This window comes from Sorex fumeus, unplaced genomic scaffold (genome assembly GCF_029834395.1).
Source record: "Sorex fumeus unplaced genomic scaffold, SorFum_2.1 ptg000063l, whole genome shotgun sequence".
In the NCBI taxonomy this organism is placed as follows: domain Eukaryota; kingdom Metazoa; phylum Chordata; class Mammalia; order Eulipotyphla; family Soricidae; genus Sorex; species Sorex fumeus.
In genome coordinates, this window is record NW_026606120.1 from 71,238,813 (window position 1) to 71,300,464 (window position 61,652).

General features: G+C 49.1%; 1 protein-coding gene across 1 annotated transcript; it reads right to left on the reverse strand.

Moving 5' to 3' along the window:
* Positions 1-13,686: 13,686 nt before the first annotated feature.
* CALCOCO2 (calcium binding and coiled-coil domain 2) lies at positions 13,687-49,725 on the reverse strand. Its single transcript, XM_056127144.1, has 13 exons — positions 49,624-49,725; positions 39,544-39,745; positions 33,622-33,724; positions 33,151-33,284; positions 31,440-31,565; positions 26,876-26,964; positions 26,062-26,131; positions 24,324-24,446; positions 23,853-23,939; positions 20,317-20,412; positions 18,005-18,140; positions 15,445-15,473; positions 13,687-14,754 (listed from the first exon to the last, which is right to left on the reverse strand). Exons 2-13 carry the CDS (start codon positions 39,721-39,723, stop codon positions 14,590-14,592), a joined length of 1,338 nt encoding a protein of 445 aa, XP_055983119.1. The 5' UTR covers positions 39,724-39,745; positions 49,624-49,725; the 3' UTR covers positions 13,687-14,589.
* Between the last annotated feature and the right edge of the window lie 11,927 nt (positions 49,726-61,652).

Here is a 61,652-nt window from a genome sequence, read left to right on the forward strand (position 1 = left end):
GCATACCCTGCAATGCTCGGAGGTTACTTCTGACTCTGCGATGCTCAAGGGTCCATATGGGATTCTGGGGACCAAACCTGGGTCATTTGTATTCAATGCTAGCACCCTGTCTGCTGTACTATCGCTCCAACTCCCCAAGCAAGTTATTTTACAGAGTCCAGACAACCTCAAGAACATGAGCACATTGGGAGGACATTCCCAGGTTACCTGCGAGACTATGACCATCCCAAGGACATCCCAAACGCATTCCATGGCTATATCACGTCACCCAGACTCAGTTGCCCCTTGGAAGCTCCTTCTCTCCAGTATAACCTGCTTGAAGTCAGACTGTTGGAAATGTGGGTAGGGTTCTATTTCCTCACCAACTTCCCCATGGCATTCAGCACCTTCTAACATACACGTGTCTATTCTTGCCTTAAGAAGCAAATGACTGTAGCTGGAATGATAGTACAGTGGGGAGGGTGCTTACCTTGCATGCAGTTGACCTGGATTCAATCCCTGGCACCCCATATGGTCCCCAAAGCTCCGCCAGGAGTGATCCCTGAGCACCACTGGGTGTGCTCCCCCCCGCCCCCCCCCCCCCACACACACAAAGAAAAAGCTAACAGAGCGTGGAGGGAACGGGCTCAGTCTGTCAGGCCACATTCTAACCCTCCAGCGTCAAGAAAATGACACCCTCTGGCAACCATCCACCTTCTTCCAAGTATAGTGATATGGGGGAATGATTCCAGGAAACATGGGCAGGGAGGGAAGCAGCACGGAAAGAAGCGAACACAGGGCGTGCTAGTGAATGCAGAGTGATCCCTGAATGTAGAGCCAGGGACTAGCTCTAAAACCATCAGGTGTGGCCCCCAAGTAAAATCAAAACAAAGCAAAAAGAACCCAACCTGAAAAACTGGAGAGAGAGAGAGAGAGTACAGGGGTTAAGGCACTTGCCACGTAGTTGATTCCAGTTTGATTCCCAGCACCAAATGTTGTTCCTACTTACCCACTCTAGGAGAGATCCCTAAGCACAGAGCAAGGTATTAGCTCTTAGTGTGGTTATACAACCACACACACACACACACACACACACACACCAGAGTTAATGAGCTCCTTCGCTGACTGTAATGAACACAACAGATCCCTAGCCTCAAAGAGCTCCAATTGGAAGACAGAGAAAGATGACAAATAGTAAACTTGCCAGTCATTTGCTTGGGGGTAGGCTATGTGCAAGGGAAATCATCTACCCACTGTACTATCGCTCCAGCCTCTCTTCTATCTTTTTCTATGGGCATCTCCTATTTTTTAAATTTGTTCTTGGGGACACACCAGTGATGCTCAGGGGTTACTTCTGGCTCTGCATTCAGGAATCACTCCTGGAGGTGCTCAGGGACCACTTTGGATGCTGAGGATCAAGCCTGGATCGGCCATGAGCAAGGTAAATGCCCTATCTGTCGTACTATTGCGCCGGCTCCATCTCCTACCTTTAAAATTTTCATGTATCTTTTTAAAAAATCAAACTTTTTTTTAACATCTGAGTAATATGCATACATAATTAAAAAGCAAAGCGTGCTAAAGGCTTATAAAGGAAAACACAGATTTCCAGTCCCACACCTCCCACTTTGCAGAAGCAACCATTCTTCATAGCTGTTTCCTCTGGTATTGCCATCATATTTCTAAATAATATGCTCAGCAGCTATTAAATCCTAATTTCTCAACATGAGCCATTTTCATTTTACTTATTATGATGGTAAAGAGATGAGCATTGAGTTCCTTCCATTCCATCCAATTTCTCCCTTCATAGACACATCACAGTCTGAAGATCACATTTGCGGTTAATTCAGTGTTTAATGTTTGCACTTTATGACTAAATAACTCTGACTCCCAGCTGAGCTGTATAGTAGACTACGATTACACTTCCTTTCTTGGGCAATTTTTTTTTTGGCCTGGAATTAATTGCCTCACTTTTTCATTTTCTTTGTCGCATCTCCTAAGTCTTCTCTCTTCAAAAGTCTTTCCCTCTGTTTCTCAGCAAGGTCAGGCTGCCTTTCTAGAACCCTTCCTCTCCCCACACTTGATATTGCCGTGGGAAGTTCCTTTATGTCCCACAAATGAGAGAGACCATTCCGTCCGTGCCTGTCCCTCTGTCCCTCTCCCTGCTGTGGCAGTGATTCTTGTAGGGCTCCTGGTTCTTGTAGGGAAACTGGTTCTGCCTCAGTCTCTGGCTGGAGAACCCAGTGAGGTGTGGGCAGAGCCCGCTTCCAGACCATGCAGGCAGTGTTGAGGTCAGAGAAGGGGGGGGTGGAGAAACTCAGAGGACAGAATGTTCTGGACGTCCCTCTGAGACCTTTGCGGGCTGTCTTTCTCCCGGCCTCCTGGGAGACTGCGGTTGGGTGCAGCAGCCTCTGCCGGCTTGTTTCCTGCCACACGGGGGCGCTCCGAGCGAGGGGTAGCCCCACGCTTCAGCGCAAAGCATCCCACCCCGGGTTTGCCTGGGACGTTCCTGCCCAGTTGGGCTTGGCTCTGGGCATGAATCGCTCCTGCCCTCGGCCCCCAGCATGCCTGAGCTGGCACGTTGCCCTTTTCTTCCCCCAGGAAACCCTTCCTCATCCTTCAAGACCCAAGTTGTTGTTGTTGTTGGACCCAAGTTGTTGTTGTTGTTGTTGTTGTTGTTGTTGTTGTTGTTGTTGTTGTTCTTCTTCTTCTTCTTCTTCTTCTTCTTCTTCTTCTTCTTCTTCTTCTTCTTCTTCTTCTTTTTCTTCTTCCTTCTCCTCTCCCTCTCCTACCCCTCCCCCTCCTCCTCCCCTCCTTCTCTTCCTCCTCCTCCTCCTCTTCCTCCTCCTCCTCTTCCTCCTCACCTCCTCCTCTTTTTCTTTTTTTTTTTCTTTTTTTTTGTTTGTTTGGGACACAGCCTTCGGTGCTCCTTCCTCCTGGCTCTGCACTCAGGGATCTCTCCTGGCGGGGCTCGGAGGGGAGCTTTTTTTGGGGGCGGGTTGTTTTTGGACCACACCTGGCTAAGCTCAGGGGGACCCTAGTGGGTGCCAGGGTTGGAACCCACCCAGAGTTTGGCCACGTGCAAGGCAGACAGACGCCCTCCCCGCTGTACTATGGCTCTAGTCCGCGTCGCCTTTTGTACCGGGGGACACTGACTTGGCACCGGGAAACGTGGGCGCTGTGTCCTGTGAGTGGGTGGTGGGGCTGTGAGTCTGGCAGAAGAGGGGGCTCCTCACTTGCCTCTCCCCAGAGCAACCTCTAGAGGGCAGTCTCGTACCACCAGCGGCTCCGCGAGCCTCTGCCTAGGAGCCTTGACTTCCCCTAGGCTGCTGGGATAGGGTTGGGGGCCAGGGAAAAGACGTGACACGGATGGATGGACAGCTGGGAGGGTGGATAGACGGGGTGGACTTGGTGGACAGATGGGCTCTGGAATGAGTGAACTCCGGGGCTCCTGATTCCACTCAAGCTGGTTTAAGAGCCAGGGACGTGGCTGGCCTATTACTCAAACTCAGGCTTAGGTCTAGGAAACTGTGGTTGAATAATAAAAAGCTCTCAATTTCAGAATGAAAACGATGCAAATGGCTACGAACCAAAATGCGAACCAGCTGCAAGTCTGCTTGCAGGCTGGAAGTTACCTCTCTGGTGTCCTGTGAATGCATCTTGTGATTCTGACACCACGTGGACACTCCTAACACACTATGCCTCTGAAATGGCCCCAGGAGAGAGTGAGTGGAATGGGGTGGAAGGCGGAACCCCAGACGCCCGGCCAGAGGGCCTGGCACACTGGGCCCGAGTTCAGCATCTCTGCAGAGGCTGCAGGTCTACACCTTTCCTCTGAGGGTGCCATGCTGAGCTGTAGCTCCCTGCAGTGATCTGGGAACCAGGGCATGCTAGGGACTGAACCACAGCTGAACTCCTGCAGAGCACAGCCCACTGAACGCTCTTGACTTGGAACCATCCCCTAGCAAAAGTCTTATTGTTTTTTATTGAAATACTTTATTTGAAGCACAGTGATTTACAAAACTCTTAATGACAGGATTTTGTGCCTACAGTGTTCCAACACCACACAGACCTCCAGTGTCTGCTCCCCTCCACCAAGTCTTTTAAAAATTTTTTGTTTTGTGGCCAGAGCGATAGTACAGGAGGTAGGACATTGGCTTTGCACATGGCCAACCCGGGTTCAAGCCTCAGCATTCCCCTATGGTTCCCAAGCACGGCCAGGAATAATTCCTGAGTGCAGAGTCAGGAGTAACCCCTGAGCATCACAGGGTGTGACCCAAAAAGAAAAAAAAATTGTTTTGGGTCACACCTGGTGGTACTCAGGGCTTACTCCTGACTTTGCGCTCAGGGATCACTCCTGCCAGTGTTTAGGGGACCACATAGACTGTATGCAAGTGAACATATGTTGGCCAAGTGCAAGACAAGCATCCTGCCGTATTATCTCTCCAGTCCCCCTCCTTTATTTTTCTTTTTGGGTCACACCCGGCGATGCAAGGGGTTACTCCTGGCTTTGCACCCAGGAATTACTCCTGGTTGTGTTCAGGGGACCATATGGGATGCTGGAAATCGAACCTGGATCAGCCACGTGCAAGGGAAATGCCATATCCGTTGTACTATTGCTCCAGCCCCTCTTCAGCCTCTTTGAAACGTTCCTCCTGGTAGAAGCTGGAGAGATCGTACAGTGAGTTGGGCACTTGCCTCACACACAGCCAATCTGGGCCCAATCTCCATCAACCCATATTGCCCCTGAGTCCCACCAGGAGTGCAGAGCCAGGAGTAAGCCTTGAACACCACTGGATGTGGCCAAAAACACAAAAATAAATAAACATTTTTTAAAAATTAAAAAAAAGGTGCATATGCTGCCCGAGTCCATGTGCTTCTTGTGCCCACATGCCCGAGCACATGTGGCACCCGCATCTTCCCTCTTGAGATGTGTACTTTCATGCTTCCGTATCTAATAATGGTGTGTGTATAGGGGCTCTCTTGGCCCTCGGATAAGCCTGCGTTCTCGAGCGTGTTACTCTCTCTCACTTCCTTTCCCTTCTTCCCCTTCCTAAAACCTTCAAATAAAATCTGAAAAAGAAAAAAAAGAAGTACCTCTTGGTGGTGGTGTTGTGTGTGGAGGATACAGGGAGAAAAGTCTGAGAGCACAGACCTCACGTAACAGACGCTGGGTTCCAACCACAGCACCCGAGAAAAGGAAGAAAGGGAGGGATGGAGGAAGTAAGTTCATTTTTTTTTCTTTTTTTTGGGTCACACCCAGCGATACTCAGGGATTACTCCTGGCTCTGCACTCAGGAATTACTCCTGACAGTACTTGGGGGACCATAAGGGAGGCTGGGGATTGAACTCGGGTCTCCACGTGCAAGGCAAACGCCCTGCCTGCTGCACTATCACTCCGGCCCCAGTTAGTTCATTCTTGACCCTCCCTAAATCTCTCCACTGTTCCCAGGTCGTGGACCCTGGAACCCTCACGGCATCATATTCTCAGGCCCTCACATTGACCAGGTTATCACCTGGAGTGGCCTCAGGAGCCCCCTGAGCATTGCTTGGGGGCCCCCAGGGGGATCTATGTTGGGTGTGGTAGATAGACAATGCTATGTATGGATTGATAAAGCCAGAGTTCAATCTGTGGTGTGAGTTGGGGTGGCAGAACCCCAGAGGGCCCAGGGCAGGGCTCCTGACTCGGCTGTGAGGCAGCAATGCGGGTGGGGACTCTGCTCGGCCCTTGTTGTATTGTGCTGAGTAGACAGACCAAATAGGCACAATTTGGTCTGCTGGGATTGAACCCAGGTCGGCCTCATGCAAGGCAAGTGCCTTCCTCACTGCTCTGTCTCTCCAGAAATACATTTGGAAAATGCCTTTTCCAGACGATGTAGAGTGCGAAAGCCCGGCTCTGGCTGGTAATTCCTTGTTACTCTGCAGTAACAGATCAGAGATTTGTGCTGTTTTTTTCTTACCCAGTCTTTTCGTCCTCCCTTTTTTTCAGTTTTGGGCCACACCTGGCAGTGTTCAGGGATCACTCCTGGTCATGCTCAGGGGAGCATAAAAGGTGCTGGGGATCATAGGTGGGCTTGTTGTACACGAGGCCCTTCCCATCTCTGCCTACTCTGAGTCGCTGTTCAAAGGTGGTACGTCCCTGGATTGCTACAGATGGTGGGAGTCCCGGTGTGAACCTTCCAGCAGAAGAAAGAGCATCTGGATACCAGGCAGAAGGGACTGTTCACTACACAACACAGAGGGGTGTTGGGGTCAGTGTCATGGAAAGATGAAGCAGGGAATTCAGCACATGGCAACAGCTCATCTTTTATTTTTTTTCAAATCCAGGACCTCTGAGTCACACCCCAGGCCCCCCAGACTCTCCCCTGGCCCCTGTGACCCATGACTAGAAAGGCCTCCAAGAGCGGAGGATTATGGGCTTAGGCAAGGGCAGAGGGTTTCAGAGGAAATGGGTGGAGAAGTGCTTGTACCCTGGGAGCCTGAGGCAGGGAGGGGGGCCTCTGGGTAGGCAGCAAAGACCAGGGGGGATGTGAGGTGTTAGGGTAGAGTTCAATATTGGGGAGCAGGTGTGGGAGATCACAGAGGTGAAGTGGGGGGTTGCCCTTGGAGAATTCCTGGTGTTGGGTCTTGGTGGCTGGGGGAGAAGGCGCAGGAGCCCGGGCTCATAGCTTCTGGTCTTGCTGCCCCTCCACCCTGCTCAAGTATTCCTGGACTCTCCTTGAAAGCTCATTTCTTTTTGGGGGTTGGGGGGCAGGCCACAGTCAGCAGTGCTCAGGGCTTACTCCTGGCAGGGCCGACCATATGGGCTGCTGGGATTGAACCCAGGTCGGCCACATGCAAGGCAAGTGCCTTCCCCACTGCACTGTCTCTCCAGTCCCTTGAAAACTTCTCAAATGGCTTCCAGGCTGTCACCCCTTCCCTGGCTTCTCTTTTCTTGGATGGCCTCTGGCCCCCTCAGTCAAAGTTGATGATAGCTCGAAATTGCGGGGTCTGTCTTCTGTTCCCCTTTCTCTCTTCTCTCCAGCTCTACTCCTTCCCCACCCTGCGTCTGTTCTCCCTCCGCCCCCTTTTGTCAGTCATGATGTACAGCCCTGGCCCAGTTCTTTGCAGGAACAACTACCCACGTCCTTGTTATTTCCACAGGTTCCTCTAATTGGCATGCTTAACCCCAAAACTCCCTGCTCAGGTGTCACATTATCAGCGGATGACCTACAGTACTGAAAATCAATGGTAAGGCAATTTTAAAAAATAACCCAAATTAGTGTCCTTGCCTTCCTCTCCAGACCCGGTGAGTGTCACCCTCAAACCCGAAGAGCAGTCCCTTATCCAATACCTCCCAGCACTGAGAATGTTGAGAGGAACCCAACTGTGGGTGACACAGGTGACGAGTGTCCTCCTAAAACACATAGGAGCATGCAATCTGAGAAGAGGTGGCATCGTGCCCGCGGAGGCAGCGATTGGAGTGGTGCCATGAGACAAGGAATGCCAAGAGCCACCAAAAGAACAGACTGTCCCGGCATGGCCGGGAGGAGCCAGGAGGAGCTGAGCCCTGCCCCGCTGGTGTCTGCCTTCTCAGAGCCTGTGGGCAGAACGGGACTCGCCAGCTTTCTACTGCCCAGAGGTGCCTGCTCAGGGCCAAGGTGATGGTATAGCAGGTAGGGAGCTTGCACCCACTGTACAGGCTCCTCAGCCTCATGAGAGACCCCAATTAACAGCCCCCTAGCTTCCTAGTCCTGCAGGGAGGTAACTTACTTACCTGGAGTCCTTACACAGGCGTTTGTGGAGGAGCTGGTCTCTTTTCCGTATGAGATCAGGAGGCTCCTGAACCCTGAGGTGCTCTTCCCTGATCACCGTGAGAGTTCCCCGGGTGGGTGGCAATGAGACTGTGTCCATCTTTGTAGATCACTTGATGAATTTTTTTTTTGCTTTTTTGGGTCACACCCAGCGATGCACAGGGGTTACTCCTGGCTCATGCACTCAGGAGTTACTCCTGGCAGTGCTTGGGGGACCATATGGGATGCTGGGAATCGAACCCAGGTCGGCTGTGTGCAAGGCAAACATCCTACCCGCTGTGCTATCGCTCCAGCCCCAAGAATGAAATTTATTTTTCAAGAATCCTCGCCATCTCTCCTAGTTCCATACAGCTCTATAAATGCTGACTGAGTATACAACAGACTCCATCCCCTGGGGGTGCTGTGTTCCCCTTCCCACAGGCAGACGGTCACTCTATTCAGGCTGGGTCCCTGAACAGGATGACCTGTGACATGAGGGCCAGTATTCTCCCACCCCTCGCTTTATTGGGTCCATTCATCTCCACCGGATGGATATCCCAGAGACCACTGGGGCTCTGACACGTGATGAGGGGCTCCAGGGAGGGAAAATGGCTGGGAGCCCAACCCTGTTTCAGCAGTGGCTGTATTCAGAGGGGTTTGTGACTCAAAGGAGGCTGGGCCATGCTCTGCACCTGAGCCTCACATCCTCCTGCCGTTTGTCTCAATTCCCTCCCCTTTCCTTTTGTGGTTGGGGGTCTGTGTAGAGATGATGAGTGTGTGAGTGTGTGGGGGGTGGGATGTTGCCGAGGTGCTTGCCCTGGGTATGCACATCAGGGCACGGGGCTTCCACACCACACCCGGTGATGCTCACGGCTCTGCATGCCTTTGCTTGCGGCACGGGCCAGGGCCCACTCTCTTAGCTGGGAAACACACGCTGGGGTTGTGGTGCTGCTGGACAGGAGTGGCTGTGCTGCTCACACACGTGCTGCCCAGACTCAGACTCATGGGACGGCAGGTGGCAGCGGAGGTGCCAGGTTCACACAGCGGAGCCGCCAGAACTGCACCTGGGCCTGTGGCACCACAGGGATTGGAACTCTGCGACCAGACGTATGCAAGGTAGGTGCTCTGAACCCCTTGCACTGTTCCTCTGGGTCTTAATAAGATTACCAACCCCCTCACCCCAAAAATCAAAATAAATAAGGAGGGGAAGCAGAGAGAGGGGTAATGTGCTTGCTTTGCAAACCGCTGACCTGGATTTGATCCCTAGCACCCGCTATGATTTACAAGCCTGTCCTCAGTGATCCCTGAGCACAGAGCCAGGAGTAAGCCCTGGGCACTGCTGGTCGTGGCCTAAAAATAAACTGAAAGAGGCCAATAAACTTTCTGGGTCTTGTTTGTGTGCCACATCTGATGGTATCAGGGGTGACTCAAGACTCTGGTGCCAGGAATCGAACCTGGGGCTCCTACATGCAGAGCATGCACTCCAGCCCTCTGAGTTATTCTCCTGGTTGATGAATTGTATTTTAAGTTTTTAATAGTACGAAGGTTAAGGCACTTGCGCCTTGCATGTGGCTGACCTTGGATTGGTCTCCCAAGCACTGTCAGGAGTAGTTCCTGAATATATATATATATATATATATGTATGTACATGTATATCTCTGTGTGTGTTTTTGAGATGTCTCATATTAACTGTGTAGTTCAATGGTTTTTAATATATTCACAATTGTATAACCACAATAAATTTCAGAACATTTTATTTAATCCATCAAGAAATTACATATCTATTATCAGTTTCTCCTAACCCGAGCCCTAAGAAAATATTACTTTATTTTTTTGCTGTAGATTTGCCTATTCTAGATATTTCATAAAAATGGAGTCATATCTACAATGGGGCCTTTGGAATTGGAACTGGATTCTTAGAAAATTTTTAAGGTTTACCTACACTTGTACTTTATTTGTTATGTTGTTGTGTGTTATGTACTTTATTTTTATACCATATTTTATTCATCCATTCAATTTCTGATGATTTCACTTTTAGACCATTTCTCCATATGTCAACTTATTTATCTCTAAAGCGGAAGTTAATAGCAACCGCTTCAGATGATTACTGAAAATACACACGGTCTATCTGAAATACAGCCTGAGCGCTGCACACACAGGAAGACATTATTTTCATATTTGTTCACGATAGTGAAGGAGAGCAGGGGCCAGTATGAACTCCCTGAGCTGCAGCCCTATTGTTGGCTAATATGAGGGAATTAGGCAACTGTTTCTTCGGGCTTAACCTCTATGTAGAATTCGTTTTGCTTTTTTCCTAGGTAATGGACTGCATCTCATCAACATTTGTTGCTAGGAGACCAGGTTCGAGGATGTTTAGCTCGGCACAATCCACCGCCACAGCAGAAAATCACTCCAATCAGAGAACGCTCCTTAAATGCCCAGGCAGTGTCATTTCATTTCAGCCTTTTGCTTGCTTTTGTTTTGGGGCCACACACAGCGATGCTCAGGGCTTACTCCTGGCTCTGCACATAGAAATCACTCTTGGCAGTGCTCAGGGGATTGAACCCGGGTTAGTCACCATGCAAGCCGAGTGTGCAACCCACTGTTCTTACTATCCATCTTTTTTCTTTTTGACTCACACTCAGCGATGCACACAGGTTACTCCTGGCTCTGCAATCAGGACTTATTCCTGGCGGTGCTCAAGGGACCATATGGAATGCTGTGAATCGAACCCAGATCGGCGGGCCGCATGCAAGGCAAACACCCTTCCCGCTGTGCTATCGCTCTAGCCTCTCACTTCGTTTTTTTTTTTTTTTTTTTTTTTTTTTAGCAAGATCAAAAGGAAAGCTGAAAGCTTTGTTGAATCTACAGGTGTGATCAGGGCTCTCGATTTACCGAAATCTTGCCAACTCTTGCTTCTGGGATGTGAGGTTAGTTGTCCTTTGACACCTTCACACACACACATGCAAGCATGGCTGTCCCCCTCTGTTTAGTCAGCTAGAATGTAATGGGAAAGTCCAAACATTCTCATATTAGACAGAGACGGTCAGGATGGAAGACCTATCAGAAGGACGCAGAGACTAAAATCCCATTTAGATAGCAATCCTGTAGCTTCCTGCTACATTTGCAGGTACCACCCAGCCAGAAAACGTGCGGAGGCAAGGGTTAGAGAGGGGAGAGGTCGGACCAGGAGTGGGTTATGGAAGAAGGATGGCTTCCTTTATCCCCAGAAGCCGCCTGGAGCATCATTTCCCCTCAGAGCCCTGCTAAGAGCAGCTGGGGATAATGAACAGTGGTTAAAGACGCTTTGTTTTACATCCAGCAAAAAGGATCATTAACACCTCAACTGTTATTTCTTAAAAAAATTTTTTTTACCAAGCCAGCGGAAGGGCTCCTGCTGCTGTTGATAATCACGATAACCCTCGGGGTAGTCAGGGGCAAAGGGGCAGGTAATTCACCAGAAAATGGGATTCACTGAGCTGGATTATGGGCACCACTGCGCCTCTGTATTCAGGGACTTAATTAAGAGCTGACGAGTACAGAATAAATGAAACTGCAGTCCTGCGTCTAGACGATCTGGAGAGCCACAGGCATTTTCTAGTGAGAAAGGGTATCTTCCGGAAATGGTGTCTGCGGTGCCACCTTCCCTTTCTATTTCTATTAAAGAACTGGTCTTTAAATTTTTTTTTTAATCCTAGGTACCATGATTTATAATACTGTTAAGGATAGGGTTTGCATTGGTTGTTAAGTGATATCTGATCTTTGGTGGGAGGGGCCTACACCTGCGGGTGCTCAGGGCTCACTCCTGGCTGGACTATGGGGGCTCACTTCTGGCAGGGCTAAAGGGACCATCTGTGGTGCTGGGGATCGAGCTTGGGCCACATGCAAGGCAAGTGCCTTACCCGCTGTTCTAGCTCCTGGGCCTTAACATACAGATCCTTTGTTCTATTTTGCAGTCACATCTGGCATTGCTCAGCTGCTGCTCCCAGCTCTGTGTTCTGGCAACTACACACTGCCCGGGATTGAATCAGGGCTGGAGGCATGCGAGAAAAGTACTTTAACCCTTGGACTATCTGCTCAGGGGCTAGTCCTGGCTCTGTGCTCAGAAGTGACCCCCAACAGTGCTTAGGTGATTATACATGGTGCTGGAGATTCAAACAGGTGTTGGCCGTGTCGCAAGACAAATGTCTTTTTTTTTTTTTTTTGCTTTTTGGGTCACACCTGGCAATGCACAGGGGTTATTCCTGGCTCTGCACTCAGGAGTTACTCATGGCGGTGCTCAGGGGACCATATGGGATGCTGGGAATTGAACCTGGGTAGGCCACAAGCAAGGCAAACGCCCTACCTGCTGTGCTATCTCTCCAGCCCCATGAGAGATTTTTTTTTTCATTTTGGGTCACACCCAGCGATGCACAGGGGTTACTCCTGGCTCTGCACTCAGGAATCACTCCTGGAGGTACACAGGGGACCATACAGGACGCTGGGGATCAAACCCGGGTGGGCCATGTGCAAGGCAAACGCCCTATCCGCAAGACAAATGTCTTAACCCCTGTACTCACTCTCACACTCTCTCTCTCTCTCTCTCTCCAGGCCCTCACATCTGATTTTTCATGGCAAAAGGCTTCTCAGTTCACAAGATCTTGCTGAAATGGTGGTAATGAGTAGTAGAGTCTCATTTTCACCAATGAAGAAATAAAGGCAAAAAGCTACGACTTGCACAAAGTCTGTGGCCTGACCACACTGGGGAAAGTCTGGGAGGATACAGAACTACAGCTGGCTCAGCTTTGGTTATGGCTTCAAGTCTCATATTATTCATGTTTCTGTAAATGTCTAGAGCCATTTCCATTTATTTAGTCCCTTGGGGCTGGGGGTGGGGTGGGGGAGAAAACAGAAATTGCTTTCTTAGAGTTTCATTAGACAAATCTCCCCCAAATAAAAGGAATGAAAGAGGGTACCAAAATTCATACTGCCACCTTAAAAAAAACCAAAGTGGGTAAAGGGGCCAGAGAGATACTCAGAGAGGTGGTGTGCATGCACTGCATGTGTGAGGGCCAGAATCCAGTCCCTGGTACTGAGTCAGAGCCCTGCCTTGCCGTCTCAGTACCCAGGCCTCAGCACCACCCATACACGCCTCAACAGCTTGAGCTCCAGACTGTCAGGTCTGGGTTACCAGGTCAGTATCTACAGGTCTGCCCTTGGGCGCCCAGTCACTGCTGGAGAGGTCCTTGCAAAAAAAACAAAATAAAAAGTACTTGAAAGGGAAATGAAGCCTAGTAGTAGAGCACATGGATCTCTTGTAATGCCCTGGGTTTGAACACACTGAATGTGAGCATGTGCGTGCATGTGCACATACACACACACACAAACACACACACACGTGTTAAAGCAAAAAATCAGGATTATAGATTTCTCAAAATAAGTACTCTGGGAGGCCGGAGAGGTAGTACAGTGGGTAGGATGTTTGTCCTGCATGTGGCTGACCCTGAAATCCCATATGGTCCCCTGAGCCCTGTGGAGAGTGATTCCTGAGCACAGTGCCAGGAGCAAGCTCTGAGCACCACTGAATGTGGCCCAAAAACCAAGAAAAAACCAAACAGATAAAAAAAGTCCCAAGTACCTGTCATCAACCCCTCACCATGAGACAATTGCCTAGGACACTTTTAAGTTAAGATAGGTAAAGAGAGATCAGTGACGGGGGCGGGGTGGGTTCAATGCCTGGAATTGAAGAATTTAATTATTTTATTTAGGCTTTTTGGGTCACATTGGTGATGCTTAGGGGTTACTCTTGGCTCTGCACTCAGGAATTACTCTTCGTATTGCTCAGGATATGGGATGCTGGGTATAGAATTCGGGTCAGCCATGTGCAACGCAAACGCCTAACCTGCTGTACTGTCACTCTGGCTCCCACCTGGAATCCTTTAGATTGCATCTTCCCCATAAGTTAAAAAGTAAAAGATCATAAACTCAAGGTTTTATTTTTTTAAATAACAAAGTTCCTCAAATAGAGGACTATTTTATTTTTAGTATTAAAGCAGCAATTAACAATAATTTTCATTATTCAGGCTTATCCACAGTCAAAATTCACCTGCCTGGAAAATCTGCAAACTCATAGTTTCTAACAACTTCTAACAATTTAAGCAAGGACAGCAATAAAAGTTATGTGTATAGGAAAATGCCAGAAGAGGCATCTAGTAACAAAAAAGGCTTTCTGTGATTGAAGTACTATTTCCCGTCTACAACTTAGAAATAAGACACTCTGTGAAGACCTGAGAAATCAAGACAAGAAACCTTTGGTATCCAAACGGAATGCCAGAATTCTGTTGTGTTACTTTTGGCTTAGCTAAGGCAATCAATTGAAGAAAGGCGCTTTGGAAGAAGGAAGAAGAGGAACTTCTAAAGCTCTGGTTAGCCCTACGGTTAGGGTTGAGAACTGAGCACGGGGCTGAACTGTGAATGTCAGGGGACACTTAGAAACCAATCGTAAGACCACTCAGATGGGTTATAAATAGCAAGGTCCTTTCCATTCCAGGGACCAGCAGACTTCTGGGTCTACTGGTATGAGACCAATAGGAAAAGGGGCACCACCGGTTAAGAGCTGACATAGCCCGGTTAGGTGATCAAAAAGCAGTAGCCTGGAAGTAATGGGATGGAAGTTAGATCCTGAATTACTTCCACAGGACGGTACCCTTTAGATAATGGATGTGACTTCACCTTTCACAGATGGCGTGGTGGAGCCCATCCCTAACCATTTCAGGTGACACAGGCTATCTTGGGCCATAACCCAGAGTAGAAGTGAAAGGTTCTCTTCTATAAATCTTTGTATAATAGAGATCCAAGACACTTAGAGTGAGTGGCAGAATACATGATCTTCGAAAACCTGCTGCTCTTTTACTGAGAAGACCTTGTCACAGATTGGACAATTCAAGCAAAGGGTCTGCAGGTGTTGCTGCTCCAGGGTATGGTCAAAATACTCCTCGGCAAGATCGGCATTGCAAGTGTAGCATTTCTTGGAGATGGGAGGAAGAGCAGAGATCAGTACAAATGGAAGTTACATGGGACAAGGACCATGCTTAGGTTGTTCTCTATAATTAGATTCCCTCAGGACGAAATTTCTGTTTTGCTTTTGTGTCTGCATCATCCCTGGAAGTGCTCAGGACGTGCTCCTGGCTCTCTGCCCAGTAATCACTCCTGGTGGGCTCAGCAGACCATAAGGGATGCTGAGAATTGAATCTGGGTTGGTTACATGCAAGGCAAATGCCTTACCCCATGTACTATCTCTCCAGTTCATTAATTTTTGTTCTGTTTGGGGCCATACCCCATCAGTGCCTCATGCCTACTCCTAACTCTGTGCTCAGGTGTCACTCCCAGAGTAAGACAACACTGTGTCAGGAATTGAACCCGAGCCTCCTGCAGGTCAAGCATGTGTTCTAGCCCTTTAAGTCATCTCCCTGGCCCTACATTCTCAGTGCTTAAGGAGACTACCTGATGAGGGTAAAGGAACCGCCAGGCATGCCGTGTAGCTGGCCAGCCCACAGCTCCATCCCCAGACAAATGAGCAGAATACTGGGGCGGGGGGTGCTCTTCTCCCACCCCACAGGCTGGCTCAGCTGTGGGCTCTGAGCACTGCCCTGGCTAATTTGGAGCAGGAGGAAAAGTATCTCCAAGGCTGGCTCTGGGCAGTCTCATGATCACTTACCAAGCCGGGGTCAGAACTTTCTTGGATGCCTGCAGGGAATTAAAAAGATTTCATTTTAAGAATAGCATCTCTGTACTGCAATTAAGTTCTAGCAGATGTGATTGGGGTGGGGGGAGGGGGGATGCCCAGCGGTGCTCAGAGGCTACTCACGTCTTGTGCTCAGGGGTCATTACTGGCAGTGCTCAGGGGACCACGTGGAACCTAGGACCAACCCCAGGTGGCCAATATGGAAAGCATACACTCAGTCCCTGGAACTATCTCTCTGACCCTCCAACTGTGATTCTTTATCTCTCAGATATTCTATTTATTAACCACTGATAGAGGCTGGGTTGGGGTGGAGGTCTAGGTCAATGACAAAGCAACAATAATGAAAATGAAATAGCATTTTCAAAGGCCATATATATGTAATAGTATCAGAGAAAAAACAACAAACCTATTCTCAGTGTGGAGGCAATGAGATTTTTAACAAAAACAGTAGCAATTTGAAAGGAGGTTAAGTGACACACAAGATATCTTTTCAGTATAGTACTGCAAAAAAAAAAAGTATTTCCACAGTGCCTAAAAAAAAAAAAACGAGGGGGAGGTGCAAAGACAAGTGTCTGCCCTATATAGAGGCAGGCTGGAAGGGATGGAAGGGTTACTGGGGTGCACTGGTGAAGGGATGGGTATTGAAACACTGTATGACTGAAAATCATCAATAAACTCATAATGGTGCATCTCACGGTGATTCAAGAACAATTTTTAAGAAGCAGTACAAAATAACAAGGAACGTAAATCAAACCATTCAACAAAGGAAACCATCTGAGACTTCTGTGGTGGTGCCAGAGATGAAACAAGGGGACATACATACAAGGCCTGGACTCTCCCAGCTGAGACACATCCTGGCCCCTGCGAATTGATTTTCAGACTGAACTCATGCAGGTAGTTATTACAAATCATTTTTTGGTTTCTGGCCCATCCCTTGCTGCTATTTTGTGCTGGGTGCTTGAGGTCATGTGGTGCCGGGCACCAAACCTGAGGCTCCTGCATGCAGAGCACGCACTCTGCCTGGCCAGCGACCTCTCTGGACCCCAAATATTTTTACTATTTTTTCTGGGGGGGGGATCACACCTGGCGATGCTCAGGGGTTACTCCTGGCTTTGCGCTCAGGAATCACTCCTGGCAATGCTCAGGGGACCATATGGGATGCTGGGAATCAAATCTGGGTCGGTCGCGTACAAGGCAAATGCCCTACTGCTGTGCTATTGCTCTAGCCCCTATTTTTACTTTTTTTAATGAAAAAAATTTGGGGGGGGGTGTTTTGGGCTATACTCAGCGATGCTCAGCAGTTACTCCTACCTCTGCACTCAGAAATTACTCTTGGTGGTACTCAGGGGACCAGATGGGATGCTGAGGATTGAACCCAGGTCAGCTATGTGCAAGGCAAATGCCCTCCCCACTGTACTATCGCTGTGGCCCAAGCCCTCAGGTAGTTTTTAAATGTTTTATAAAAGCTGGAGAGATGGTACAGGGGTTAAGGCATTTGCCTTGCACATAGCTGACCCTAGTTAGATCCCAGCATGAGCACTGCCAAGAATGAACCCTGAGCACAGAGCCGGGACTAAGCCCCTCCAGGTGTGGCCCAAACTTCCCGGCCCCCCAAATAATGTTTTTTGATTGTTTTGTTTTGGGACCACACACAATGGTGCTCAGTTCTTACTTGTGCCTCTGTGCTTTGGGATCACTCCATTCTTTTCTTTTTTTTGCTTTTTGGAGTCACACCCAGCGTTGCATAGGGGTAACTCCTGGCTCATGCACTCAGGAATTATTCCTGGTGGTGCTGGGAATCGAACCCGGGTCAGCCTCGTGCAAGGCAAATGATTCCTTACCTGCAACACTATTGCATGGGCCCCTCAAAATAGCGTTTTTAAAGAAAAAATAAACTTTTACCTTTGCCTGTTGCAAAGATCTGATTGTCTTGGGAGAACATGGCTGCTTTAAATTGTTCCCCCCAAAGCAAACAAGGTTCAATCTTTTGGAGACAAAGGAAAAAGCTCACTGTTGGCAAGAACATGGGTCCCCAGTCCTCTGTGAGAAGCTGGTTTTCATGCCCATGTCTTGTCCTCCAAACCACCCAAGGGTTTCTATGGTGCACCCTCCTGCTCCCCTTGGTCAGCTGGGGCTGGGGAGGGGCCTGTCCTAATTGCCCGTTCCTGGGCAGCACCCCCCCCCCCCCCTTTTGTGCTTCTCTCTCCAAACCTTAATTAGCTTCCTCAGCTTTGTATGTGTATATCTTCTACATGGAGACATTTCTCTGATTTATATATTTGGAATATAGCCACGGGACTCAATTTGTGTCTGCTGCCTCTAGGCGAATGATCTGATTTGCGTCTTCTAGATTCAGATTTATTTCTCAATTAACACTTCTCGCCTGGCAATCTTTCTATTAGGTACTCAGCTTCTGCCCAGCAAGTCTTAACAACGAGACCCGTCTTAATTAGCATCTCAGACAAAAAAAAATTTAGTGGGGCAAAGGGAGGCAGGCTGGACTCTTTCAGCTTGAAGAGTAATGGAATCTTACCAGAATATGGGTTCCCAAAGGCAAGTCCTAAGTTCTGTGCCGCGCCTTCTTGATCAGGGATATGGGCTTGATACGGCAGAGACTCACAATTCAGACCCATGTAACTCAGCAATCTGCTGTTCTCCCTCCTCAGAAGCTAAGGATAGAGCATTATAGAGAAATGCTGAAATTCAACAAGAATGAGCAACGGGTTTGGGTCATTCTCAATCAACCGTGTGATGGGGAAGAAGCCCGACAAACAAGAAACCATTCTACACAAGGGGAGCAACAGGAGCTAAGAGAGATGGCATAGGGGATAAGGCATGAGCTATGGCCTGGCTAGAAAAAGGCCAGCTGGGGAGAACCTGTGCTCTCTTGAGCTCTGTTGCACGTCACTGAGAACAGAATGCTTCTATGTTTTCCTTACACAGAGTGACGATTATTCCAGTACAGTCCTTTCTTCATGTTTTCACCAGAGTGAGCGGGAATGAGGGAGGGCAGGAGAGACCAAGAAAAGAAGAGAAGAGCTACAAGGGAGACTGGCAATACTGACAGTTCTTCAAAAAGAGCCGGGGAGATGCTCAGAAAGCTGGAACTCATGGGGACTGGAAGACTAGTATAGCGGGCAGGGCACTCGTCTTGCATGCAGCCAACCTAGGTTCAATTCCTGGCAACCCATAGGGTCCTGAGCCCCACCAGGAGTGATCTCTGAGCACAGCTGGGTGGAGCCCCTGCCCTCCTCAAACAAGACAAGGAGAGGAGATGGGGCACATGCTTTGTGTGTTGGAAGCCCTGGTTTGAGTACACTGCTTCACAGCTCAAAAACAACAGAGAAATAGTTTAAAGTTCTCTCTTTCTTTGTGGCCATGCTGGGTGGTGCCCTACTCTTGGGTATACTCCTGCCTGTGTTCACTCCTGGCAGGGCTCAGTAGACCAGATGGGGTTCCAGGGACCAAGGCATAGGCAAGGCATCTGCCCTACCTACTGTACTATCGCTCCTGCCCCGGAGAGTTTAAAGTTCTTAGAAAAAATGATTAGGGGCTGAGAAAATGGTTCAAAGAGCTGGAATACAAACTTTGAATGTGGGAGGTCCAGGTTCAACCCCCAGCATCACATGGTCCTCCCAAGTACCACCAAGGAATACCCCCAAAGTACCATCTCAGGAGAAGTCCCCCAGCATTGCCAGAAGTGGCCTCCAAAACAAACAAACAAACAAAGTAAAAAGAAAAGTAGTGAGCTTCTAATGTCTTCAAAGGACTTTCCTCTAGTTTTAACAAACGCTGTTTCCCAATGTCAGATATTTCCTCACTGGTACAAATAATGTACTAATATATCAGATTAATCATGCAAAGCAGGGATTTCTAAGTCCAGTTCATTCCCTAAATCAAGAGGATGAGAATGAATGTGGTAGGAATAAACCACAGAGGTATTCTGCAACACTGAAATAATCTGGCTGAAATAACATGAGCTGCAGAACTGATGGCCCAGAGGCAAAGCCCACAAGGGTGAGAGAAAGCAGAGCTGGGGACGCTGCCGTTGATCTGGAGGGAGCAAACAGATGGCAGAGACAGCGACTGTCGGCTACTGCACAGGGGCTCCAAGAGGGGCCACAAGTGCAGTCACGCTGCTACCGGTTTCCGAGGTCACGTGGTAACTCGCCTCTGAGTCACTGCAGCAAGTAAATATTGGTTGGGTGAAGGATGGAGCAGAGGAAGGAATGCGGGCACAGACGGCCACTCTGCTTCAGGTTTGGCAGCAGAGAGAAAGAAGAGAGTCGTGCTGAGGGAAAGGGGCCTCTGCCTTAAGCCACAGGGACAGGGGCTCCGGCTCCCTCAGATAACATCTGCAGCAGCTATGAAGTGAAAGGCAAAAATAAAAAAAGTTTCAAGTTGACTGATGCCTGCCAAGAAGTTTCAGGTAGAGAGCAAAGGCTGGGTTTTGTGGTAGATTAGGAAATCAGATGAAGTTTACTCTGTGAAAGGAGCAGTTATCTCCCCTCTTGCTTCAGAAAAGACCCTTTCATTCTTTTTTAAAATTAAAAAAATTTATTTTCAAAGAGTTGTTCACAATAATTGATGACATTCAATATTTCAGCACCAATTCCACCACCATTACATCTTTCCACCACCATTATTTTGAGTCTTCCCACCACCACCCAAGTAGATGCTAAATGATTTATTTTGTATTACTTGTTATGGTTTTGTCTGTTTTTTTAAATTTTAATGGCCCTTTCATTATTGAAAAAAAATTATCACCAAATCTCTGGGTCACTCTGGTCCCATCCCATTCAAACCCTGGGGTCTGCTGCTCTCTTTTCCAAAAATAGAACTTACATCGTTTTCTCTTTCCAGTTGTTCTTTCTCTCTCTGCAGAACATCGCATATCATCTGGTTCTCACTTAGTCTTCTTGACAGGTCAAAGTTCTCATCCTGTCAATAATTGTTTTTAAGAAAATTAGGATTAGGATCACACATTGAAACAGCATCCAGGCAAGGTGAAACAAACTACAGAGTATCTGGCTTTCTAAAACGGGGGAACTGAGGAGTGGGAGAGAGGAAGCAGAGAGCGGGAAGAAGAGGGAGGGAGGACAGTGGCTTATGAAAGCTGACTTAAAAAATGCCTGAAGGTCTGAGCTGGCATCAAGATGCCAGTTTCCGTTGGGTTCAGTGGGAAGTGTAAGTGAACAAAGAGATAACCTGGAGTACAAGTGAACAAAGAGAGATAAAGACAGCCTGGCTTATAAATTAGGGATAAATGGAGCCTTATTTCATCCCACCCAACCATGGAGATAATCATCTTTGTCCTCAATAAACACCTCACTCAATGCAGCGTGAAATACTCCCTCCCGAGGGTGTGAAAACAGCTGGGGGGGGGTGGGGGAGGAGGAGGAGGGACCCCCAGACACAAGAAGCTAGGCTGTCCAGTGTTCGGGGCCCAGTGGGCACTTCAGGGGGTCACTGCTATGGATGCCCTTCCTGGCAGATTTCTGCACTGCCCAGCTCCTTACCTATATGGGCACATATGTGCAGACATCACCCTAACACCTGAATGAATCCAAGCAGGTGTGTCCACCCAACCCCCAGACTTTGGACTTTGTTGGTGCCAGCAAAGACTCTCAGGTGTCTGTGCTGTGCTCCCTGGCCAGCTGGAGCACAGACGGCAGATTGAGGAGCTGCTCACTGGCAGGGCTGACTGCAGGCTCCTGGCTCTCCAGCCCCACTGGCGCCTGCTGGCTTGTCTGGTCCTACATCACTTCCTCAAAAGGCAGAAATAAGGGGCTGGTAGATTGGTACGGAAGGTAGGGCGTTTGCCTTGCACCGACCCAGGTTCAATCTCCAGCATCCCATATGGTCCCTCGAGCACTGCCAGGAGTAATTCCAGAGTACAGAGCCAGGAGTAATACCGGCGCATCTCCGTGTGTGACCCAAAAAGCCAAAAAAAAAAAAAAGGCAGAAATAAGAGAGAACCAGCTGGATCTGTGCAGAGGCGCAGAGATCCAGAGACCCAGGCTGGGATGGAGATGCTGTTTCTAGGGACTCGGGCTCACCCTCCATCCCTTCTCCTCGTGGCAGAGAAAGTTATGCTTTAACACGGGTTCCTGCCCTGGGGCTTGGGCTAAAAACCACCACCACCTTCACACCCCTTGCTTCCTGGGCCCTTGTCTCTGTCACCTACCAGTGCAGCAGCCCTGAGTTGCCTGATCTGTCTGTGGAGACGTTGGCACTCTTTGCACTTCTCTAAGAAATAGGCCTCTACCTCTGCCTTTAAGCGGTCCACCTCTTGCACTAACTGCTCCTCCAATGTTGCTCTCTTGTTCCTAGGCTCCTGAAGTATAAGATACATAGTCCTCAGAGTTAGGGGCCTTCTGGATATGCGAGGAATAAAGAGTTGCTGTTAGATAGCTGGGGAGGGAAGCTCTGGGTCTTGAACACAACTCATGCACACCAAGGAAACACAGACCTTTCCTGCAGAGATTCGAACTTTTGAGGACTAGAAGTTTCTTGACTTCTAGCTGGGGTCACATACTCAGTATGTCATTAGTGGCCAGGGCAAGCAATGTAAGTGAATAAAGGAGGTGAAAGCGGTGAAAGCTGTAGTCAAGTAGGGAAGATGTCTCCCATTTTTGGCTGGGCGTAGCCACTGCTCAGCTCTGGATAACGCTGTGGGCTGCCATGTGCTGCCAGAGTCTATATTTTGGTTTGGTTTTTGGGCCACACCTGGCAGTGCTTAGGTCTTACTCCTGCCTTGGCACTCAGGGATCATTCCTGGTGGGGCTTGGGCATCATATGGGGTACCAGCAATCAAATCTGGGTTGGCTATGTGCAGGGTAAGTGCCCTACCTGCTGTACTATATCTCCAGCCCCTGATTTTAATTTTTGTTCCACACCTGGTTGTCCCACACCAGGGTTTTCTCCTGGCTCTGGGATCACTTCTAATGGTTCTTGGATAGGAATCAAACTGGTCTGTACTATTTCTCTGGCCCACTTCTAATTTTCTAAGAGAAGCGGAACATGCAATTTCTCCTATGGGAAACAGTCCCATTTTAAAGTATGGTAACTAATTTATTTTTAAAAATAAGCCTAACATACATTCTTCTGGTTAAACTTAATTCATACTTATGAATTTTCAATTGGTTCTACTTTTTATTATACCTGACTAAACTATATAGTATCTCATATATAACAGACCCTTAATAACTGAATTAACAGTGGAATGGCTTGTTATTCATTGAAACTTCACATGATACGATTATTTGGCTGGATCTCTTCCAGACACCAGGATTCCTCATGACCATATGTCAGTTCAAGAAATGGAGTTTCTGAGGCTGGAGCGATAGCACAGCAGGTAGGGCATTTGCCTTGCACGCGGCTGACCGAGGTTCGATTCCCAGCATCCTATATGGTCTCCCGAGCACTGCCAGGAGTAATTCCTGAGTGCAGAGCCAGGAGTAACCCCTGTGCATTGCCAGATGTGACCCAAAAAGAAAAAAAAAAAAGAAGTTTCTAGATGCCTGTCTCCACCATGGATAATGCAGTGCCACTGCATTATCAGAAATTATCAGCTAGTTAGGCTTTCATAAGTATATTTCTCTATTCCAATACTTTATGATAATTTCTGTTAATTATAACTTTTTTGACTGCTGTAATAGTTCCCTATCATAGAGCTCAACTTTATAACCCGTCTGACATGACACCATGAGAAGGGAATATTATTTTACATGATTCCTCTCTCTAGGTTTTATCTATAACAATCTGACAGGAAGCTGATTCTTTCTCGTTATTGTTGTTTTGTTTTGTTTTTTTGGGGGGCACACCCAGTGGTGTTCAGGGGCTGCCTCCTGGTTCTGCATTCAGGGATCACTGTTTATGAGGGTTGGGGAACCATATGGGTGTTGGGGGTGGAACACAGTCAGCCACATGCACAGCAAGTGCCCTACCCACTGTACTATCTCTCTAGCCTCAGGAAGTGGATTATTGATCACCACTCAATATTAGAAATGGAAAAAAAAATAGAAGTGGCCATTCCTCCTAAACATTTTGAAGATAGCACGATCTCTGTCCTCCAGGATAGAGAACACAGCATTCAGAGCAAAGGTGGTTCCAGTCCATCTTATCCTTTCTATCACCTGAACAGATGTGATTCTACCTTTCCTTTGGGAGGAAGGAGAGTAGGGGTTGGGCCACACCCAGCAGTGCTATGGGGCTATTCCTGGCTGTTCCTCAGTGGCCCCAAGGGGCCATATGTGGTGTCAGGGATTTAAACCAGGGTTGTAGCTGGAGCACCGGCATGCAGAGAAGTGCTCTATCTGTCTAGCCCCACCCCCTTCCCCTAGGCTCCCTCCCACAGAGCCAGCTAAAGAGAGACATGCCATTATCGCCTGGTGCTTGCTCGCTGCAGTAGTTTCTCTCAGCTTCATCTCCTGCACTGTCAGTTCCAGCTTGTTATAGTGGTCTCTCTGCACAAAAAACAGATTTTCATTCCAGTGATGGGGAAAATCGACAGACAGACACACAGTCACACCCTGCCCCTTCTACACAAAAACAGATTTCCATACCAGTGATGAGACACACGCACACCTCCTTTGTACAGGGACACACACACACACACAGACACACACAGACACACAGACACACACACACACCCCAAACATATACCGAAAGGCCTACTGGGTTAATGCATAAGTCAGATGCAGAGAGCAGCCAGCCTTCCCTCTTAGCTCATGAGTGAAGCCAGGAGTGATCTGATTTCAGCTGGTTCCTGAGATACTTCTCACAATTGGGGAGACCCAGCACATGACAGAGTAAAGAATACTGGGGGTTTCACTTCACTATGGCTCTACCTGTGTGGTTAAACTGATAAAGAGCTCTCCATTTTCCTTTTTCAGATGTTCCAACTGTCTTGTTTTATCTTGATCTTCCTGAACAAGTTTTTCCATCTCCTTCTCCCGAGTTGACAGCTGGACCTAAAACAAAATTAGGGAATCTAACCAAAGACCCTGAATAGGGAAATCAACCAGGAACAATACATCTATCTATCTTTGAGGGGAAGAATTTGGGCCACCCCAGGCAGTGCCCAGGGACTTTTCCTGGCTCAGTGGTCAGGAGTGACTCCTGGTGGTGCTCAGAGGACCATTCGTGGTGGCAGGGATTTAAACCTGGTTGGCCGCATGCAAGACAAGCCCTTGCTATCTCTCAGCCCCACAAACAGTACTTTTATTTTTTTATTTGATTTTCTTCTTTTTGGGTCACACCTGGCGATGCACAGGGGTTCCTCCTGGCTCTGCACTCAGGAGTTACTCCTGGGGGTGCTCAGGGGACCATATGGGATGCTGGGAATCGAACCCGGGTCAGCCGCGTGCAAGGCAAACACCCTCCCCACTGTGCTATCGCTCCAGCCCCCAGTACTTTTAAATAAATTCCCATAAAGAGATGTATGCTCCTTAGAAATTCACAGCTTGGAAAACTGCTTCACTTTTCTTCTCTTTCTTACATCCTTAGGATCTAGCACTTCACTGCACTCTCTTCCCGTTGTTCATCCATTTGCTCGAGCGAGCCCAGTAACATCTCCACTGTGAGACTTGTTACTGTGTTTGGCATATTGAATACATCACGGGTAGCTTGCCAGGCTCTGCCGTGTGGGCGAGATACTCTCGGTAGCTTGCTGGGCTCTCCGAGGGGGGCGGAGGAATCGAACCTGGACCGACTGGGTTGGCCGTGTGCAAAGCAAGCGCCCTACCCGCTGTGCTATTGCTCCAACTCAAAAAAATCTGAAATGCAGTTAAAAAAAAAAAAGGCAAAAAACCTATTTTGGGGTTATTGATACTCAGTGAATCCATGGATCAAACCCAGGACCACAGACATGCAAGACATGTACTCTACCACTCAAGCCAGATCCCTGTCTCTAACCATTTTTAAAAGTGCCCTTTTGAGGGGCTGGAGCGATAGCACAGCAGGTAGGGCTGTGCTTGCACGCATCTGACCTAGGTTCAATTCCCAGCATCCCATATGGTCCTCTGAGCACTGCCAGAAGTAATTTCTGAGTGCAGAGCCACGAGTAATCCCTGTGCATCGCCAGGTATGACCCAAAAAGCAAAATAAATAAATAAAATAATAATAAAATAATAAATAAATAAGAATAAATAGAAGTGTCCTTTTGATATAACAATCATCCATTTTAAGAGATCGTGGTAGAAATAAACTAAGTTGTTCTGTTCCTAGGGCTGGAGCGATCATACAACATGTAAGAAGTTTGCCTTGCATGCAGCTGACATGGTTCAATCCCCAGCACTCCATACAGTCCCCCGAGCCTGCCGGGAGTAAGCACTAAGCACCACTGGGTATAGCCCAAAACTTCCACCTCCCCTACCAAAATAAGATATTCTGTTTCTTATAAAATATTAGTATTAACCATCAATGGGTGAGTACTGATGTCATGAACAGAGGAAAGAGACACTAAAATTACAACACAGTACATAGAAGCACACCATTAGGCACCCATTGCAATGATGAAACGATCCTTCTGAGCCATACCATATAGCAAGGCACAGAAACACATTTCCCAAGGTGGGCAGCGCCTACCTGAAGCTGGTCCACTCTTATTCCCAGCTTCTCATTCTCAGAGGTGAGCTTCAGGTTTTGTTCTTTCAGTCTGCAGAGGTAGAGACAACTCTGTAAAGCACAGGCCACTTCCGGGCCTTACATGGCCAAAGCCTCCCTTGGTCCTAAGCCTGCAGTTCTCACTGGGGATGGTGAGGGGGGTGGCCAGGACCAATTTGGCCAGACCCAGCGGTGTTCAGGAGCAACTCCTGGCTCTGTACTCAGGGGTCACTCCTGGCAGTGCTCAGGGGACCATATATACCAGAGATTGAACTGGTATTGGCTGCAAGCAAGGCAAATGCCTGAACCCCTGTACTAACTCTCCAGCTCTGTGAAAACTAAAACTCAGATCATTTCTTAACCATTCTGATACTGGTTCCCTAAACTAGGATCAAAGAGCTACTAACTGAAAGGGGGTGGGGGTGGGGGAATTATATCTACAACTGTCATAAACCATGTTTTCTGGAGCAGGAGAGATAGCGCTGAAGTCAGGGGCACATGCTTTGTGTGCGTGGGACCCTAGTAAGATCCCTGGCATCGAATGCCCGCTCCCCTCCACCCCCCAAGCACCAGTGAGTATAGCCCGGGACAACCACCGCGGTGTCCCTGCAGAGCCCTGGCAGAGCCACAGCTTCGGCTGCTTACTTTGAATCATCTGGTCACAACGGTCAAGTATCAGGAGTAGACCCTGAACCCCTAGCACTCCCTGAGAGTCCACTCTGCCCTCCCAGACAGTATTTGCTAACAAACCCCTGCTCCTCCCCTAAGGGTATCTGTACCCAAGAACCACACTCACGGGAGCAGCTCCGTCTCCCAGCTGTCCTGCTGCTTTTGCACCTCCTGTTCCAGTTTCTGGTTGGCGCCTTTCAGGGCTTCTAGCTCATCCTGGAAAATTGAAAGTCAAAGGCACAGACCACACCTAAGATGCCTGTAATTAAATCTTAACAGCCAACAGATACTTACTCAACCCTTATGATGTCAGGCCTAGAAAACTATTGTAGGGAATGGAATATCCCAGTCACTTAATCACTTATCACTTAACTTCCCGTTAGTCGTCGATTTGCTCGAGTGGGCGCCAGTAACGTCTCCATTTGTCCCTGTCAAAAGCGTGCTAGTGTAGCCCAATGGCATCTGTTCGCTTTGGGAATATGAAGAGCCTCAAACCGATCGTTCATGATCTTGACAAAGAAGTCTGACCATCTGGTAGGTGGGCGGCCACGCGGTCTTTTGACATCCCGTGGAATCCAGTCAGTAACAGCTCTAGTCTAGCGGTCGTCTTTAAATCTCATTACGTGACCAGCCCATCTGATTTTTGACACCTTGGCAAATGAGACAGCGTCCCTGATTCTTGATCGTCGACGGAAGTCGGAACTCTGGATTCTTTCTCTCATTTGAGTGAAACGTGATATTCCAAGCATAGCTCTTTCTATTCTTCTTTGGGAGACCTCAATAGCATTCTCATCCTGTTTGCGTAGGGCCCAGGTCTCTGAGGCATATGTTAATGCAGGAAGAACAGTGGAATCAAAGAGATGTGCCCGGAGCCGGAGGTTCTTCATCCTCTTAGCTATTTCTTCGACGTTCTTGAAGGCGTTCCAAGCCGCTCTCTTCCTCCTGCGCAGCTCGGGTGCCAGGTCATTTGTCATGTTGACTTCTCGACCTAGGTACACATAGCTGTTGCATTCGGAGATGGTCGTTCCGTTGAGAGCGAATATCCCAGTAAAGGTTTTAAACATATTAAATGCCCATTAGGTTTATTTTTGTTTTTGTTTCTGGGCCACACCTGGAGGTGCTCAGGGCTTATTCCTGGCTTGTGCTCAGGGACCACTCCTGGTGGGGCTCAGAGGACCTATGAAGGGACCATATGCTAGGGATTGAACCAGATTGGCTGCGTGAAAGGCAAATGTCCTGCTCGCTGTACTATTGCTCTGGGCCCTAAAGGTCCTCTCATTTAAAAAATTTTGTTGCTGTTGTTTTGTTATGGGGTCACACCAGGTGGTGCTCAGGGTTAACTCCTGCCTCTGTGCTGAAAGGTCACTTCTGTTGGTTCTTGGGGGACCATATGTGTCAGGGATTGACCAGCCCATAATAGGGCTCTCTTTGTAGTTCCCAGTTGAAAAAATAAAGAGGGGCCAGGAAACTGCTTCAAATTGCTAGAAAGGATGCTTTGTATGTGGAAGGCTCGGATTCCATCCTGGCACCTAAGCATCAAGTTGGGAATAGCCCGAACCCAGCACTGGTGTGGCTCCAGAATTAAAAACTGAAAAATTAAAATTAAAAAAATAAAATGCATCTACCATAATTTCTCATACACTGACGCTAGTACTTGCCAACTCACTAAACAAATATTTAATGAGTGCTTCTTCACCACTGAACACTGTTCTGGTGCTATATAGACACAGCAGTGGACAAAATAAAATTGCTTTTCTCTGAATACTACTGTCCAATAAATTAACAAAAGTTACACCTACAATTAAAAATTTTAGTAAACATTAAAGAGTAAGAAGAGCAGTTTCATGAACAGTTTACTTACCCAAATTTATTTCAATATGTAAACAAAATAGGAAATTATATTGTTTTATATTCAGGTTTAAAAATCAGGTTTACAGTTTATGTTTACAGCACATCTCACTATATCACATTACAAGTGTTTAATAACCACTTGTGGTTAGTGGTGACCCTAAGTAATGTGCTTATTATTCATTTTTCTTTCCCAATTTTATTCTGTGCCAAAGCCAGCCATATGTGACAGTAACCACTTTTTGATTTTAGCTTCAAGATTCTGAATTTTTGGTTTATGGCTTTTAAAAAATATTTTATTAAAAATTAAGACATACACTTACCATGTTATTTTTCTTTTATTACTTGATTTTATGGTGCTGGGATTTGTATCCAGAGCCTCACACACAGAGGTCAAGAGCTTCCACTGAGTTACATCCCTGGTCCCACCCTGACTATTTTAAAGCACAGTCTAGAGGCTTTAGAATATTCCCATTTTTCTGAAGCCATCACCATGTCCACCTTGGAACTCTTCATTCTGCCAACACTCACGCCTATAAAACACTGACTCCCCACGCCAGCCTTCCTCCAGCAACCACCAGTTCACTTTCTCTCTGATAAGCTGAAGATAAGGTCTCCTCTAAAGACTGAGATGGAAATGGAGGGGATAATGGGGATATTGGTGGTGGAAAGTTTTCACTGATGGAGGGATGAGTGATCGATCATTGTATAGCTGAATATCAAACATGAAAGCTTTGTAGCTGTATCTCATGATGGCTCATGCTTCTGGACTGTGACTTAAGCTATGGCCTCGTGCCACCCTGGGGGAGGGCGGAGGGAGGGCATTGTCCCTTCTGCCTTCTTCTCCTCAGTGGCATGGTGACTGCCATCTTTCAGAGTCTACTGGACTGAGAGGTACGCGCCTGCAGTGACAGGCATGTGGGGCCTCATGGGATGGGAGCTGGAACCGACCCTTCTCCCCGTCCCGACGAGACCCCGAGTTGCTGCCCACAAACGGCTCCTCCGGCTCCTGAATGGCCATGTTCCCAGAGGGACACAAACCAATCTCGGAACCCAGCGGCTTCTGGCAGAAATCCCTCCGGACTTAATTACTAAAACATCAGAAATCCAATATGCTCTTCATTATCAGCAATAGAAAACAAACTATCTAATGATGGCTTCTCAGAAGGTCTAAATATTTGGGGAAAATTCCAAATAATAATGGTAGGTCTTCTGTTGAAAAATTTAATGCAATCAAAGTAGAGGGAGAGTAAAGTGGAAATCATATGACACACTGGTAGGGGGAGGGGTGGGATGGGGGGGTATACTGAGGTTCCTGGTGGTGGAACATGTGCACTGTTGAAGGGATGGGTATTTGATCACTGTATGACTGAGACTTAAACCTGAAAGCTTTGTAACTGTTCTCATGGTGATTCAATTAAAAAAAAAAAAGATAAGGTCCCCTCAGTGAGAGGATTCAGACACGGTCTCTGTCTGGCTCCAAGAGTCCTCAAGGCTCAAGTATGCTGCAGCCTGTGTTAGAGATTCCTTCTTCCCTTTAAGGGGAATAGTATTCCACATTTCCACCACTCCAGGCCTACTCATCTGTCTGTCACTGGACGCCCAGCCCCTTCTACCCTTTGGCCACAGTGAGAAATGCTGCCGTGGACATGGGTATATGGACCCCTCACTGACACAACAGTTGCCATTCACCTCTCTCCTGGCACACTGAATAATAAGTAGCAGAATCAGGTTGTATGAATTCAAAGACAAGGTTCCTAACCATCATTGTATAATCGGGCTTCTAAAATAAAATATGGCTTTCACATCCGAAAAACTGAATCCAGACCCCAGCTCATTCTGAAGCCACGCAATGGCACACACAAGCAAGTTCCAGCTTATTGGGTTGCTGTGCAGATGAGAGAGTGGAGTGCTCACACTTACTGCAGAGCTCACCAGTGCCTGGGACACAGCAGATGCTGAGTAGCTACTGCCTTTCGTCATCATCACCGAACTGACTTGCAGTAGGTGCAATGACGGAGATACATATCCGAGAACCCCGACTCTGGCTAGCGTGGAGCCTGTGGAGCAGGCTGCTGGGTGCCTGGCTGATGTTTCTTGGCTGTGAGCTGTGCCTGGCCACTTCTGTGTGGCATCTCACTGCCTGGGCCCGATGAGCAACACTCTGGGCCAGCCCTGTGCTGAGCTCTTCACAGGAGCACGGGACCGGGTCGTGTCTTGGAATTGAGACAAGTGAGGCCCCACTCAGCGTGGCACGGACACATCCCTCGCCTCTCCTCTGGGCCTCAGTAGGAAATTAAGGTTTTCACAGGTGGGACCACCTAGATCGGTGTTGGGAAACCACCTATATTGGGAAACTTCTAAGCTGTGATTCCTGGGACAATAGTTTATAGTCTTTAGAGATCTCCTCTATGACTTCTAGTTTTTGCTTTTTTTTTGGGTGTGTCGGGGGGGGAGGGGAGTCACACCGGCAATGCTCAGGGATTATTCCTGGCTCTGTATGCAGGAATTATTCCTGGCAGTGCTTGGGGGACCATATGAGATGCCAGGGATCAAATCTGGACTGGCTGTGTGCAAGGCAACTCTGTCCCTCTGCCCCTCTGGCCCCCTAGACTCTAGTATTGTCAACCTTTACTATCAGCTGCTGATTTGAAGAATGATTCAGAAGAGGAGTAGAAACAAGGTATCTGGAGAACCTGCAACTTTTCCTGCTTTTTCTTTTTCTGCTCCCAATCATGCTTAGGGGATTGAGTCTGGGCCTCTCATAGGCCAAGTGTGTGTTCACAGTCCTCTGTTCTCTCTGGCCACTCCCTGCTTTGTTCACCTTTAGCCAACAGCCATACCTGCTTCTTCTGGAGCTCAGCCTGCTGATCTGAGTTCTGCTTCTGGAGGCTGGCACAGCTGTCCTTCAGCTCCTGGTTTTCCTTGCGAAGCTCTTTGTTCTTTTGCTCAATCTCTTCCACCTCTCCCTATGAAAGAACATGGCATACTTTCACATTTGACCCTTGATAGCTCCCTCGAGAGGAAATTCTCATGGGCTGACCTTGCGGTTCCCTCTTTGTAATGCCCTCTGCACCCCACTGGGAGGGGAACAGAAACACAACTGCAGTCAGAGTCTGCCACTGCCAAGAAAGAGAAACGAAACTAAAACCAAAGAATGGTAAAGGGAGTGGGGAAAGTGCAGATTCCTCTTGAAATTCTTGGCACTGCCTGCCTCCCCTACTGGGTGTAGCTCCTTCTGCTTATTTCTGTTTGTGCCACACCTGGAAATAGTGGGGCTACTTCTGGCTTGGTACTTCAGGGATCGGGAAGTGCTGGGGATGGAATCGAGGGCTCCTTCATACACTCCTCTGGAGAGATAGTATAGCCGATAGAGTGCTTACTCTGTACATAGCCAACCCGGGTTCAATCCCCAGCATCCCATATGGTCCCCAGAGAACCACCATGGGTGGTCACTGAGCACAGAAGCAGGAGTAACCCTTTAGAGTTGTCAGGTGTGGCCCCCAAACAAAACAAAAGTCAAAAAACAAAAATGCCCCAATGTCTGCACTTTGGCCCGTGGCACTATACTTGTGTTGTGTGCAAGGCAACTCTGTCCCTCCTGGGCCTGGATTTGGATCTTGATGATATGATAGTGTTTTAGGGTTTTTTCTCTTCCATTTGTTTTGCAATGCCAGAGATGGAACCCCAGGCCTCTCGGGCAAGGCAAATGCTCTACTATGGAGCTTTGTCCCTAGTCTGGGAGGGGATTCTTTTGTTTGTTTCAAGGCCGGGGCAGAGTCCAGGGCCTTGTGTACAGTGAAGCATGTGCACTGCCACTGAGCTACACGACCTCGCCCTGAAAGGATTCTTTAGCACGTCCCTTTAGCTCCCATGTGCTCAAACAAAGCAGATTTCCAGTTACATAACATCAAGTAAATGAAGTTACTCCTTTTAGATGGCAGAAAGGAGATCCACAAAGAATATTTTGCCCTTTTTTCCTCAAAGGAACCTGTACGTTTACTGTGAATATGTGAAAAATATGTAACAAAAATTATGTAACTGGAAAATTTAAGGGAGTCACTGAATGCCAAGTGAGGGAGAGGGAGGTTTATTATACGACTGTCAACAGTTGTACAGCATTTCTGAGTGGGCTTGACGCAGACTGTATATTTTTCCCAGCATTATTTGTTAGGCAGTCAATAAAAGTGGAATTGACTCAATGATGCCCTGGAGTTGCTATTCTTTTGTTGCTTATTTTTTTGGGGCCATACCTGGCAGTGCTCAGGGAGTACTCCCAGCTTGGTGCTCAAGGTTTGCTCATGGCAGTGCTCAGGGAACCATGCTGTGCTGTGATGGAATTTGGACCTCCTGTTGGCAAAATTTGTGCTCCAGTCTGCTATCTCCCCAGTCCTGCACTCGGGAATTATTCCTAGCAGGGCTCAGGGACCTGTATGTGGTGCCAAGGATTGAACCCAGGTTGGCTGTGTGCAGGCAAGCACGTTACACACTGACCCCAATCTCCAGTGCCTATTCTTAGTAGCCCCAAAGGCTTGAAGTAAGATGCTTACAGACCTGAGAGGTAACAACCAGGATATCCTCCTCATTTTCTGGACGAAACTGGAATGGGATACTTGCACCCCGGATCACACCGTCCTGATCCACATAGCAGAACTGGTAATGCTCATCATCCTTGGGCAGGTAATAAGCTAAAAATACAAGCAGGATTTTTTATTTTAGTGTGTGTGTGTGTGTGTGTGTGTGTGTGTGTGTGTGATCGCACCCAGCAGTGCTCAGGGCTTACTCCTGGCCCTGCACTCAGGGATCACTCCTGGTGGTGCTTGGAGGACCCTATGGGTGCCAGGGATTGAATTCAGGTTGGCCGCATACAAGGCAAGCACCCTCCCCTGCTGTATTTTCTCTCTGGCCCATAGGCAGGATTTTTAATCCAAGATAAGATCTAGTCAGAAAATTAAAAACCTGCAAGCCTTTTATCTGCCCAGAAAGCTCCTGCTCCAGGAAAAGAGTCCTGGGGTTTTCTCTTACCTTTGAAGCGAACTTCCTGCTGTTTGGCTGCTTCATGGTTTAGGTCCGTGGGCAAAGTCACCCACATGAAGGTGAAATACTCGCGGGTGCTCTTCCATCCCACCTACAATGACAATGACATTCAGCATTTTCAAGTGCTCATGGAAGATAATTGGGCAATGTCCTTTTATGGGGGAGTGGGGCATACGAGCTCTGCCTAGCCTTGTGCTCAGAAATCACTCCTGGAGGTGCTCAGGGGAGGTGGGCTCAGCTGGTGGGCTCAGCTCAGTGCCCTACCTGCTGTACAATCTCTCTGGTGATGTCTTCTTAAAATGTATTTATATTTATTTTAAAACAACTTGTTTTGTTTTTGGGCCACCTCTTATGATGTCAGGGATCTAACCTTGCCACGTGCAAGGCAAGCGCCCTACCCACTGTACTTTCTTTCTTGCCCCTTAAAATTTTAAAATGTTACTTGACCATGCCACAGTTTAAGAAGCTGGGGACTAAAATATGTCTGAAAAGAAAATGAAAACTACTCAGCACCCATACTAAGAGCTCTGAAAATTCTCCATGTTGAATGCAGAATTATGAACTTTGATCCCTCTATCTTCTTATCTTCAGGAATTTTCTAATCAGGAAGCACTTTCAATCTGTCCTTCCCATTGGATTATCTTCTGCTATGGCCAATTCAGTCCCAACTGCTTATAATGACTTAGTTATACCATTGCTCTTTGAAAATGCCCCCTTTTTGCGGGTAGGGGGTCACACCCTGTAATGCTCAGGGCTTACTTCTGGCTCTGCACTTAGGGATCACTCCTGGCAATCACCATATGAGGTTCCGGGAATCGAACCTGAGTCAGCAATGTACAAGGCAAATGTACATGCTGTGCTATTGCTCCAGCCTAGAAAATAACCCTTTTGAATACACGCATTGAGGGGGAAGGAGAAAGAGGGTTCTCAGGTTGAGGCAGCAGATGAGTCCAGACCTGTGTAATTTTTTTTTTCTTTTTTTTTGGACGAAACTGGAATGGGATACTTGCACCCCGGATCACACCGTCCTGATCCACATAGCAGAACTGGTAATGCTCACACCCGGCGAGGCACAGAGGTTACTCCTGGCTCATGCACTCAGGAATTACTCCTGGTGGTGCTTGGGGGACCATATGGGATGCTGGGAATCGAACCTGGGTCAGCCGCGTGCAAGGCAAACACCCTACCCGCTGTGCTATCACTCCAGCCCCAAACCTGTGTAATTTTCTTTTTTTTGGTGTTTGTCTTAATGCACGTTTAATGAAGGACTTTCAGAGCTAAAGATAATAGCAACAAACTGGTAGTCATAAAGGCTTCTAGGTATTGAATGAAGTACGTTATAAGAGAGGAGACGTAAAACATGTCTCAGAGCTGGCTAAGTGGAAAACCTCTCACTAAATGTGAAGAAGAGTAAAAGATGGCTTAAATTGTCTCTGGAAGATAAGGGCACACCAGAGAATAGGAAGGGAGCCATTGTATCTTCAAGGGGCGAATACTCAGCAAATTAGACGCAAAATTACGTTTATTGCCATATTTTGATCCTGCCTGAGCCCGGTGGGAAGAGAAAGAAATACAAATAAATTTTTTTTTTTTGGGTACATTAAGAAACCAGAGCTGAGTTGAAAAGGTTGTGCTGAGAGCTCATCAGAAGAGACGAGGGCATGTTTTAGTGTCTCATTAATACATTCCCCATTGCTGTAAACATCTTGGAGCTTACTGCAGTCTGCAAGCCAACAGGAAACAGAATTTTATGGAGTTCTCATTCACATCCTGGAGCTTCTTAATGCACTATGACCAAAATACCATCTAGGAAGCCTAAGAATTACCGCTGCCTTGGAACCAGGAAGCAACCTCTCACTACCTGCAATTTCAGCCTTCAGTCTCCACTGTCTGAGGGGTCCTCAGCCATGCCTGCCTCCTGCGGTATAACATTTCCCCCTCTGAAGCTGTGGAGTACTTAAACGCCCACTGGAAGAAAAGGATGGGGTGTTTCCACCTTGAAGGAAGAAAGTCAACTCCTACCCACTTCGTTTATTTGTGTTGTATGGAGGGTCATGCCTGGCTAGACTCAGGGCTTACTCCTGACTCTGCCCTCAGGGCTCACTCCTGGTGGTCCTGGAGGTTATATGGGGTGCTAGGGATCAGCCGCGTACAAGGCAAGCGCCCTACCTGCTGTATTCTCACTCCACCCGCTAACCATGATTTCTTTATTGTGAGGTTAGGCAATGCCCCTGAAATGGGAGGAAACACTGCAAATATTGCTATTTTAAAAAAAAAAAAAGAAGGAAAAAAAGCAGGCTCAGGATGTAGCTGGACAGAGTTCCTACTAGGATGTATGAAGCCCTTGGTTTGATCTCCAACACTAGGCATACAAATCAAAGACAACTAGGGTGGGACCCCAGGGACAGAGCACATGCCTTGCATGTATGAAACCCTGAGCTCAACGTAGGCATGTGTGACTCCTTGGTGAGGTCTGGTAACCCTAGAGTACCATAATAACAACCACCACCCCTAGAAAAAAAGTTCTACCTAAAAAACGCTATTAAGGTTTTGTCTAGGGAGGCACAGCAGGTAAAGTGCCTTGTACACAGCTAACCTGGGTTCAATCCCCGGCATCCCATATAGAGCCCCAAGTACTGCCAGGAGTGATTGATGAGTGAAGAGTCAGGAGTAACCCGAGTATCGCCTGGTGTGGCCCCAAAACAAAAACAAAAATTATTTTTCCTCTTTGTTTCACAAGAGAGCTTAGCGGGCTGGAGAGCATGCTTCACGTGTGGGAGGCCTGGGTGTGATCCGAGGGCTCTGGCACTGCTGGGTGTGGCCAGAAACAAAACCAAAAATGTTGCTTTTTATGAAAGCATAAGATTTATATTTGGTTTATGGTGAAGTTTCTCAGAAGGCACTTCTAAATGTTTGGGAAATATGATCAATCTATGATCTAAACAGACATAACTAAATTGAAAAAAAATGGTCCCAAAGCTAGTAATATCTGAATTATGTTTCATATAACCTAAAACCTACAACTGACTGGCCATAGGAGGGCATCTATTTTTCTTTCTTGGTTTGGGGCTATACCTGGTGGTACTCAGGACTCACTCTTGGCTTATGGATTACTCCTGGCGGGGTTCAGGGCAACAATATGCAGTACCGGGGATCAAACCCTGTCAGCTGCATGCAAGGCAAGTAAGTGTCTTCCTCAGTATATTTCATTTCATTTCATCATCCTGTTATTCGTCGATTGCCTCGAGCAGGCCCCAGTAACGTCTCTTTCATCCTAACCCTGAGATTATATTCAAGGCTCTTTAGGAGAATGAGACCCATCATTGTTACTGGTATTTGGCATATTTGGTACGCCATGGGGAGTTTGCCAGACTCTGCCCTGTGGGCAGGCTACATTCGATAGCCTGCAAGTTTGTCCAAAGTAGGAATGAGATAATAAGATGTCATAAAAAGATGTCCTGATAAGATGTCGCGCGGCCGCAAATGCGGCCGCATGGTTCCAGGAGCTGAATTTTATAGTCTCTGAGTCTTGGCCGTTGATGGGATTACACGGCGCCAGGGGGCCAGGTGGTGGGTGTGACCCCCACCTACTGGAATTTGGAGGATCTGGGTGGAGGATGCTCGACTCCAATCCGAGTAGGCTGGGAGATCTCGGCCCCGGAACCTGCGTGGATTTGTCCTTCTGCCAGTACCTTCATGTGTGTGGAGAGTGGTCTCAGCATGGTGGTGGCTGGTCCTGGAGGTCTTCGGCTGCTGGAGCCCTGGTCGGGGCGGGGAGGAAAGCTCAACCCGCTCCCCTCCAATGGGCCCCGGCGAGGAACAGCCAGGCGCGGGGGCAGAAGACTGCACTGTTCTCGTCCGGGAGCTGGATTTTTAGTCTCTTAGTCTTGGCCGTTGATGGGATTACACGGCGCCAGTATATTATGTTTCCAATTTTTTATTTACACACACATGAATTAAATACAATTAAAAATTAAATACAATTAAAAATTCAGCAATACCATCCACTATTTTGTGGGTGTTTGTTTCTGGTGTGTGTGTGTGTGTGTGTGTGTGTGTGTATAGGGAGATTGAACCCAGGGTCTCTCACACCCCAGGCATGTGCTCTACTGCTGCTGAGCCATATCCCTGGGGTGAACACTAGTCATGTTATGTTGGTTTTTTTTTTTTCCGCTTTTTGGGTCACACCTGGCGATGCACAGGGGTTGCTCCTGGCTCATGCACTCGGGAATTACTCCTGGCGGTGCTCAGGGGACCATATGGGATGCTGGGAATCGAACCTGGGTCAGCCTTGTGCAAAGCAAATGCCCTACCCACTGTGCTATCGCTCCAGCACCTATTTGGTTTAAAGATTAAAGATTAAGGGAGGTGTTGGGCCATACCCAGGCCATGCCCCATACCCAGGGGCAACTCCTGGACCAGTGCTCAGGGATCAAACCTAGAACCCCGGCATGGGAAGCATATACTCAGCCCTTTGGACTCCCCTTCTGGACCCCCCAGCCACAGTCTGAACACCTGATGCCTACATATGGCTACAGGCTACAGTACTGGATGGTGAAGGGCGAGTTCTCTTTCACAGAAAATTTGAGTGGACAGAGCTGGAGAGATAACTCAAAGGACCAGTACACAAGCTTTGCCTACAGGAGGTTTCAACTCAATCCCTGGACCCACAAGGTACTCCAGCACCAACTGAAATGGCCCCCAAGCCTTGGGTTCCTGAGCATAATTTGGATGTGGCCCCCAAACCAAAACTCAAAACCAATAACAAGAATGAAGCAGAAAGTTGCACTGGACAGGGTTGATCTCTACGCCGTGCTATAAAGAGAGAAGGAAAAACCCTTCTAGGGGTTTTCAGTGTGTCAGTGTGCAGTCAGTTTTCTGACTCAATATCCTAGCTCAGGAGCCCTCGTGACCCCTCTGGCTGTCTGCTCCCCTTGCCACTGACAGTCAAGTTAGAGTTCTGGCTTCCATTGCTCCATTAATTAGCTCAGAATCCCAAAGCATTAAGGAAGGATGAATTGGTGATAAATGGGAAAAAGCATCAGCTCCTTCCCAGTCGGGCAGGAGTCATGAGTGCTTCAGGATAAGCGTCACTGGCCAACAAGCACATGACATACTGAAGTGTCAAAACAAAGGTCAGCGATGTTGGCACTCAGCAGTGAAAACTACTTAAATTTGACCTTTATCTCCTGTCTCTGAAAACAGGAAGATTTGCTATTATGGCATGTGAGTGAATGTAATGGGAAAGACAGATCAGGCAGGGAGCAGGGAAGCAGCACATTTCTGTACTAGAACTAAAAGGAGTCCAGGGGGGAGTGGACTCTGGAAGCGGGCTGCAATGAAGCGCATAAGCTTTGTCCTTGGAAATCTTTACAAAGAAGCAAGGCACACTTCCTTCAAGAGACAAATCATTGGATTGGGTTGGACCAATAACACAGCAGGTAGGGTGCTTGCCCTGCCAGTGGCCAACCTGGGTTTGATCCCCAGGACCCTAAATGGTTCCCTGAGCCTGCCAGCCATGATCTCGGAGTGCAAGGCTAGGGGTAAGCCCTGACCATCACCAGGTGTAGCCCCCAAAATAAAAACAAAACAAAATAAGAAAATTCAACTGACCACATACACAGAGACACACAGACACATATATACAGACACATAAACACACACACACTGACCAGACATAAGAAGCGAGAGCTCAATGGACTGAGCGTAGACTTGATGCCCAGCAGAGCACTGGGCCAGGAATAGCTCCTAAGCACTGCAATGTGTGGCCCCAAAACAAAACCCCCCAAATTAAATAAAATTGGTCAGATATAATATTAAAGTTGCTTATAATACAGAGACAGTCACATGCTCAGATAACTAAGATTCACCTCTAGATCGCAGTCACTTGGTATTAAATGTATAACTTACTTTAAAGATGCCAATCCAGTCCTTCCGGCGGGGCACAAAATGCTGAGTGAGGCTGTAATAGCATGTGACATCCCCTCCAGGAACGTAGAATTTCTCCACGCTGTTGAAGATAACCTGAGAGAAATGATGATTATCCAGGAACACAGCTGATGTGGGGGGTTCTTCTGTGGTCTCTTCCATGGTGGGGTGTCCTGTTAACGTCCTGTTATGGGATGGAATAAGTACAAAATGTTGAAAATGTCTGCACTCTCACCCACAGAACACTGGAAATAAGTCAGGAGAGGCAAAAGCCTGACAAATTAACTTGCTTTCAGTTTCACTTGGAGTCATTCTGCTCTCGTAACTCCCCCCTGCCTGAAATAGGTTCAAGAGAATCTCCGTAACTCTATCACAGACACACCGTACTCCCATTCCTTTATTCTGTACAGTTGCCAGATTAGTTCCTTTTTCTCTCTGCCTGAAATAATAAAGTAGCCTGGAAGAAAAGGCTCTGAGTTGGGAACTAGAATCTAGATTTGGTTTACTGCAATAAGCCAAGTAACCATCAGAATGTCAATTTCTCAGTTCTAGTTACCATCCAGTATCGTCATCAGGTCCTTCTATATAGTAGTAAGGCTCTCTGCCAGGAGGTGGGGATGGGGCAAGGAGAAAAGGAGGAGAGAAGAGCAGTTCGGCGAAATACGGTGGAAAGAATTCCAATTCCAGATATGAAACAAGTCCACTGTCAGGGTCCTGGCCAGTCAACCCTGGCAAACTGGAGTATGATCCCTAAAGCCACCAGACTTACTCCCTATAGGAGAGGGAGTGGGAAGGGGAGAAGCCTCTGCCCTGCCCCTCTGTGCACCCTGGGCCCCCACTGTCACCAAGAAAGAACCACAGGAGAGGTGGAAAGCTGGAGGTCAACAGCTTTCTCTTTATTAGCTCTCACTGTCACTGTCCTCCCGTTGTTCATCGATTTGCTCAAGCGGGCCCAGAAACGTCTCCATTGGAGACTTTGTTGTTACTGTGTTTGGCATATCGAATACATCATGGGTAGCTTGCCGGGCTCCCCGAGAGGGGCGGAGGAATCGAACTCGGGTCGGCCATGTTGGCTGTGTGCAAGGCAAACTCCCTACCGCTGTGCTAACGCTCCAGCCCAGAAAATTGACACAAAGTAGAAATATAATGAAGACAGAATAAAGTACTTCCTATAGAGTCTCCTCAAAGATAGAGTTTAGCTGATGTTAGAGACTACTATAATTGTGGTTTATTTTTCTGACTCAGTCACTGTCCTCAGAAAGGTCCCAATATAGGGCTGGAGTAACAATACAGCGGGTCAGTGCTCGCTTTGCATGCAGGTGACTCAGCTTTGATCCTTGGCACTCCAGATCATTCCCCGGGCCCCACCAGGAATGATCCCTGAGCACAGACCCGACCATCACTGGATGTGACACCCAAACCCCCCACCCCTCCAAAAAAGGTCCCAATAGAATCTGAAAGTTAGTTTACAATAGGCTGTAAATGGGTGTAAAAATCAGGGGAAAATATTTCTGGGTTCAAAAGAAGGACGAAACAAGTAGTTAGGCAAATGCAGAAAAGGAGGAGGGAGTCGGAGTTTAATCTTACCAGATAACCTCAAAGCAGATCAGGATCCTGACAAGTGGGTTGGGGGGTAAGATAATTCCAGGTGAACAGAAAAGCTTGCCCAAGAGTATAAAAATATACAGTCCTTCTTTGGAGGCCTGCAAACCAATTTGGCTTCCTCCATAAATGGGAATAACAGCTTGCCCTTCCCCGAGCTAAGTAGCCAGGCAGATGGGATGCTACTTCAGAGGGAAAGCAATTCACTGAGAGAGAGAGAGAGAGAGAGAGAGAGAGAGAGAGAGAGAGAGAGAGAGAGAGAGAGAGAGAGAAAGAGAGCGCCTTTTTGAATTGCTGAGACCAGGTATCTACTCCCTGCCCCTCACAAGCCTGTCTTCTTCTTGCTCCCGTACAACTGTATCGCTGGGTTTTACTGGGAAATTAAAACAAAACAGAACAGCTGATTTACACAGCTGGTGGCCGAGGCACAGCAGCTAGGCAAACACTACAGGGCTCCTTACAATTCAATTGCTGGAACACAGTGGACAATCGATTGTAAACACACAGAGCCCTTCCAGCCTGCCCCACCCTCCTCGTTTCCTGGTTTTATTTCGAACTCTCTCCCAGCCAGGCCTCTTTCATGTCCCCTAGAAGTCAGTTTTTCAACAGAGAGGAAGGAATGTTGGGGGTGCAGACCTGTCTATTCTTGGGTCTCAGCTCAGGAATGGAGAAGGGCTCTCTGGTGGGTGACACTGTTTAGCCACATCCTCAACCTCAAGCTCAGATCCGCATTTTGAAGGAGGGGCCCAGACTGTTCCCATGCTAAGCTGCCACCTGCATCATCCTTGAATTCAGCATTGCAAAAGTATGGCCTGTCTGCAGGAGGGGCAGGCGTGGAGCCTTTTCAGCTTGCAGATTGCTTCTCCCCTCCCCCCCCCCCCACCCCGCCCCGGGTCTCCTGTCACACTGAGGCCATTATATCCCCTTGTCCTAAGCCCAGAACAGTGGTGTGAGGGGGTGGTGAGTGGGGGAACATGGCCTGCCTGTGTGCTCCTGGAAGGGTGGGGAGGCACAGGTAAAAAAATCACATAAATAAAGACTAGGAAGGCAACTGTTGGGGTGGGGGTCCAAAGGAAGGAGACAAGGCTGGAAGACAGGCATGGTTAGAAAAAGACTGAAAGGGGCTGGAAAGATAGCAGAGCACGCAGGGTGCTTGCTTTGCATGGGGCAACTCAGATTCAATCCCTGGCACCTCATATGATCCCCCCTGAGCCCCACCAGCCATCATCCTTGAGTTCAGTATTGCAAAGTGTGGCCCAAAAACCAGAAGAACAACTCAGCCTATTTCTCAATTACCCTAAGTATCCCAGTCCTGGTTCTTTTCCTTCATAAGCTAATCATCACTAGATAGACAATATAACGTGTAACTCATAGTGTCTGCCAATTAAGTATTCACTGAATAAGTGGACAAATAAGATATTCATGTGATTCACCAAAAAAATGAAAGGAAGGGCTTTGTAAGTAAACAATGGTGTGAATGATGGAAAGGTTAATTTTTTTTTCTCCCCAGACCTGCTCTTGATTTGTTGGATACCCTTGGAGAAGCTGCTGCTTTTCAGCTTTCTCTTTTCCAAAATAGGATGAAGAAACAATCATCTCCACGTGTTACATCCATTCTTAGCGTGGCTGGTTCAGCTGGCATAGCTGGTTCAAGGGAGGTGGTGCCAAAAAACGCAAAAGGCACAGATTTTATTTCCTTACGGACCCATAAAATTTACACTCCATTACCCACCTTCCACACACCCAAACTCTGGCAAGCTGTTTTTCAAATGGCTGCGACTCTGGAAGACAAGACCAGACAAGGGTCTGGGGGCTTGGTCTAGCCTCTCTTTGATTACTAACAAAACAAGCAATCTGTAAGTTTGTTCGCGAGAAGGTCAGCACACAAATCACACACACACACAATAGACACAAAATGACATGAAAGGTCTCATCTTCTGAAGCTTGAATGAATAGCCAAATGGAAACTATTCATTCATCTGAAAACCTAATCATCCACTTGGAAAAGTCAATGGTCCGGGTTCTTGGCTTATCAAAAATGCAAGATACTCCATAGAGTTTCCCGTTTCAGAGATCTCAATGTTTTCCCAGAAGGACTTGGGGAAGCGAGTGGCACTCTGGGTATTCAGAGCTTGGTTATTCTTGAAACAAAAATCTCTCCTCTCAGGAAGAGAATAGCAGTGGCTTCCTTTCTCTTCTTACAAAATTGAGGACATGGGGCCAGAGAGATAGTACAGTGCAGTGGGTAAGGCACCTGCCTCACATGCAGCCAACCCAGGTTCCATTCCTGGCATCCTATATGTTCCCCTAAACTCACCAGGAGTGATTCCTGAGTAAAGAGTTATCCCTGAGCACTACTGGGAGAGGCCCAAAAGCCAAAAAAAAATTTTTTTTTAAAGTTAAAACAAAAGCTGAAGATACAAAAAAGTAAATCCAGAGTGTAATCACGGCAAACTGAACTGGGTCAGAACAAAAGTACCTCCTTCATCTCTTCCAGGAAGAAACCATCTGCTGATTTTTAAGGGCAGTGATCCTTAAAGCTTTTCCTCCTTCCCAGTGATAAGAACTTCCTGGGAGAAATAGGTTCCTCCAATGGTTCAGGGCCTTTGTTTTCTGACAAAGCAGTCTAGAAATGACATGGAGGGGGGTGTAGAAGGGAGCAAGTACGGGGCGGGAGAATGTGGAAGGAAAACTGGAATGATTTAAGCATCAACTTCTCCCATCTTTACCATGCTTCCCAATCAGGAACCTGTCTACCGTTCATTTCTAATTCTGGAACTATCCACATGGGCTAGGAAGAGATTCAAAATACGAACAAAAGTTAAATCTAGAAACCCAGGAGCTAACTGGGTCATGAAAAAGCTGTGGAATAAACTGAGCCTCCTAGAAATCACGCAGCACTTCCCACCTAATTCCTTCCCCCATTTCAAACCAAAGACCAACCACATAAGCATTACCAGGTTAAGCAAATAGGGCTTTTACAAACATCAAATCACTGAGGGGAGGGACTAGAGAGACAGTACAGTGTGCAGGGCACCTGCCTTGCATGTGGTAGACCTGGATTCGACCCCTGGCATCCCACAGAGTCCCCTGAGACCCACCAGGAGGGATCCCTGAGCACAGAGCCCGGAGTAAGCCGTGAGTACAGCTGAGTGTGACCCCAAAGCCAATAAATGAAATAAAAATCACTGTGGGGAGGAATGTGGCTCGGGTGTAGAGCACATGCCCTGCATGCCCGGGCTCCCAGGGTATGATCTGACCCAGCATGACCTGTGTGCACTGAGGGGACACACACATACAATACTCACATATCATCATACATGATAAAACAGTATCTGGATTCCCAGGATTCTATGAACTGGCAGAGATACTTTACTTGATTTACTTGAACCCTGGTAAAGCTGATCCGACCCCACCTTCTTTTCCCCCTAGTTTGGTTTCCAAAAGGATTAGGATCCTCCTTCAAGGAAGGCAATGTATTTTCAAATTAATTCCTGGGACTTCTGGTTTCTAAGCAGATCTGACATGTTTTCATCTACTGATGAGCTTGCTAGCTGAATATCCTACCCCCAGGATTTGCGACAGGAAGTGCCGGGAGTGCTGTTGAAGAGAAGAACCATCACCAATTCTACTTCGGCTCTTCCTGAGTGAACCTATTAACTACACTCACGTGCAGAAATACTGAAATACTGAAAATGCTGCAACAACACTGCCTTGTTCAAGCCCCTAATAATGCTAACATTTAACCAAATCAACTCACCAATTTTCCTCATGTATGCTGAACCATGAAGAAGAAATAGCGTTATTACGACTCACTAAAGTTCTGACTTAGAGAATGTCCAACATTTTTACATTAGCCTTTTATTTTTATTTATTTGATTTTGGGGCCACACCTGGCTGTGATCAGGGATTATTCCTGGCTCTGTATTCAGGGGTCATTCCTGGAATGCTCAGGGAACCATAGGGGGTGCTGGGAATCAAACCCAGGTTGGCTATGCAAGGCAAGCACGCCACCTGCCACTGGACTCTCTCTCCGGTCCCAACACTTGCCTGTTATACCAGTAGCAAATGTTTGAGGAGGTGACAGAACACTTCCCCGGGCAAGAGAGAAATATAGAGCTGTTCTTTACTGGAGAACAGTCTGAGCAAAGATCAGTAAAATTCAAACCCACATATAATCAAGTTCCTTCCTCCTTTTACCTACTTACTTTCTAAACTACTCACAATTAGCAAAATGGAGTTTTGCTGACAGGAAGAAATGCTCAACACATTCCCTTCAAAGAATGCTGGTAATAACTCCTAAGCTGTGCAGATGGTCCTGGGCATAAGCTAAGACACAATCGCTGGTCTTCAAATGATGGAGTCACTTATCCTGGTACAAAATTTCCCAAGTTCATTCTGGATTCAAAACTCTAACAGTGCAAATATTTAATGGTACTCAGGAGACCATGTGGTGTCAGGGACTGAATCCTGGCTTTCCACATGCAAAGCATGTCCTCACCCCTTTGAGCCCTCTTAAAAAAATTATTTTTGGGGGTCACACCCGGCGATGCACGGAGGTTACTCCTGGCTTTGCACTCAGGAATTACTCCTGGCAGTGCTCGGGGGACCATATAGGATGCTGGGAATTGAATCTGGGTCGGCTGCGTGCAAGGCCGTACCTGCTGTACTATCACTCCAGCCCCTCTTTCAAATTTCTTATCTAAATCTTTGTGGTTAGAAAAATTTTATGTTCCCAGGAGAATTTTTTTTTTGGGGGGGTGACGATATCCAGCAGTGCTCAGGGCTTACCTCTAGCTCTGCACTCAGGGACCACTCCTTGGGAGAGTGTGTGTGTGGGTGTGTGTGTGGAAAGTCTTGAGCCCAAATGGGTTGCATGCAAAGCAAGCGCGCTACCCACTGTACTATCTCTCCACCCAGCCACGGGTTGATTTTTATACTACTCTGTCTCTGTTGTTTGCACAGGCAGCCCTGCTTATTCTCAGCAGGCCACATGTAAAGGGCCACTGACCAGCAGTACTAGGGGAAAAACCAAAATGCAATTCTGGGACGAGACACAAGCAACCCGAAGAAACTGCAAGAAAACCTAGAAGCTATGTATAAATCATCATTTTACGGGGAGCATCCACTTTTTCTTTGAAAGGAGGAGAGTGTGGGACACAAGCAGTAAAGGTGTTTTAGGCCCAGAGAAAAGAAAGGGACCTGGGTTCCTGTTTTAGTTCTGCCATGCACTAGTCTAAGACTTTGGCCAAGTCTCGCTGCTTCCTTTTCAAGCCCAATTTCCCCACTCCTCTCAAAAGAAAAAAAAATGTGTGGAGAAGGTTCGAAACCCGCTCAGAAACCTTTCTGCTCCAATAATAATTCCAAATGAAAGAGAAAGGAAGCCTGAGTGCATTTTTACTGTCTCTCTTATCACCTAAGGAAAGGACAGAGCCTGCTGTGACACCAATGAGCAAGATCAGGTTCTTCAAGAGCCCTAGATGTGCTGGAAAGACAATCTGCCTTCTGCTGGGGAACTCTTATCTCCTGCATCTAACCAACCAAAGTCCTTTCCTCTCCTGGCTGCCTGGCCGTGGCTGGGTTGCGTTCTGGGCAGAGCCCTCTGGGAACCCCCGGACAGCCTTTTCTCCTGTGCTCATCTGAACCTACCGAGACCTATGGAGCTCTGCTTCCAAAATGGTTTGAACTTTTTTGTTTTTGTTTTTGGAGGGGTGGGGGTGACTTGGGCCACACCCAGCGCTGTTTGAGGGCTACTTCCTGCTCTCTGCTGAAGGCACCAGAGACCCAACCCATGCCAGGCAAGCCCTGTGACCTCTGGTACTGTCTCCACAGTCCTTTCAACTTTTCTTTTCTTTTCTTTTTTTAATAAGGAAGAGTCTAATAGAACATGCCGATGATTCAACTGATAGTCACTTGCTGCTTTGCAGCAGCAGAACCAAGAATCCAAAACATGGGGGAGGGGGGAGTGACTAAGGCGCACAGCTGCAGTCCCCAAGAGTGCGCCCCACTGGGATGAAGGAGGGCGATGAGGTTGGGATGGTGGTGAGCAGGGGTGAGGGCTGGGGAATGGTTGGGGGTGAGGGGTGGCAGGGTGAGCAGGGGTGGGGGTGGTGGGGTGAGTGGGAGTGGGAGTGGCTGGGTGACTGGGGTGGGAGTGGGGAGTGGTAAGGTGAGCAGGGGTGGCTGAGGAATGGGGTAAGGTGAGGAATGGCTGGGTGAGAGGGCTGGCAGGGTGGAGGTAAGGGGTGAGCAGGGGTGGGGGTAAGGTTGTGGAGTGAGGAGGGGTGGGGAGGTGGGGTGAGCAGGGTGTGGGTGGTAGGGTGGGCAGGGATGGGGGACGGTGGGGTGGGCAGGGGTGGGGGTAAGGTTGCAGGGTGGGAAGGGGTGGAGTTGGTGGGGTGATCGGGGTGGGGGGTGGCAGGGTGGGGAGGGGTGGGGGTGGTGGGGTGGCGGGATGGAGATGGGGGTGGCGGGGTGAGGGGGTGGTGGTGGCAGGGAGAGAGGGGTGGGGGAGAGAGGGGTGGGGGTGGCGAGGTGAGAGGTGGCGGGGAGAGCAGGGTGGGGATGAGGGGAGGCAGGGAGAGTGAGGTGGGGGTGAGGGGTGGTGGGGAGGCGGGGTAGGGGTGAGGGGTGTCGGGGAAGGCAAGGTGGGGGTGGGGGGTGGCGGGGAGAGAGAGGTGGGGTGAGGAGTGGCGGGGAGGCAGGTGGCAGGGTAGGGAGGGGTGGGTGTGGTGGTGGGGTGAGCGGGATGGAGGTGGGGGTGGCGGGGGGGGTGGGAACGGGGTTGGGGAGAGCGGGGTTGGGGAGAGCGGGGTGGGGGAGAGCGGGGTGAGGGTGGCGAGGTGAGAGGTGGCGGAGCAGGGTGGGGGTGAGGGGAGGCAGGGAGAGCGAGGTGGGGGTGAGGGGTGGTGGGGAGGCGGGGTGAGGGGTGTCGGGGAAGGCAGGGTGGGGGTGAGGGGAGGCAGGGAGAGGGAGGTGGGGGTGAGGGGTGGTGGGGAGGCGGGGTGGGAGTGAGGGGTGTTGGGGAAGGCGGGGTGGGGGTGAGGGGAGGCAGGGAGAGCGAGGTGGGGGTGAGGGGTGGTGGGGAGGCGTGGTGGGGGTGAGGGGTGTCGGGGAAGGCGGGGTGGGGGTCAGGGGAGGCAGGGAGAGGGAGGTGGGGGTGGCGAGGTGAGAGGTGGCGGAGCAGGGTGGAGGTGAGGGGAGGCAGGGAGAGCGAGGTGGAGGTGAGGGGTGGTGGGGAGGCGGGGTGGGGGTGAGGGGTGTCGGGGGAAGGCGGGGTGGGGGTCAGGGGAGGCAGGGAGAGGGAGGTGGGGGTGAGGGGTGGTGGGGAGGCGGGGTGGGAATGAGGGGTGTTGGGGAAGGTGGGGTGGGGGTGAGGGGTGGTGGGGAGGCGGGGTGGGAGTGAGGGGTGTTGGGGAAGGCGGGGTGGGGGTGAGGGGAGACAGGGAGAGCGAGGTGGGGGTGAGGGGTGGTGGGGAGGCGGGTGGGGGTGAGGGGAGGCAGGGAGAGCAAGGTGGGGGTGAGGGGTGGTGGGAAGGAGGGGTGGGAGTGAGGGGTGTTGGGGAAGGTGGGGTGGGGGTGAGGGGAGGCAGGGAGAGCAAGGTGGGGGTGAGGGGTGGTGGGGAGGCGGGGTGGGAGTGAGGGTTGTTGGGGAAGGCGGGGTGGGGGTGAGGGGAGGCAGGGAGAGCGAGGTGGGGGTGAGGGATGGTGGGGAGGCGGGGTGGGGGTCAGGGGTGTCGGGGGAAGGCGGGGTGGGGGTCAGGGGAGGCAGGGAGAGGGAGGTGGGGGTGGCGAGGTGAGAGGTGGCGGGGAGGGGGGGCGGGGACTGGCAGGGAGGGCGGGTGAGGGGAAGGTGGCGGGTGGGCAGGGGTGGGAGGTGGGGGCGGCGGGGGGAGCGGGGGGCGGGGCGCGGCCCGGCACGGCAACAGACGCACGCGGCGGTCAGCGCGCGCTCCAGGCGCTCGCTCTTCTCGGCGGCCGTCCCGGGTCCAGCCGGCCTGGCCTCGGCAAAGGGGCTCCGGGGGCGGGGACGGCGAGGCGCGGAGGGGCCGTCGCGAGCCCGGGCCCCGAGCGGACGGCGAAGACGTCGCGGCCAGGGCCTGGGGGCGGCGGCGGGGCTCGGGGCTCGGCGGCGGGGCTCGGCCACCCCGTCGTGACGCACCGCCGAGGCCCGCGCCGTCGGGCCCGCAGGGGCCCCGCTCGCGGCCCGGGAGCTGCCGTCGGGCCAGCGCCGCCGTCCGCGGGAGGGAGCGGGCCTGCCCGGCCCGCGGGACCGCCGACCGGGCCGGGGGGCTCCGGGCACCAACCACTGCCACCGGTCACCCCGGAGGGGTGGACCGCGGTGGAAACCGAAACCAGCTGCACTTCCCTCTCTGCCCGGGCCCAGGCGCGGGCTGGGAGCCCGAAGTGCGCACCCCGCGGGCCGGGACCCTCAGAGCCCTCCGTCGCTCGGGAACTCACCGGGGGCAGCAGCTGGCCGCGGCGCCACAGCAATGGGCAGGACCGGGCCGGGGCGGGGCTCAAAACCCTCCTGGCCTCGCCCCCAGCGCCGCAACGGTCAGCAGGCCCCGCCCTGGCCGCGGGGCGTGCTGGGAGTCGTAGTGTGCGGACCCGGAGCCCGGCGGAGAGCTGCGGGCCGGGCGGGCCTGGCCCGGTCCAGAGCCGCGCCCCCGCCTCCGACTCCCTCTGCAACGCGAGCCCTTCCCTCTCCGAAGCACACACACAAACCCGCCTTCGGTTCCTTCAGCCCTTCACGGGAAAGCGCCCTATCTCTGAAGGACCTTTGGGGGGTCGTCTTCACTTGCATCCGACTGCCCCCAGCATGCTCTCACTCTGAGTCCCCTTGGCACCTATTGGAGCCTGCCTCCCACCAGTCCCTAAAGGAGACCCAGAAATCTACCTGCGCGCCTGGTGCTCTGCGAGCCCGAGCCTAGCAATCACTCACTCCATCGGCAATCCTGCTCAGTCAGTGCACATTGATAATCTGATCAATCTCTTAGCTTGCTTTCAGCAAGAATCCTGTTAACTCTCCGGACTTGGAGTGATTGTATGTGAATTATTTTACAACTCCTTAAATTGTAGGTAATTGATAGCTTAGAGGTTTATTGAATTATTTTCCTTGTAGGAAAAAATTTTTTTTCTTTTGCTTCTATTTGCGATTCAACATTTCTTTTCTCAGACAAATTTTGCTGTTTCTTTTTGAACATCTATATGACTGTGTCCCTCACTAAGTGAAATAAAATTTGGACGGGGTGGGCACACTTGGTAATGCTCAGGGGTAGCTCCTGGACCTGCACTCAGAGAACCATTTTGGGTGCAAGGAAAGCATCCTATCCACTACACTTATCACTCCAGCCCCAATGTTTTTTTTTTGTTTCTTGAGCCACACCTGGTGTACACCAGCTCTACACTCAGAAATCATTCCTGAAGGGGCTGGAGGGACCATATGGAATGCCAGGAATAAACTCAGTTGGCAGTATGCAAAGCAAGCACTCTGACCACTGTGTTATCACTCCAGTCTGATTTTTTTTTTTTTTGGCACACCTGGTGACACTCAGGGCTTACTCTCCTGACTCTGCACTCAGAATTCATTCCTCACGAGTCTCAGGGGACATATGTGGTGCCAAGGCTTGAGCCCTGGTTGGGCAAGTGCAAGGCAAGCACCCCTACTCACTGTACTACTCCAATCTCAAGATAAAACGTCTTAACTTCTTCACTTGTTTTGGTTTTCAGGCTCCACCTGGCATTGCTCAACACTTATTCCCTGGCTCCGTGCTATCCAAGCATCCCCAAGGGGTCATTCATGGCAGAGCACAGGGGACCATATAGGGTACCAGAGATAGAATGCACTGGTGGACCACATGCAAGGCAAATGCCCTACTCATTATAGTATTGTTTCAGCCCTGTTCAATTTAATAACTGCACAGGAGTGATGTTTTGCCTTTTCTTGAAAATTCTATGAACATTTCTTTCAGTTTATAATGCATATAAATATACTTGCCATATTTATATCTATAGATTTTACATTTTCCCACTTACTATTAGATAAAACTTTTTAAATGAAACTATAAAACATAATTCTTGGTTTTTTTGTTACAGAAGGTGATCCTACCATATGTTCATCACCACGGCAACCAAATTGCTTTGCACAGAGGATGAGCCCAAGACACTTACCTGTTACTGCACCAGCAGTCAGAGAACTTTCCCTTTTTAGTAAAGCGGTTTCTTTGTTTTTATACACACATGGCAGTAGTCGGGACTTACGCCTGGCTCTGTGCCAAAGGATCACTCCTGGTGGTGCTCAGGGAAGCATGTGTGTGTGGTGCTGGGGATAGAACCTGGGTCTGCCTGGAGCAAGGCAGCAAGGCTAACACCCTACCTGCTGTACTATCTCTCCAGCCCCAGGGAAATTTCTCTGGAACTTATTTCTCAAAACCATGTAGACCAAGAAAAGTCTAATCTGAAAATAACCACAAAGGGCTCCTTTTAGAGAAAAACCATTCTCCCTCCAAGGTCAAGAGAAGATAAAGGGTACGACAAAATATAGAACCCTTCGCTCCTAGCCAAGCAAGCAGCCCCATCCCCAAGGGCTCTTGCATCACATACACGTCAAAACAGAACTGAAAAGACTTTTATTTGCGAAGGGACCTGGAAGAAAAGAATTCCCCAAGGGACCCTGCTTTAAAGGAGCAACAGCAGCGCGTGGGGTGGGCTCTCTCTCTCTCTCTCTCTCTTTTTCTCTCTCCCCTCTGCCCCCCCATCTCATTAGTGACTTAAAGAGTCCCAAACGTCCCAAACTGAGAAACAGTTTGTGTGTCAGCTGTAGAGTCAAGGATTTTCGTATTGTCTTACTATTTGTATTTGTTTAGTCAGGTGGCTACCTTAGGAACTAAGTGAAAACAGTCTCGACCTTTTTTTTGTCACACACTCTTGCTTCTGAGTTGGAGCTCAGAGGAGGGGACACAGTCCATGTATGCATATCTTTATTCCAACTCACTTCTTCAGCCATTCACATCCGGGCCCAGCAAGTCCTTCCTTGTTTGCCGTGCGCATCTTCCTGGTTTGCTGGCACAAATCATCAGGCCGCTCTGATTTCCCAGCTGTCACTCTCTGGCCCTGGAGGGGATGCTTGACGGGGTCACAGCCCACTCGGCTCCCCAGCAGGGCCAGCTCCCGGGTTTCTCCCTGGGTTCTCTCCGGTCTGCGCCCCTGGAGGGATAGCGGTGCCAGGCTCTGGCCTATTAGCTCCCATTGCAGCTCCCCTCATAAATAACCGGTTGTCAAGAGATTTTAATGGAAGCCCTCTGGAAGCTGTAAATCTCTGCGTCTCCGTCCTGCATCTCCTCCCTCATTTCCATCACAATATCACTCCGGAGAGACCTGAGACCAAAGCGAGAGCTTGGCAGAGCAGATTGGTAGGGCACTAGGGACAGGAAGCTGCGGGCTGGGGGCGGGGAACAGAGCTGGGCCAGTTGGTTTTAGGGACGCATCTGCCGGGTGGCCAGTGGATGGTGGTCCCCTGCCCCCCCAGGGGGAGGGGCAGGATAGCCCAGGGCCAGGAGGCGACTGGAATCGCAAAGAGATTTCTGGAACAGCTGCTGACGCTGTCACCTTGGGCCTTCTGGGGTGGCTGAGCTCTCTGGGCAGGCGCTGGCATCTGCCTTTGTCTCCACCCTCCTGGGCAGGTCAGTGGGGGGAAAGGTACAGGGTCCAGTGTGAGGAGGGAAAGTCCCTTTACCAATTTTGGTTGATTTCTAGGTGGACAAGAGCAACTGGTAAGTAGTGAAGAACTCTCTAAACAACTAGTGATCAAGCTTTATGAATCAGCTTAATAAGGGGGAGATTTAGGGCTCCAAAGACTGGAAAGCTGAGATAACCCTGATGCGCACAATTTCGGGGAAGGGCCATGTGTCCAAGGACAGACCTTGCTGACTATGCAACCTGGTGGGGAAAGGGGGTGTTGCCCAGCTCTGCTTCATGCGTGTAGGGGAAGTGCAGACTAGATTCAGCGTCTGCCGGAGGGAGGCAGGTGTGTTCCTGCCTCATCTTCACTGATCACAGAATGAGGTCCTGGGCACAAGTCGGGGGGCACAGCACTCCAATGGGAATCTGTAAAGAGCTTCTCTGGTCCCATCCAGGAAGCGTTTCTGGCTACATCCTGCACACTGTGCATTAGGGTCAGGATCCCAACTCTGTCATCAATCCTGGGATTCTAGGTTTCTTTCTGTCTTTTATGTCTCCCCCTAATGGGCTGGAAAAGTGTTTTGTCCCCCCAAACAGACTCATAATCTGTGAGTCTTACCCCTGGGGCTCCCCAGTCTTTTTCTACAGGGACAGTTCTGTTCCAACAGCAAGAAATTATTCATCTGGAACATTCTCAAGAAGAAGGAGGAAAGGCATCGTGTACAAAAATTCCTTAAAGAGCGTTTCCTAAAAACACTATGTTCAGGAACTTGAAATCCAGCCTTTGTTTGATCTTTCTCCAGTCCTGTATTAACCAGGCTGAAACAGCTTCCATTGCCAATCCTTTGCAGTCAGTCAGACCCAGAGGATTGGGGCTTTGCTGGAAATAGAAACAACTATTTTAATATAGTCACTACAGTCACTGTTACAATTCTCCACCTGTAAAAGAAAAATCAAGGTGTCCCACCACCGGAAGCCAAGATCCCTTGACCCTGGGCGACCTCTCTAATTGGCCAGTTCAGTGGCGGGATCATGACCTCTCATGCCCCCAGAGGGGTTCCCATGATTAATTCGAATGTTAATTATAGCTTTTCCATATCCCTTTTACTTTTAAGAGTTAATTTTTTTACCCCTTTTATTCTTTTTTTCTGGGGGGAGGGCCGGGGAGCCAGGGAGAGGCTTTGGGCCACACCAGAGGTGCTCAGGATTTACTTCTGGCTCTGCACTTAGGAATTACACCTGGAGTTATTTGGGGGACCAGATGAGATCTAACCCTGGCTGGCCTCGTGCAGAGCTAGCATCCTCCTCACTGTATTACCTCTCCGGCAGCCCCCTCCGCCTTTTACATTTAAGCCAGCGAAACCTCTGCAAATATTACCACGGTCCAGGTTACCCCGTCAATAAAACAGCTAACTTGAATCCCAATCCGATGCTCTCAGTCCGGTGCCTCCTGCACTTGGTTTTGGCTCTTTCCCCGGCTTCCCGGAGAGAATCCAGTACCAAGCGCCGCTAATGCAGCACTGGCCGGTGCAGCTGGAGCTGGGGGTTCAAACCGTCCGGATGCCCGGCGGCTCCCGGGATCGGTTGCGCCTGCGCCCCGCGCCCCGACGGCGCGGACCTGGAAGTCGCGCCCCGCGCCCGCGCCGTGCGCCCGCGCGTCGTCTCCCGGGACAACCTCCAGCGCTTCCCCCTCCAGGGCGCGGGGGGCGGTTATTCGGCTTGGGAGCGAGCGGGAGGAGGACCGCAGGGGCCAATCGAAGGCTTCGACAACCTCTATGCAAATCTGAGACCCCGGCGAACCCCAAATTAGGAGTCAGAATTGCGGCGGGGTAGAGGAGGTCTTGCCGTTTACCCGAGCGAGGTGTGATTGCGAGCAAACTGGCTGCCACGCGGGGCGAGACGGGGCAGTAGGAATCATAGGATTTAGGTAAGCGCGCCCCAAAGCCCAGTGCTGGCACCCAGGGCCTCCCCGCACCCCGAACACCTAGTTCTGCGGGGACCCGGTTTCCCCGCCAGGTGTCTAGTTTGCGCTCCGGGATGGTGGTGATCTCCAAACCCGCTCGCACGGGCGCCCCCGGGACCCCTCGGTCCCTGCAGCTTGTTCCTCCGCTCCTCCCGCGGCCGCGTGTCCTCCTCCCTACGCATATTTGAGGGCACAACAGCACCCTCAAACCCCGGTCCCTTCCTCCACCCGGCAAGGCTGGGAGCCTTTCCCATCTCCGCAGTCCCCTCCATCCCTCTCCTCTCTTCCTTAGCCCGGCCTTCCCACCCTCCCATTCCCGCCCTTGCACACCCACTTCCCGGCCTCCAAACCGGGTCCCCCATCGCACGCCTTTTATGCTGCTTTCTCTCTAGGGTCACTGGATCCCTTATAGATTCCTCTTCTTTCTTCCGCAAAAGCCTCCCTGGAAAGACCTTTTTGTCTTTCCTGCCCTCACAGCCCCCTGCAAGTATTCCCACCCCAATTTCCAGCCTCTTTTTCTTTCACCTTCAGTTCTCACCTTCTTGAATAGGAAACTGTTTTAGGTTTTTAAAAAAAATTTTTGGCCACGCCTAACTGTGCCCAGGGGTTACTCCTGACTCTGAGCTCAGGAATCACTTTTGCAGGCTCAGGGACCATATGGGATGCCAGGGATGGAACCCAAGTGGTTCATACAAGGCACTTATCTTACCCGCTTACCCGCTTTGGCCCCTCTGGATAGGAAACTATTCTAGGCTCCCATTGGGATTTGAACCCAAGGACAAAGGTAACTTATGTTGGAGAAAGGAGCTAACCTTTACTAAGTTTCAACATGTGACCAGCACTTCAGTGAGTTATTTAACACAACCCTACTTACATTATATTTCCATTTTACAAAATAACTTCATATTTGTTTTTGGTTTTGGGTCACATACAGCTGTGCTCAGGGGTTACTCCTGGCTCTACATTCAGGAATCACTCCTGGTGAGCTCAGGGGACCAGAGAGGTGCCAGGGATGGAACCCCCATTTGCCTTGAACAAGGAAAGTACCCTTTCCACTGTGCTATCTCTCCAGCCCTGATCCTCTTATTTTGAATTAAGGGCACTTTAAAAATAATAGCTTTAGCAATACTAAGGCAATCTTTGGAAATCCAGATGAATGTTTTTATTTTTCTCATTTCACTTATGAGGAAATGGAGACACAAAGAGACTCCATTACTTGGTACCTCACCCACACTCACTCTTCTACTCATTGGATAGAGCTGGGAATTGAATCCAGAATCTGTTTTTGTTCCCCCACCCCATAGAAATATATTGAATATTGTGGAGAAAATGTCTGAGCATGAGCCTGGTCTATGAATTGCATCTTTCAGTCTTGCAGAATTCCTCAAGTTTTAGTAGGAAAAAAAAATGGCATCAGAGTCTGCAAGATTTTGTTTCTTGGTTTTGGATACACACCCAGTGATGCTGAGGGATACTCCCAGTTCTGTGCTCAGGAATGGCTCCCAGAACTGCTCTAAGACCAGGTAGTGCCAGGATCAAATCCATGCAAAGCATGCACCGCTTTTGGTTGAACTATCTCTCTGGCCCCAGCAAGATTCTTCCTGTTCCCAGTGAATACCATACTTCTTTTCTTCCTTTTTTGCGGGGAGGAGAGAGGATAGGTTTGGGCTGCATCTCTCTGTGCGAAGGACTTAATCGTGCTCTGCCCAGGGGTCACTTGTGATGGGTCTTGGGGGGACTGACCACTTTTGGCGCCAGGAATCGAACTTGGGTCAGTCATTAACACAGCAAGCACCATTACCCACTGTACTGTCTCTCTGTTCCAAAGGTAGTACACATGACACAACCCTTGAGCAATTGAGTATTCCCGTCTACCTCTTATTAGTCCCTATCTTCTTAAATATTCTTCAGGTCTTGTGCTATAAAGTAAAGGATGTCTAGAATGGAAAGCTCAGTACCTGTAAAAGGCGTCTTATTTCATCTTACCTGCACTAGTTAGGCACTTTCCTTGTTTTCTTTTGGTTTTGATTTTGGGCCATACCCAGATATGTCCAACTCTTTCTCCTGGTTCTATCTATACTCAGGGACCACTGCTGATGGGACTTGGGGGACCATATTTGATTCTGGACCTGGACCCAGGGTTAGCTACATGCAAGGCAAACATCTTACCTTCTGTACTATGTCTTTGACATCAAAGCTTTATGCACTTTTCTAGATATATGGAAGTTTTATTTTCATGGTGGTCCTGTAACAGAGAAAAGAAGGAATTGGAAGGGAGGTAATTACTGTGGGGTTTGTGTGTGTGTGTGTGTGTGTGTGTGTGTGTGACATATCTGAAAACAATGAGGTAAAACTGAGAGCAACATCCATATGTCTTAGTGTCACATCCTCCTTCATCAACTTTGAACTTTTCCTAGAGCAAGTCTCTGGAGGCTTGAAAAGGATGCGTTTAGTAAAGGAATAGGGAACCTCCCTCAAAAAAAAAATGAAAGCAGGGTGTAGAAAAAACCTCCTATTGCAATGGAGGAAGAGAACAAAGTCCTAGACTCACACAGGAAGAGAATTCTTCATATTTTATGTGTTCCTGTAGGATGAATGAAAATCTAGGCTGTAGTAGGCTGCTTGGAAAAACTTGGCTAAAACTTGAAACCTGGGACCCAGAGAAATGATACAGCAGTTAAGTTGCTTGACTTGCTTACAGCTGACCCATGTTCAGTCTCTGGTACCACGGTCCCCTGAGGCCCTCCAGAAGTGACCCCTGAGCATAAGCCAGGAATAAGTATGTATATGGGCACTACCAGGCATGTCCCTACGCTCCACCATCTCTCCCAAAAAAGCAAAAACTTGAGTCCTGTTGACTTATAATTCTTGTGTTAATCAATCTCCTCAGATTTTTTTCTTATTTATAAGACTGCCATTTTTACCCAGAGTTTCACTAAACATTTGCCATTCTTCTACAGCCCTTTAGGTTAAGGGGAGCAGTAAACCTAACTCTATAGTCCTTCAGAAGTGGACATGAGACATAACCCTTTCAGTTTCCAACTAGGCAGAGTGTTTGCACCGGGCCATGCCGGTACTCCACCTCGCCCCCTGGTGGCTAAGAAAGGAATTTCCATGCTGTCTGGAAGGCCACTTCTGACTTGGACAATCTCAAAATCCCTGTTCTAAAATGAAAGTAAACAGCAGTGTTTTGCTTCCCCCGGCACTTTCATCTTTTAATTAGTTTGGAAAGGCGAAGTGAATTCTCTTGCATAATTAAAAACGGAAGATGTTGGTTTAACCATGTTTGCTTTATTGGTATCATGACTAAGTCTTTCTTAAAACTCCTCAGAGCTCTAAAAAAGTGCATAAAGCTTTGAAGCCAAAGACATAGTATAGCGGGTAAGATGTTTGCCCTGAATGTAGCTAAACCTGGTTCCAGAACTATATATGGTCCCCCAAGCCCTGAGTACAACAGAGCCATGAATAAGCGCTGGACACATCTGGGTATGGCCCAAAAACAAAAATAAGAGAAATGCATTGCCCGTTGGACTCCCTCTTCCAGACACAATGGAGGTAGGCTTCAACATTGTCTCTAAAAAACAAATAGGATTAATTGGATACTCTCGTAAGTCCTGTCCAACTATAATATTCAGGAATTCCTTAAGAGTTTAGGAAATTCAGTAATTATGCTCCATAGAACAATATAGATGTGATTGAAAACTTGGAAGGAAGAATGAAAATACCAAAGAAACAAGAGGGCCAGGAAGACGACTCAGAGGGCTGGAGTGCTCGCTTTGCATGCGGGACTTCCAGGTTCCCCTGACACCGCAGGGTTCTCTGAGAACCACCAGCAGTGACCCCTGAGCGCCAAGTGGGCCTCAAGAGGCCTCAGCGGGCTAGAACATATGCAGGGGGATTGGGTTCAATTCCCGGCACTACATGGTCCCCTGAGACCAACCCCCACCACCAAGTCAGGAAGATCCCTCCAGGATGCTGACTTTAAGGAAAATTATTTCTCTATCTCTTTTATTCCTTGGTTTTTGGGTCACAGCTGTTGGTGCTCAGGGCTACTCTGGCTTGATGGTCACTCCTGGTAGTGCTGGGAACTATGTGAAGATCCAGGAATTGAGCCTAGGCCTCCTTCATGCGAAGAAAATTCTCTCACCCTCTGATCGATCTCTCTGTCTCTGGTCCTCAACTGATTTTTTTTCCACACTCTGTGACGCTCAGGGGTTACTTCTGGTTGTGCACTCAGGAATTACTTCTGGCAGTGCTCAGGGGACCTTATGAGATGCTGGGAATTGAACCCCAGTCAGCTGCATACAAGATAAGTGCCCTACCCACTGTACTCTTGCTCCAGCCCCTCAACTGATTCTTCAGGAACTGAGGACACCAAGACACCTTCTGGAACTTGAGAATTAGTTGCTTCCCAGTCACCGTTTAAGGGCTGGAGAGATAGGACAGTGGGTAAGGTGTTTACCTTGCACACAGTCAACCTAGGTTTGATCCCCGGCATCTTGTGTGGTCTCCTGAACACTGCCAGGAGTGATCCCTGAGTGCAGAGTCAGGCGTAGCCCCTGAGCACCACCAGGTATGGCCTAAAAACTAGAAAACAAAACAGCCACCTGGTTTATGGGCCAGGTCTGTGTGGAAGAGCGTCGGGCCGTGGGGTCAGACATGGCTCATGGTCACAGCTCTGCCTCCTCCCTAACCCCTCCATGCCTCAGTCTTCTCACTTTGGAGAGAGGGAAGAAAGTGTCCGTGACAGGTTATGAGGCGGACGGGACATGCATGTAAAGAGCTTTAGCATCCTGCCTATTGCTTGGTAAGCAGATTGTACACTGTAGTTTCTGTTATAAATGAAATGTGTTTCAAGTGTCTGCTATATAAAAGGACCCTGGATAGGTGTTGCAAAGAAGGCTGTTTAAGTGCTCACAGCACACTTCATGCATTTATTCATTTCCCCAGTCCGTATATTCAAGAAGCTCAGGACCCCTGCTTTGTGGCAGGAGCTGAGTCTTAGTTCATGGTCCAGAATCACACAGCCAACAACGATGGCCTATAAGCACCTACTGTGTGCTAGCCATTGTGCTGAGCATTACTCAAAAGAGTGAGCTCATCTCATTTCCATCACTCGGGAAAACGTTTTATAAGGCAGAAGCTAAGGTAGAAGGAGGTGAAGCAAATTGCCCATGGGCCGGAGTGATAGCTCACTGGGCAGGATGCGGCTCTGTGTACTGCAGGCCCCAGCTTCATCATCCTTGTACCTCGCAGCACAGAGCATTGCTAGGTGTGACCCCCTGAGCACCACACTGGGAAGAGCCCTTAATCACTGCCAGGTATGGGCTCCCCAAAATGCCCCTCCACCCCCACATCTTCACCAAAAAAAAAAAACCCGAAGATTGAAGTCATGTAACTAAGTTGTGGCAGAACTGAGTTTTATTATTTTGTTTGTTTTTGACTTAAAGTTTTGGTGCTTCACTTAGGGGTGCTCAGGGTCTATTCCTGAACTGTGCTCAGGAGTTACTCCTGGTGGTACTTAGGGGATTACATGCAGTGCCAGAGATTTGAGCCAGGATCAAAGGATGCAAGACAAGCACCTTGTCTCCTGTCCGAATCTCTCCAGACCCCAGAGCTGGGTTTTAAATCTAGGCCCCAGGACTGCGGAATCTGCTGTTCAAGCCCTCCAAGCCCACTGCCACTTAACAGGAATTTCAGTTGTGCCCAAGTATCCACCAGGCTGCATTCCCCCTTGAACCGCTTGCCTCTTGTCCTCTGATTCCTCAAGGCAATGTGTCTGTTTTTGACAACCAACCTTTCGTCAGGAGAGTGGCTGGGAACCCCAGGTGAGAGGAAGGAGTTGCTGAGCCTGGGGAGAAGTCTGAGAGAGCCACACGAGGCCAGCAAGGCAGGGGCCAAACAAGAGAAGTGGTGTGGGCATATGACACATGGAAATGTACGTGCAGGGCCAGGGAAGTGGAATTGCACTGGTGGACAGACCTTGCATGTATGAAGCCTGTGATCAAAAACGAGACAGAGAGATGGAGACAGACAGAGAGAGAGAGAGAGAGAGAGAGAGAGAGAGAGAGAGAGGCAGAGAGAAGGGCAGAGAGAGGCAGGAGCGATACTACAGGGGCTAAGGGGCTTTCCTTCTACGTGGCCAACCCTGGTTAAATTCCTGATACCACATGGGCCTTGGAACATCCCCTGGGAGCAAACCACTTCACAAGAGTGTGGCCTAAGTCCACAAAAAGAAAAGAAAGAAAGAAAGAAGACAGTGTTCCCTCTCTGAGTGCTGCTCTGGGAAAGGAACAGCAGGGGAGCTTTCGCCCCTGGAAGCCACAGGGAGCTCTGGGAGTCACCTGAGGAGGGAGTCACACTCCCTTCTTCTGCTGGTTGCTAGAATGGAGCCGGCGGGGGGGAGGGGTGTTTTCCAAAAAGAGACAAAAATCTGGATATTTCTCAGCAGCCTGCATTTTCTTATTCTATTTTTTTTTTTAATTGACATGAATTACTTCACTGTAACAGTAGCATTGGCTGGACCCTATTTCCACAGGTCAGAGCCAGGATGCAGGGTGCCATTGGCGACCTGTGATAGATTCTTTCACAGGCGCTGGGGAGAGAAGCCAGAGGTATATTGCCTTTGGGTGGGTTCAACAGCAACAAGAAAGTTGAGGGGAGGGGCGGGGTAGTGACAACATAAAGCAAAAATAGTCACTGGTGTGTGATATCTGGCACTTGTCTCTGTGCCATCAGGCGGCTCTGGTGTCGCAAGTCCCCTAGAATTTGGGGAAGGTCCATGGTGAGCTGGTTCCTTTCAGGTTTCAGGCTCTATGCGGGCAGAAACAAACATAATTTGGGT

Excerpts from the sequence above, each read along its gene's own strand:
- CALCOCO2 (XM_056127144.1), bottom strand. The coding sequence starts at position 39,723 with ATGGAAGAGACCACAGAAGAACCCCCCACATCAGCTGTGTTCCTGGAT. Across the intron at positions 31,566-33,150 it reads TCCTGGTTGTTACCTCTCAG|GGAGAGGTGGAAGAGATTGA; the intron begins GTCTGTAAGCAT and ends GTTCTTTCATAG. Across the intron at positions 23,940-24,323 it reads TTATCAGTTTAACCACACAG|AGAGACCACTATAACAAGCT; the intron begins GTAGAGCCATAG and ends TTTTTTGTGCAG.